At 31.4% G+C, this 60,948-nt stretch overlaps 6 protein-coding genes, 1 non-coding gene and 1 pseudogene across 13 annotated transcripts; 4 read left to right on the top strand and 4 right to left on the bottom strand.

The window, feature by feature from the left end:
* The first annotated feature begins 1,123 nt into the window (after positions 1-1,123).
* LOC106408507 lies at positions 1,124-3,024 on the top strand (annotated as a pseudogene).
* A 394-nt stretch (positions 3,025-3,418) lies between these two features.
* On the top strand, positions 3,419-3,506 carry LOC125582865. Its single transcript, XR_007320306.1, has one exon. It is a non-coding gene; the product is annotated as a small nucleolar RNA SNORD36 (small nucleolar RNA).
* A 3,026-nt stretch (positions 3,507-6,532) lies between these two features.
* LOC106409377 (protein TIFY 9-like) lies at positions 6,533-9,005 on the bottom strand. 4 transcript variants are annotated; one of them, XM_013850027.3, is made up of 5 exons: positions 8,783-9,005; positions 8,526-8,691; positions 8,265-8,424; positions 7,362-7,419; positions 6,533-6,817 (listed from the first exon to the last, which is right to left on the bottom strand). In XM_013850027.3, exons 1-5 carry the CDS (start codon positions 8,892-8,894, stop codon positions 6,813-6,815), a joined length of 501 nt encoding a protein of 166 aa, XP_013705481.2. In that variant the 5' UTR covers positions 8,895-9,005; the 3' UTR covers positions 6,533-6,812. The 4 variants fall into 4 exon arrangements, with proteins under 4 accessions (XP_013705481.2, XP_013705480.2, XP_013705478.2 ...); XM_013850026.3 differs by having other exon boundaries at positions 7,309-7,419; positions 8,783-9,004; XM_013850024.3 differs by having other exon boundaries at positions 8,210-8,424; positions 8,783-8,999.
* Positions 9,006-11,231: 2,226 nt separating this feature from the next.
* Positions 11,232-12,986, bottom strand: LOC106406931 (GEM-like protein 5). Its single transcript, XM_013847681.3, has 3 exons — positions 12,445-12,986; positions 11,701-11,975; positions 11,232-11,622 (listed from the first exon to the last, which is right to left on the bottom strand). The coding sequence occupies exons 1-3, from the start codon at positions 12,794-12,796 to the stop codon at positions 11,422-11,424; spliced, it is 828 nt and encodes a 275-aa protein (XP_013703135.1). The 5' UTR covers positions 12,797-12,986; the 3' UTR covers positions 11,232-11,421.
* A 230-nt stretch (positions 12,987-13,216) lies between these two features.
* LOC106407388 (GSH-induced LITAF domain protein) lies at positions 13,217-14,623 on the top strand. 2 transcript variants are annotated; one of them, XM_013848243.3, is made up of 3 exons: positions 13,222-13,514; positions 14,044-14,170; positions 14,265-14,623. In XM_013848243.3, the coding sequence occupies exons 1-3, from the start codon at positions 13,321-13,323 to the stop codon at positions 14,346-14,348; spliced, it is 405 nt and encodes a 134-aa protein (XP_013703697.2). In that variant the 5' UTR covers positions 13,222-13,320; the 3' UTR covers positions 14,349-14,623. The 2 variants fall into 2 exon arrangements, with proteins under 2 accessions (XP_022561382.2, XP_013703697.2); XM_022705661.2 differs by having other exon boundaries at positions 13,217-13,514; positions 14,044-14,487.
* Positions 14,624-27,215: 12,592 nt separating this feature from the next.
* On the bottom strand, positions 27,216-28,366 carry LOC106411442 (NAC domain-containing protein 83-like). Its single transcript, XM_013852205.3, has 3 exons — positions 28,017-28,366; positions 27,688-27,935; positions 27,216-27,599 (listed from the first exon to the last, which is right to left on the bottom strand). Exons 1-3 carry the CDS (start codon positions 28,195-28,197, stop codon positions 27,285-27,287), a joined length of 744 nt encoding a protein of 247 aa, XP_013707659.1. The 5' UTR covers positions 28,198-28,366; the 3' UTR covers positions 27,216-27,284.
* Positions 28,367-53,999: 25,633 nt separating this feature from the next.
* Positions 54,000-56,120, top strand: LOC106409970 (bidirectional sugar transporter SWEET15-like). Of its 2 annotated transcripts, none has more exons than XM_013850499.3 (6): positions 54,000-54,188; positions 54,675-54,711; positions 54,816-55,026; positions 55,110-55,274; positions 55,381-55,500; positions 55,591-56,120. In XM_013850499.3, the coding sequence occupies exons 1-6, from the start codon at positions 54,137-54,139 to the stop codon at positions 55,897-55,899; spliced, it is 894 nt and encodes a 297-aa protein (XP_013705953.2). In that variant the 5' UTR covers positions 54,000-54,136; the 3' UTR covers positions 55,900-56,120. The 2 variants fall into 2 exon arrangements, with proteins under 2 accessions (XP_013705953.2, XP_022561200.2); XM_022705479.2 differs by having other exon boundaries at positions 54,050-54,188; positions 54,653-54,711.
* Positions 56,121-57,492: 1,372 nt separating this feature from the next.
* LOC106407089 (serine/threonine-protein kinase PBS1) lies at positions 57,493-60,343 on the bottom strand. 2 transcript variants are annotated; one of them, XM_013847881.3, is made up of 5 exons: positions 60,195-60,343; positions 59,895-60,076; positions 59,259-59,657; positions 58,164-58,555; positions 57,493-58,061 (listed from the first exon to the last, which is right to left on the bottom strand). In XM_013847881.3, the coding sequence occupies exons 2-5, from the start codon at positions 60,022-60,024 to the stop codon at positions 57,624-57,626; spliced, it is 1,359 nt and encodes a 452-aa protein (XP_013703335.1). In that variant the 5' UTR covers positions 60,025-60,076; positions 60,195-60,343; the 3' UTR covers positions 57,493-57,623. The 2 variants fall into 2 exon arrangements, with proteins under 2 accessions (XP_013703335.1, XP_013703334.1); XM_013847880.3 differs by having other exon boundaries at positions 59,895-60,271.
* Between the last annotated feature and the right edge of the window lie 605 nt (positions 60,344-60,948).

Genomic DNA, 60,948 nt, shown 5'->3' with positions numbered 1-60,948 from the left:
CCACCTCTTTCTCTTCACGTCTTAACGAATATTCTCCTTAACAAATTTAATACATAGATACACAGATACTTGTGCATATATATATAAAATAGTACTATCATCAGCTCTCTCTCTCGCTCGTTCAATGGTCAAATCAAATTTCTGCAACAACTTCTCTTTCTATAATTCTCTTGATTCCAAGTATCTCCATGTGTTCGAGTTTTATGGCTTTTTGCAACAATTTCTGCACATACACTGATATGGTTTTGTGTGTTTATGGCTTTTTGCATACGAATAGTTTGTGTGTATTATATATAAAACATATAGCTGAAGAGAATATTTGGAAGACATAAAAAGACAAGAAACGAACTAAAACACAAAACCATAAGCTAAAAATATATAATTTCGTCGGTTGCTGTTTTTTTTTTTTTTTTGAAAGAATGTTAAATTAATTCAAACAAAAAAAGCTGTTTTACGGTTTGTGTTACATTGGAGCAGAATTTTTTTTCTAATCAAAAGCTAAGCCTTGAATAGTTTTTTTTTCGTCGGTTGCTGTTTCGCATTGAGCCTATCACCGAGACTGTCCTTCCTGAATTGCAATCATGATCATCTGCAACTTCCATCCTATTCTTAAAATGTGCTACATTTTCTTTATTCACGGGTACAAAATAAATAATTTTAACCCTACTATGAAAAACAAAAAAAAACAAATGTTGATTACATATATAACATATGTACAGCCTTGGCTGAATTCATAAGCCCAAAAAGAGTTCGGCCCATGAAATAACATAAAAAAAACGGCACAGTTAAGTTCTCAGAAATACAGACGCTTCGTAGTCCTAATCATGGACCGAACCGAAGCAAATCCACATCTTTTTTTTTCGCACGTGCGAGGCGCGCGTTATTAGGGCATCGGTATTGAAGGGTCTTAGCAAAAATTCACACAGTTTTCGACAAAAAAAAGTATTAAAATATTTCAATAGTGTTGAATCCGCGTCGTGCGAAGTCGCAGGGAAGATCCCATATCGTTACTGTTCTGCGGGTCCCACGCCACGTGGTGGCCCGCAATTCGACGAATATTAATTTTTTTTTTTTAAATGAAACGAAAAACGAAATTAAAATAATAATAATAGGAGCATTGAGAATGGAGAAGTGAGCTTCACCAACGCTGATGGTCTTAGATTCTTATTTTATTATGTATCTCAATTTTGGTAGTTGAATGATTATTATTAACTTTTTTTTAAATTGAGTTATATTTTTGGTGAATTTATGAGGATAAGTTTTGGGTTTTACTTACAGGTTGAATGTGTTCATGGGTCATTTAAATCTCGGGGAAAGAACTATCAAAGGCTGCCTTGAAGCTTATTCTTGTAAGCAAGTGTTGTGTTTTTTCTCGGAGAATTATCTTTTTCTTGTAAAGCTAATTTTAGTTTTGTTTTTGTTTTTGGAATAGGCAAACATGCGGGAACTGATAAAAGAAATTGTCTCTTAATTTGGAGAATGAGGTCATTATGAGTTATGACTCGACTCAAGCATGTTTATTTTTGAGGGGGATTAATCATTGAACCAAGAATGTGTTTTCTATTGTTCGTGTCCAGATGCTCGACTATCTTGAGAAATCTTCCGACAGTGACTCTTCTTCACCCGTTGATCTTTTGCTAAGCAGATCTAGGTAATAAATCAATGTTACAGAGCTTTTCTGTCACCTTTCTTTTTATATATAATATATATATCCGTCTTACCTCTGTATACTGGTGCTTATTAACAGTCGAAAGGCTTTGATCTACTTGGTTCTCACACTCTATCAGATGTATCCAGACTACGACTTCAGGTAATCAGTTATGTGTTTGTAAAATCTTATAAGGGAGGGGGGATTATATGGGTAATGTTCATTGTCAGCTTCTTTGGCGACATGGCAACCCGCTATATATAATCCCCATTTTATAATCTTTGTGGGAGTGTTGTCAGAAAGGTTTAACCAACGGTTCTTTGAACCGTTGCTTGCTGAGAGTTCAGTTCTCTCCATTGCCCCCCCCCCCCCCCCCCCCCCCCCAAAAAAAATCTAAACTAAACCGGTTGTGTGAAAGGTCCATGAAGTGTCTGATTGAACTTGAAGGAGTCCATCTAATCTATGTATATAACTCTATCACTATTGTATTGTTTTTTTTTTCCTATTGTGTTTTTTTTTTGTTTCCAGCGCTGTGAAAGCACATCAGTTTTTCTCGGAGGAAAGCTGGGACACGTTTACTCAGATTTTTAGCAACTACATGTTTGAAGCTTCTAAGGTATTTCAAATGTTCACCTTTTAGCAACTCAGTTACAGAAAAGCATTTTTTTTTTCTTTTTCTCATAAGCTTCTATAATATTATCATATATCTGCTTTTGTACGAATGGACTGAGAGGAATGAGGATGGTTCCTTACTTGAGGGAATGTACGAGGCTCTTGATGAGGTAAGCTCACTGTTGTAATAAGATACATTAGAAGCTGGGCAAGAGTAATGGTAAGAACCAAGTCATTTAAATGTGACGCAGGTTGTAAAGCTAGCTGAATGTGAGATATATGTGTACAACCCTAATCCTAATGCTGATCCTTTCCTCGAAGAAGGAGCAATGTAAGTTACAACAGCTTTACTTTTTACGCTGATTGTTAACTAAAAGGCTGCATAAGGTTAAGATTGATTACCAAGTTTGCCTTGTCTTCTCTCAGAGCCTCTCTAACTCTTAAAATGCCTGTTGCAGTAACCTTGGCATACGATGCATTTCTGGCTGACACACCTCCGTATGGAGAAGATGATGAAGAGATCTTTGAGGACATGGATATGTGATGATCGATCTCTCTATCTTCATGCTCTGTTATATCATCAGTGTTAGATGTTATGCTCTTTAGTGTTTAGACATGTGAATCCAAGGTTTAAGCTCTTCGCTTTCCTTTTATATGTGTAAGTTAAACCTAACTATAACTCTTTACCATGTCATGTGTAATAAGCTTATCAGACTTTCTTGTAATCTGAGGATTCCTAAATGAAGAGACAAAAAGTTGAGATTTGTGTTTATGCTCTTTGATTCCGTCGGGTTGGTTTTACACATTCTCATCAAAGAATCTTTCTGATCACTGGTTTAGTGATTCGAACCGGTCGATTAGAAGAGCTTATCATTTGACGAAGTCTTTTAAGAAAAAAGACAAGCATTAGCCCATGAGATATGGGCCGAGTACTCTGAATCTGATAACTCAATCCATACTAGGGCTTCTGTGAGTCTCGCCCTATAAAGCAAAGTTTTAGCTGCCGTACCATTCAGACACAATCTACCAGTTCTCTGTCTTTAGGATTTTCATCTCCATTTTGTGCTTTATTTTCTCATCTCTCTTTAGGACTATTTCAGAAGTTTTTGGTTATGTTGTTTTGGGAATCTAATACTTTAATTTCGACGGAATGAATCGGAGCAGATGATGATTTTTTTGCACAACAACAGTGCTTCCTAATTACCATGCGGATTATATAAATCGAGCTTTTTAAAACTGATGCTCCGATCCATTCAATCTAATAATTGAAACGTTTGCTTCATTTATCTCTTGCTTTTTGTTTATTTTAGATGAAATCTGTCGAATTGTTTTCTAGCGTTCTTGTCAATATGGAATGAACAGTTTTGATAAACATAAGTCTGGTTTCTTTACAGAAGAAAGACTAAACGATTTTGTAAAGATGTTTTAAAAGTTTATATGTGATTCCAGTATTTGTTCTCAAATAACTGTGAGTCAGTTATCTCCGGTTTTGATTAGTAATAACGAATAGATGTGAGCTTTCAAACAAATTAAACTTTGGTGTTCAATCGGTGTACTTTTGACTGACTGAATTCATTCTAAACTAGTGAAACTGTAATGATCAAATAGTTAACTAATACAAGACATTTCGTTTGCTATATCTATTACATATATGGAAACAAATTAAAACAGAAAGAGAGAGTTGCGTATTTGCATATTAATACCAGCTAGTTTGACAGAATCGGAGAAACCGGCGAGTAATATTTATGGGTTTTAATTTCTAGTCATGCTTATTTTTCGGGTCACATACTAATCAGTTTTTATCTTGAAAAGAAGTGAACTCCATTTATTCCTAAACCGCAATGATCATGTGTTCAGTTTTCTGTTCAAACAAATATTTGTAATATGCCCAAGTATCTGAAATGGACACGCATCGTCAAAGCATGGCCCTTTTAACTATCAACAGTAACAAATATTATTTTTTCGGGCAACGAAAGCTTAGATTAGGATAGTGTGCTTACACTAAGCCCAAAATGGAGAGGTTCATGCATGAGCAGGTGCCGGTGTAGCAGTACTAGCAGATGATGGTGTCCGGCGGCTGAGACCGCATCGGAGGGTTCAGAGGTCAATGTGAAGAGAACAGTACACATTAGATGATCAACAGTGACATAAACTTATATTGGTTTCAACTTCTATTGTGAAGACAGCAGTACACATTAAATTATATCATTGTGGCATGCGAATTGCTATTCAAAAATATACTATATGCTAAATTGCTAAAGTACAACCTATCATCATGATTTTTTTTTCCGAAAGAATGTTAAAATTATTTATCTCCAAAACATTTTTGCAATAACTGTGAACTTTGATTTAAGTTTTTTTTTTTAATTCTTTTTAGATAGTGAAAGTGAAAACACATCTAACTATCTACTCTCGTAGAGCAAATCATCATGATTTTCACCCTCAAATATTCAAATTGCAGAAATTAGGTATCAATATTAACAGTATTTTGGTTTCAATTGAAAAAGGCAACATTAAATGGTGGTCCGGAGTATATGAATTGGTATTGTTTCTTTAATGCGGACAAACCATGCTCTGTTAATGCTAGTGATGGATACTATTCAATGGAAGTGGTATTGGTTTAAAAGAAGGCACACAAAGTACGCTCACTTTATCCTTCAATTTATGTTTATCCCAATTTACAGTTCCACCAAGACCAAACTCGTGCCACGTCTAGGACTTTTGAGCATAAAAGACCCATTAGTCGGCAAGACGTGACCGTATTGTTTTAACTAACATACATTCACGTGTTTCCTAAAATAATTTCCATTATAATACATATTCTCTAACGACAAAACTAGACCAAACAAGATATATAATCATAGACGCAAAGTTAAAACATGATAATAGACACATTTAATTTGGAACAATACTTAGGTTCACTTTAGGTTCACTCCTCTGGTGAACGATTAAATTCACCACTCTTCATATCCAACCAAAATACGTTGTAAGAATAGTTTAAAAAGGCAATAAAAATAAAAAAATAAATAGCTCGAAAAAAAATAATACCGACATTAATTAGCGCCATCTGCAAAATTTTAAATTCTAAAAACCTAAACTCTAAAACCATAAACCCTAAATCCAAAACACTAAATCATAAACCCCAATCCTAAAATCTAAACCCTAAATTTTAAACCCTAAACCCAAACTCTACGCAATAAACCCTAAACCCTAAATCTAAACCCTAAAGCCTGAATCCAAAACTCTAAACCCTAAACCCTAAACCCTAAATCCTTAAATCTAAACCCTAAATCCTAAACCCTAAACCCAAAATTTTAAATCTTAAAACCAAACCCTAAATCATAAACCCTAAATTCTAAACCTAAAACTTTAAATCTTAAACCCAAACCATAAATCATAAACCCTAAACCCAAACCTCTAAACCTCTAAACCGTAAACCTTAATCTTATTAACTAGCAGATGGGTTTATGGTCTAAAGGTTTGGGTTTAGGGTTTATGATTTAAAGGTTTGGGTTTAGGGTTTATGATTTAGAGTTTAGGGTTTAGGATTTGAAGTTTTGAGTTTAGAGTTTAAGATTTGAGTTTAGGGTTTAGGATTTAGAGTTTAGATTTTAGGGTTTAGGGTTTAGAATTGTGGGTTTAGGGTTTAGATTTTAGGATTTAAGGTTTATTGTTTAGAGTTTGGGTTTAAGCCTTAAGATTTAGGGTTTAGATTTTAGGATTGAGATTTATGGTTTAGTGTTTCATGTTTAGGATTTATGGTTTTAGAGTTTAGGTTTTTAGACGGCGTTAATTAATGTCGGTGTTGTTTTTTCAGCTATTTTTTTAAAAAAATTATTGTTTTTTTCAACTATTCTTACAAGGCACTTTGATTAGTTACGAAGAGTGTGGTGAATTTAACCATTCAGCACGGAGATGCACCTAAGTATTGTTCTTTAATTTGAATACGCAATCGGAAACTTCACATGAAGCCAAGAGGCGTTTCTTTTCCAAGTACTAAATATTACAAAAAAAAATAGTGTAAATACCGTCTTACGTTGAGCTAGTTGAGCGTTAAGCAATGAATTGACGGTTTTTATTTGTGTTTGGTTCTTTGGTAGTTGTTGGTTCTGGAAGTGTTTAATATGATGACCTTGTTTCCTAGTTTGTGGGCTTTTTGTCTTTAGAAATTGTATGTCCATCGATTTGTGGCTTATAGATCTACGATGGTCTGGTATGCTGTTTATGTCAACTTTTTGGTTATCCTAAGAATAGGATGAATAGTACACGAAATAGTGGAAACATTAGCTAATAGATAATAACACAAATTGTGTCCGAGTCTTGACATTAGAGATAATAATAATCATTTAAGAAGATGGCAACATACTTATATAAGATACTGTATATTCTTAAGAAAGAAACGTAATATACTGAAGCTGTGTAGTGAGATTCCAAAAGATTTGGGGAGAAGCCAAATGCAAGATGAACTGGTTTGGTTTCAAGTCTCAGTCAAAAAAGAAAGAGATGAGAGTTTCGTTTTAGGCTGATGTCGGAAAGTAAGGACATGTTGATACTAATCTGCAAACACAAGCAAACAAAAAGAAAAGGAAATGTGAGAACGCGTTTTATAGTAACAGTAACTTATTTAGAACACGTCAATCTTTCTTGGCCGCATGGTACGAATAATACTAACAAATGTTCAGTTACTTTCGGTGTTTCTTCTCATTTTCTCATCATTAATTTTATAAATCATTTTTAAAAGATACCACTTGTCGGATCGGAAGTAAACAAAAAGTCAACACGTTTTTGAAGTTCCACAATAACCTTTTTTTTTATCAAACGAAGTTCCACAGTAACCTAAGCTTTTAAAAATACATGTATAGCTCGACAATGTCTACGTAGAAGCATGTGCTTCGCTGAACAACCACATGCATATCTAAAAGTTGTATTGAGTAAAAAAAAAAGTTGTATTGAGTAAAAGAGGCACCACTCCTAATAATTTATCATGGGTTTTGAATGAAAGATTTATAAAAATGGGTAAAGGTCGACACAGAGAAAGAATAATAAACCTTTTAGTTTAATTGTTTTGGGGTTAATCCTTGGAAGGTAGGAGAGCAATTACCTCTCCTTGCGCTTCTCAAGAAACCTTTGTAGTGACTTTCTCCTTGCGATGGGAAGATCTGCACACGCACAAAAAGAACACTTCCTGATCAGAAACAATTGGTTACACTTTCAACTCCCAATTCATAACAAGTTAACAGATTTTGTTATAGACAAAATCCAAAATCATAAGTTGGAAAGGATTTTGAATATATAAGAGAGATGGACAAATTCAATTATTACTAATTGATTTTATGTTAAAAACTCATCTAAAATAATATAGTATAAGAATCCGATCTACACAGTCTAGTCTAATCCAATCCATAATAAAATTTAGCTCAAAGTTTGCCCATAGCTTCTTCAGGTATTCTAAGATTGATATTCAAATAAATCATCTAGAGAAGTTTCACATGGGAAGTTAAAAGATATCTTAAATACTCCCTCCGTTTCATAATACTTGATGTTTTGTAATAGTGCACAAAGATTAAGAAAATTACATTTCTCTAGAAAAATATTTTAAAGATATAATTTTAAAATCAGTTAGCCAATTATAAAAAAGACTATAAAATCTAATTGGTTGAACAGTTTCCAATAAAGTTAAAGTTAACCTTAAAATCTCAAAACTTCCTTAAAATCTCAAAACTTCATGTAAATTGAAACAAAACAAACCTTTTAAAACATCATCTATATTGAAACGGAGAGAGTAGTATATAAAGATATCAAAGTTCAAAGATAAATAAAAAAAAACAATTAGTTGGTTCGTCCGGTCCATGGTTTTGGTCATTTTTCTATATAGATGTTCATGTTGCTAACAAAAAACCCTTTTTAAATTACTTGCACTAGGTGACTCACTATTAATTTATTACTAACCTCCTTCTAGATTCTTGCCAAAGAGCTTTGACCTTAGAGTGGTCGGAGGGATTACCGAAAGATCTTTCTCCACCGATTTGTCTTTCTCTGGTGTTGTCTGCATGGCAACCTTCAAAATACCCTCAGCCTTGTTAGGAGACACTTGGAAAACGGAGACGGTTCCATTGTAGAAAATGGTCATAGGAACAGTTCCAGAGACAAGTTCCATACTAGGCCTGAGGAAATATTTTGTTGCAAACAAAGAATAACAAATATTATTATGTTTTATTCTTTGGTGCGCTAAAATGACAAAATATTTTTATAAAAAAATAAAAACCTGGAAAGAGGCACGTGGACAGGAGAAGACGGTATTTGAGGATGATCCTCCTTGGGAGTAGATGGAACAGAAGGCGATCTGGTGGATGACTCGGAACGGTTAGCACCAGAAGCCAACAGTGATTTGATAATCTCCGGATCTATCTTAGATATCGCACCTTGCATTTCTGTAATGAAAGTTCAAACCAAATGGTTCAGGACAAGATAAATTAAAACAAGAAGAAGAATATGAGAAAGATAAAAAAGGTAAAAACGAACCTCGGAAACTGCGACGACGGTCGAGAGTTTTCTTGAACTTGGGCTTTGGAGCGTTATTGGTCTGATTCTTGTCAAGACCGAAGAAGTCGAGCTCTGTGGTAACTTTAGACATGTTTTGTCTGTTTTCCCGATGAAGCAGAGAGATCAAGAAATAGATCAGAGACCGAGAGAGAGAGAAGGGACGCGAGAAGAAGTAATGATAAAAGGATATATTTCATGAACTTTTGAAAGAATTAATAATGTGTATCGGTCAGATATAACGCACGAGGTTTATGCCTTCTTTTTCTTTATTTATTTTTATTTTTGCGTTACTCCCAACCTCCACTTAACTACTATTTTAATGATAAAAACACATGTTAATGGCATCGTAAAAAATATATTTTAACATTCATCGAGAAATAACACAAGGTCCAGTCATACGTTTTTATCTTATAAAATATCTTCAAATCGTATTGGATCCCGGATTTTTTGTGTTATATGTACGGTCACCTTGGGTTCTTCTGACATTGTACGTTCCCTTTTTTTTTTAATTTAAGATCTATTTCGTTTTCAAACATGCTTTTGGAATTAATTTCTTAATATTTTTTTTTCTTATGAATTTTCCTATTTGTTAAACATGATCACTACTACTTTTTGCAGTATTCTTTTCGTATTTGTAATGTATTGCATGTATTTCACAGCAAATAGAACAATATGCTACTTTAGTGACCGTCCAAACATGTATTTCCTTATAATGTTCACCATGGATTACTCAGGCATTGTTTTCTCGGTTTAATACTCAGACATTGTTCGTTTTCTACTGTAATATTATTGTATCTTCTAAAACCATTTCTTCTGCTTATGAGCATTATATTTATTAATATAAACCATTAGTAAATTACCATTTTCATTTCAAGCATTCACTCGGTAATTATAATGTCTTAGCATGTAGGTCAATTTACACATTTTCACTAGAAAAGACCTGCATGTAGCACCATACTATTACATATTACAATTTCAGTCGTTTTTATTACTTCGATATTTGCAAAAGTATGAATATAAAGTAACTTTGTTTTAATAGTTGTGTTCGCTTTTTTTTACAACTTAGTCTTAACTAGTTAAGAAATATACTGATTTACAACTTACTTTTACAACTCTAAAATTGTCGTGATTATTGGAGTTTGGTATGCATGTTCAGATAAAAACAAATGAATAAGAAAAATGAAAGAGAAAGAGTCGGATGCATTTTTTTCACGTGTTGAAAATAGATGGAGTTAAAGTCAAGACATCACTAACAAGGTGCACTTCTCCTTCTCATAAGTCTTTAGGGTTTTCGTCGCTTTTTCTCATTTCCTCAAATTCTGACCTCTCTTTCTCTCTCTATTCTTCTCTTATCTTCCTTGAATGGGATTATCTCTTATTAACTCCATTCATCTCACGTTTTATCTGTACTGGTGATTTGACGTCAATATATAATGTCAAGCTAACCAACTCGACACTCTTATCTACCTTCCACAGATCAACTTGCCCTTCTTTTGGTCTTTAATCTCATCTAGACAAATTATAAACATTATTCATTTATCTCAACTAATATATCATGCCATTCCTAAATTCTGAAATAAAGTTGATAGGGGTGTCAAATTATGTTTCTTTTTGTTTGTGTCAAGATTCATACCTCTAAACGTGTTACAACCTAACTTTGTAGTGAAATATAGAACAATAAATATATCAAAATTTAAAATGTATCATATCTAGATTACAATCGGGGAAAATTTCAAGAAAAAGGTTAAAACTTATAAAATAAACAAATGTTAAACATCAATAATTCAATATAGGTATTTTAATATGTTATATAATAAAAAAAATTACATGGAACCTGTGACGTTTTTTTGCTTTAGAGAAAGTAAGGTTTCATAAATAGTTTTTCATCACAAACAAAATTATATCCCAATATTATACAAGCATCTTGTATTTAAAAATGATTCATATGAAATAAGAAAAATGTTGCCATTTTTGTTTACAAGTTTTGTGTGTGTTTACAAAATTACAAAATTATAAGGAAGAGAATGGTTTTGAGTTTGATTTATAGTAGGAACAAAATGGTTTTGTCTAGGCAATTTAAATTTATAGCCTTCGGGTCCAAAAATTTAAGTTTTATTGGGCTTCCAGTGAAACTAATGCCCAAAACTATATTTTCATCCTAAAAAGCCGAAAGGGACACTTTCTTATCATTTCAGGAGTGATTGCCTGTTTCTTTCTGTAAATTATGTATGGATGGAGGAGTGGAGACGTTAAAGGAAACTAGTGCCCGTGAGAAGATAAAGAACACGTTCTTATCTACTGACTCTTTACATATCACTCATTAAACATATGCTCTATGTTAGAAGTTGAGCCTAAATCGCCTTAACAACTAAAGAAAAAACAAGAAGAGGCATAAAGCATAACCAAATCCGGAAAGGGGTATGCAAACTATTACAAAAGGATTTATAAATAAGAAAAGCAACTCTAATCAACACATATATGTATATTCAAGACTTGCAAAACTCCAACTCTGGTATAGGATTTATATGAACATATAAAAACATCAGCAGCAGAAACCAACCACACACATACAAAAAACAAAGCAATATTAAAAGACACAAACATTGTGATATATTTCTCTAACCAGACGCAGAGGTACGAGCGGTTTGAGAGTCCGAGACACTAGTCAGCAAATGATGAGAAGCCTTCTCGTAATTAACAAAACCCATGAACCAGAAGTCATGTCCATCCACCGTCGTCAACTGAATATACTTCTCAGGTGGATCCTCCTTCACCACCACCGGGTTTACCGTCGCAATATTCACCAACGGTACCACCACCTGCCCAAAAACCATCAAACATCAATTAAAATTATAGAAACGTTTTTCTTTTTACAAAACATGACTTGACTAACTTACCCTGTAGTAACTCCAAGCTTCTTGTCCTGAAGGCGCTGTGAAGAAGAGAGGACGGTCGCTACAAAAAGCAACGCGAACATTAGAGAGATACAAAGTTCCAGCGACAGGGCCTGTCGTAGTCGAGAGATAACATGCAAAAGTCTTCTTCAGCTTCTCGTTCGGATCCGTTCCGAATATCTGTCTGAAGAGAGACTCGAAACCTCCCTTTGTTATCGCTTTCACCGTCAAGTTAGCCTTTCCCCACGCCGTTTCCTGCATAGACGGTCCCGTCTTCACTGCACAAACAAGAACCGTCAAAAATTCATCAACATTGGCTAGTGGTATAATATTATTAACTTAGCCAATAAGTTTATTTATACAAATATATTACTTTCTATCAAACTCTTTAGAGCATTTTCAACCCAAATCTATCTTTTTCTATAAAACATAGTAAATTTTTTTATAGATTAACTTTTGCTTCAAGCTCTAATTGTATGACTCAATAGAGGAGAATATAATAAGTATATCATCTTTTTACTTTAAAAATAGAATTACTGAAGAAAAACAAAATTACATCGGAGATGGTCTAATACATAAATGCTAAATTTCCTAATAACTATATGAAAATATGCTTTAACCAATCTCGTAATTCCCCATATATTGATTATGTGAATGAATTAATATTTTTTTTTACTTCCCACAGAGATTTAACTCAATCAAGAATTAATAGAACTAAAACAAAAAATGATCTAGAAGGAGACTTACGATTGTGCCAGATGTTGCGAGCTACGGTTTCAGCCTTCCTGCTCCAAGTATGGAACATTCCGATGACGGGCTCGAGAGGGTTGTTAGACGGAGGATGTTCAACAGGAGAGTAAACGATGTAAGGTTGGTACGGCATCTGCCGGTTATCACCAGCGACCCAAGCAGCTGCCTGCTGGTTATCGGGGTGAGCCACCGGTTCAGCCGGAGCTCCCATCACGTGAGTACCCCATTTCTTCTTATCCGGAGACGACGAAGAACGCTGTTCTTGTGGTGGATCCTCTGTTTCTAGTGTTTTGGGATGTTCTTGATCAACGATCTGAGGCTTGTGAGTCTCTTCTTGGGATCCTGTCATAGCTGAAAATTATCTTGTAGTTTTGGCGGATGATTCGAGAATGTTGAGATGTGTGTTTGTGGTTTGCGATTTGACTTTGAGAATTAATATATATAAGTGGGTAACACGAATATTAAACGCGGTTTGGGGTGTGTTGCCTTTGGGATGAAGAGTCGTACTTTCTAGGCTTGAATCTAGATAGACTTATTCTTAACCAATAAGAATATCGAAGACAAGGATTACAGAAACATACTAGAAAGGTTGACGTGTCGGCGACAAGGACTGTCTTACGTAGTAGGTAGGAAAAAGCCTAAAAGGGCCATTTTGTTCAAGCATGGACACGCAATGTACGAAAAGTTCGATTATTAGGCCTATTGGGCCCTATTTGGGTTTTAAATTCTTAATAAGAAGGCCCATTAATCGTAAAAAGGCCCATTAATCGTAAGATCTTCTTCCTTCCTCGTCGCAATTTCGCTGGAAAAATCGATTTTCTTGGAATCAGCTTGCTTCGTCTCAATCGTTGACTGTACGTCTTGCAGATAAGGATGTCGAAAGAGGGAGAAACGGTGATCGGAGTTCCGTACTACGCGGGGCACAACCCGTATCAAGCCGGAATCGTGCCGCCGAACGCAATCTACGGAGATCCGTTGGGTGCTCCGATCCAGCAAACGATTTATCGGGACACTCCCGCTCCTTTCAATTGCCTCTATTGCGGCAACACTGGCCTCACCAGTATCAGGTAACTCCTCCTCGCATACGATTCTAGAGCTCAGGGTTTTGTAATCGCTCTACAACTCGATTATCGATCACCTATGTGAATCTGCAATTCGATATTGCTTACGATCCGTTTTCAATTGATCGTGTACTTTGGATCTGCCGTTTGATGCGGAAATGAATCTACAGAAGAGATGTTCATCGCCTCTGTTGAGTAGGAGATTCTCCAACTTTTGTTAGCTATAGAATGTTTCTGAACGATATAACGTTTAGTTGATAAAAAAAAAAACGATATAACGTTTCTTGCTTGATGAATGTACGCTTGCTTTGTATATGAAGAAACAAACTCTCGAGTTATGTAGTTCAGGGTCTCGTTATAAAGTGAAATGGATCACAAAGTTGCGTTATAAGCAGCTTTTGAGGTTAATGAAGTCTAAGCATTCGTGTCTAGAGGCTACATTTTTCAGATGTCTGTAGATAGAAAGTGTTTTTAGAGCATGGGATTGTGGTTTTATTCGCATTTCTCTTTGTCTCTGTTTGTGATCTGGGAACAGATCAAAACCAGGTGTAGCTGCTGTTGTTGCTTGCATGATGCCATTTATGCTTGGGTTCTGCTTTCTCTGCCCTTCAATGGATTGCCTCTGGAATAAGCAGCATCATTGCCCTCAGTGTGGGAATAAGGTGATTATTAAAAATATGTCTTCTTCTTGCCTGCCCACAATTTTTTTCATTTGTATCAAAGATAGTTATGTTTATATGATTGATATGTTTACAGGTTGCTGACTTTGAGAAATCAGATCCATGCCTTGTGATGGATCCGCCACAGTGGAAGCAACCCAGCTTCGCACTCCCTGCATGATTGTTTTCTTATTAAAATTGAATGTGAAGTCGAGTCGTTCTGTTGCTTGGTGAGGAAATTGTCTGTATCGTCTAGTGTCTTGACTCTTGTCCCTTCTTGGCTACGAAACAAGGCTCTCCACGTAGATATTCTTCATTCTCTTTAAAAACTCACAGGTAAGTATGGTAGTGATGGAGGGATACTACCCGTTTGAGCCTGGCATGTTATAAGTTGCATAGTTTGAACGCGGCTTGTTATGGGTCTGGACCAAAAGTAAATACTATAGAATTTTCTCATGCATAAGGCCCAAAACCGTTTGTAAGGATCCGGAGTGTGCTTAACGTGAGCCCAAAATTACAAATAATAACTTGGTGAATCAGAAGACTGGATGGTATTTGTGGTTTATCTTTCAAACAATAATATCATTATTGTGTTTAAGTCAATTTAATACATTAAACCCCGTCTTGATAAATCGCTAGGGATCCATATGCAAAGATCTTAACATCAGTTCGATGTTTGTAGATTTTACTGTTGTTTCCGGGCATTTTTTATTTTAAATCATCTAATCTATTAAAAGAGAGTCCTAAATTTTATCTACTTAAAAATGTTGTCATTAAGAGTCCGATTGGTAATGGTTGTAGTTTTAAAATTTTTATTGTAGAAAAAAATCTGTAGATTTTTTGCTGTGGCTTTAAATTTTATTGCTGTAGAATTTTATGAAAACACTAAAAATTTGCTTTGGATATTTGGCTCTGCAGAGCACTTGTACAGCTGTAGGTTATTTCTAGAGCTGTGGCTTCAAAAAAAAATTTAAAGTTTGATTGCTCTGAATTTGGTGCTTTAGAAATAAATAAGGCTGTGGACAGCACCTACAGCAACTACCAATCACCCCCTAACTTTTGGACATATTCACATCTCACTAAAAATAAATGTAACATCCCTTAACTTTTGTACCTATTTTTATTTCCAATATTTTTGTTAGTAACTACTTTGTATCTGCTGAAGTTTATTAGTATACTAATTAAATGTGGTAACTACAATTGATATATGTATAAAATATATTTATATTCACAAAACTGCACTTATGTATCTAGGGATATGCAAGATCGAGAGCTATTTTCTAAACTTTATTGATATACTATATATACTAATGATCTTATATTACAGAGAATTATTAATATGTTTAAAAATATTTATATACACTAAACTGTATTTATATCATAAAGGAATATAATATCACGAAACATCTTTACAAATTATTTATCTATACTATGTTAGTAAGATACTTTCACTTTTTCATGATATAAAAGTGTCGATAATGAAAGTTAAAAAAAAAATATTTACATAATCAAAGCAATACTATAAGTTCTATTTATTTAGAATCTAATCTATTAATTTAGGGTTCTATTTTTTTATCTACTTACAAATAATCTAGGTTGGACAATTACATTTAACTAGCTTTACTATTATTTTTACTTATATCTAATTTAATTATTATTAAATATATGTATACCCTAACCAAAATTAAGGAACAAAATAACTAATCTATTGTTTTTAAATAACGAATTCAATTTATATTAACACTACGTTTAAGTAAATAATCAATTATATTTTATTTATTAATATAAAAAGAATTATATATGCCTACTAACTCATACATACAACTAGGCCTCAGACTTTTATCCGAGATCCGGATTCGATCCGGATCCGATCCGAAAATCCAGATATCCAGAGAGGCCGAATCCGGATCCGGATAGTAAAATGTTGGATCCGTCAAAGCCGGATCCGGATCCGGATATCTTAATTTTTAAATCCGGATATACGGATCCGTAAGTTTTATTAATAAATATTTCAAAAATAGTAATATCTATATATATAAAAATTAATTTTATTTAATATATTTTCATTTTTATAATAATATATATAAATTTTATGTAAATTTTGTAATATTATACATAGAAATAATTAAAGACATTATATATATATTTTAAATTATTGTTAATATTTTATATATATATTAATATTATTTTTTATTTATTTTAAGGATCCAAATCCGGATCCGGATATCCGCCGGATATTACAATTTTTAGGAGATATCTAACACCCGGATATCCGGGAACCCCGGATCCGGATAAGGATAGTAAAATTATAGATCCGCCGGATAAGGATCCGGATCCGTATACCTTAAAATTGTCCGGATACCCGATCCGTCTCAGGCTGTACTTTAATTCAAATGCAAAAAACAAATTATTTAAAACTCAGACCAAATACATAATAATATAATTCTTATAGATAGAGTATTAAAATTAGATATATATATATATATATATATATATATGATAAAATAAATAATAATAGTTATTAATATTTAATGATATGGTGGAACATGTTATTATTGATATTTTTTTATGAGCATAGTTTTACGGGTTGTTCCAACAAACATAAACAATATTTATCAAATAAAAACTAACTGAACAAAACATAAAACATACTTTATGTTAGGCTCGGGCCTTCATGTGGGTTGGGTATTTGAAATTTTGGTTCAAACTTATATCACATCCTATGTCTCATTCTGGTAAATTTATAAGTACGGATCGGGTTTGGATATAACACACTGGTTTTGCTTCTAATTTGTATCACATCATAAAATCCATAAAGTAACCATATATTGTTCCAATTCAGGTTATATTTGTTCGGTTCGGATATATCCGAAGTTAATTCCAAAATTTTAAAGCAAAACATAAGAAATAAACTTATTTATATAGAATTGGATATTTAAGGTACTTAATGAAAATTTAAATACTTATTTTTTGATATAATTTCATAATAAATATAGAACTGAATATTTGAAGTATATATTTATGTTTCAAGTATTTATATTTGTGATTAATTTGGACTTTCATATCGCTTTTTTGGGTTTTTTTTATGTTTTTTTTGTTTTTTCGGGTTGCCCGTTCGGGTTCGGCTAATAACACTTCGGGTTCAGATATATGATGTACCATCCCACAAGACCAATTCTGGAATTTTTTATATTTCGTATTGGGTATGGATTGTATTTTTTGGTTTAAGTTCGGTACGGACTTTGGGTTATGGATATTATGCTTAGACCTATTTTTAATAAAGAAAAATACGATTATATAAAATTTTTACCAAAATATTATTCCGCACTTTAGCGCGGATCAAAATCTAGTAGTTATCTAAAATATGGACCCAAATTGACCAAAATAATTTATAGTCTTGACAGATTGAAATGTAGATAATATGTGAAGACTGTATTATTGGTTGTCTTTCTTAAGCCCCTGGAGAGTAAGTATTTTGGTATACTTCCCTGTCAATCGAGGTCACGTAGATAATACTCCCTCCGTTTTTTAATATAAATCGTTTTAGAATTGTGCACATCTATACTATTATCTGAAAAGTGAATTTGCTTACTTGTCATATTCTTCATGATTTTAGTCAATTTGATTATTTGTCACATTTTCCATGATTTTAGGATAAGTCATTAGTTTAATTAATATTATTTTTTATTTTTTATTTGATATATATATATATATATATATATATATTTATTTATTTATCATGATATCTAAGATAATTAATAATCACTAAACTATTCTATTCATATATATATATATATATACTATTTTTTTAAATAGTTTTTAATATATAATTATCATGATATTTATCACATTTATTTGATAAATCGATAATAACCATATCTACTGATAATATCTTCATTACTTTTATCTTATATTTATTTTATAATTTTAGTGACTAAAATCATAGTCAGTTTCTCTGATTTTTATTTGAAATATTGATCAATTACATATAATTATAAAATATCTATATGAGTATACTAATTTATCAGAATAAATCGGGTTTTTTTTGTTTATTCGATTTGATCGCTTAATATACAGAACCATATCCACATACTGTGTTTTTTTAAATAACAGTCATTTGGTTTATTCGGTACTACCAAATCCAGATTATTTTCTTTATTTTGGTTTAGATCGGTTTTAAATGGTTCGGTTTTACTGGATTGAACATCCTAGACTATCGTTATTTTGTTAATGCTTTATATTTGTGATTTTTATAATCCTTTCACTGCCACATGATTTTTTTCTAGTCCAAATACAATGTGTGTTTAATTTCAAATACAAATTTCCTAATTTAATTATTACTATTAGAAAAGATTTTGATTCAAAATCTACATCACATAAATAAAAATAAAACTATGAAACAAAAGAACATAATTTAATACATTGATTATTAATATGAATATTGAAGTTTTATAATTTATAATAATTTGAAATTTTGATCTAATTTAATTATTCTATTTTGTTAAAATGAAACATTAGAATTAAAAAAATATTAGGTATATCGATATATTAATCCGCACAGGGTGCGGAACATCAACTAGTACATTAAAAAATCATTAATTTTTTATATTTTCTGAACAAAAACAACATTAATTATTTACCTAACCATAAATTAACCAATAATAAAATAGAAGGTATATTATCATTGGTCATCTAACATTAAGTGTTAATAAATTTTACATAGAAATCCGAAAACGTCATATAAGTTGGAACATAAAAATTTCTTTAAAATGACTTATATTAAAAAACGGAGGGAGCAGCAATTTATCTTATATTGAAGCATAGTACAAACTATTGAAGCATGATTACTTATTAGCTTACAAAATATATTGCTGCTTTTTGTTTCTTTTCTCCCTGTTGGTATAGATTTGCTCTTTTGTTCTGTTTGGGTTAGACAAAAGTAGTAAACTTCTCTTATGACTCTTTGATAGTAAACTTCTCTTATGACTCTTTGATTAGGGCGATATCACGTCATGTAAATAATCATTAGCAACTTTGAATATGTTTTCATTCTTTTTGTAATGGAGTTTGATAGACTGATGTATATAGGGAGTTGCGTGCAAAGATGAAAAGGCAGATAAATTTTTAGTGATGTACAGGTGTGCAACTGTAGTTGTCACCAAGCATATGCCTTGTCTACTGGTTTTAATGTTCAAAGCTTTGTAACTCTTCTGCTTTGTTGGAATCTGGAACCAGTAAGAGTTGCCTCTTCAGCGTGTGAAGTGGTTTAATTTGTTAGGTTCTTTGGGACCATTTAGATGTCTATCTATAGCAAGAATTTTAATGCCTTTGGGATTATTTCTTAGCTATAAATGTATAATCACGCCTCCTGCACGGGTCAATTAAGGAAGATACAACTGAATCCTTAATGGGGTCCATGGTTTACAAGTTTTTCAAGACATGTGTAGGATTTGCTTAGAGATTGGAGAAAAAAGAGGACCACAAATGGAAAGCTAAACATGTGATGTAAGTAAAACTGCTCCTATATCAAACCCATTTGTTATTTGTCATTATGTCTCAGAAAGCTGAAGCTGATCCTCAAGTCACTCCCTTACAAGGGGTTTTGCTTCTTCGCACGCAACCTCGACACAAAATATCGAACACAAATTTTTGGGTACTTCACCTATATTTTAATGTAGCCGAAAACTTCCGGATCATTTAGTTCCCTACTCTTTACTCCAAGTCAGGACCCGTTCTACCTCCCATAATAGTTTCAACCGGTTGGATTAACTTCGGAGATTCTTTTTCTTAGAATATTGTATCCGAAGGGTGATAAAATAGACATCACGATGTGGTTGATGATGATAAAAAGTTATAAACCTTAAGTGATTAATTATAAGGGTTAGGTTTGTATTATCATCAAGAAATGAATATGGCGAGAGCTCTGGTGGTAAAGGACTCACAGCTGTGAGTACCGCCACCTGGATTCGATTCCCGGCCACTGCGAAATTTAACATTCGGGCCGCAGCGACACAGATTAGTCCATTGGACCTAGGAAGCCTTTGAGGAAAGTGTGTATAATTCAAAAAAAAAAAGAATATGGCGAGAGTCACATCTCTAGTTTTGCTTAGTATCTAGGCAATATGGCTTTGGGGACTGACTTCATTCTATTCTTTAAATGCTTTCTAAAGGTCTTATGGAAACAGGCAAGAGCCATAAAGAGATTCTGGCTCTTAAACCCAAATAAAGAAAAAATGATGAAATAAATTATAAGAGATTCTCTTTGGTTTAAAACATCTCCAACGGTTTTTTATCCCTTCGTTTTTTTAAGGTTTTTAAACTCCAACGGCTTTTCATCCCTTCAAATTTTAAAGGGGCGAAAGTGCACCCTCAAATTTGAAGATGCACTATTCACCTCCTTAAAATATTATTTACTTTTTGCTCTAGTCCCTACAATTATATATGTTTGACAATAGCATGCATAACTTTTTATATATCATATTTTAGTATTTATCATTATGTTTTCTTTAAATTATTTTGATTTAAATTATTTTATTAACATTTATTTGTATTATTTATAGTTATATTTGACTAAATATTATTATATTCTCTCAAAAATATCTTATTTTAATATGCTTCAAATAGTATGTTTTATTGATTTTTGAAAATTTAGTGATCATATTTAATTATTAAATATTTAAGGACTAAAGTCTAAACTGTTAATTTAAAAAAAAAAATTGAGGATGACTGTTTGAGAACCACCTCTCCGTCTCTTTATTTTAAGGGTGGACCCCATTAAAAATGAGGAAGCTTGTTAGAGATGCTCTTATATGAGTTTGCTTACCCAACTAAGTTCCCCAACTAGGTTCCTTCGTGTGTTTTATGTAGTTTAATTATGGTGTGGTCGTTGAGAGAGAAAAAATGGAAATGATTGGATTCAAGAGATTTATATTACTTTTTTTATGAGTGATGATGCACTTTCTCCACCTTCGTGGTGTTTCTTGTGAAAATGTTTGCATTAGCATATCCTTTACTTTTTTTTTTGTGAAAACATTCGCATTGGCGTACCCTTAACTTTCTACGTTTGCATTTGTAGTTTATGTTTGCGGGCAGCTTTGATTTGTTATTATGGACATTTGTTATTAGTTTTACAACTCCGAGTGTAGAGATGTTTTCCATTTTCCATTTTACAAATTAACCGAGTGTAGACAGTCACGAAGGGCCGGGTTTGGAAACGGCAATTTCTAGACCTGCTTTCCGAACGACGGCATCGGTCACGTGGAGGTTCATTCTTTTGCCGTCGAAGGTTGTGTTTGTCTGATTTCTTGGTAGGTCTGTGCTTTGATTCTTCGGCTCCGTTTGTGTCGGCTAGAATTGTTGGAAGTTGTAGAAGCCGTAGCTAGGTTTGAAAGCGCCTATCTCTCGGTAGCTCACGGCAACCGACTCCTCCTTCTTTGACCCTTCGGTTCGCTTGGTCTCAGCCAGCTTCGCTACTTGGCTGGTTATCAGGCTAGTTACTCTGTTATGGCTTTGTTGCAATGTCGCTTTTCACTCATGTTGTTTAGTTTCGATTTATGCATTCCGTTTCTAGTTTTTTTGTAATTTCTATCACAAATTTGAAATTTGGTAATAATATTTAACATTTGATCCAAAAAAAAAAGTAAATCTAAGGCGAATATACATATATATACATATTAATGAATGTGGTTGGTGGAAGTGACACATAACAATGCAATATGAGTAAAAGAAAAAGCGTGTGAGTAATGGGTGAAAGTGTGTGGGTCTCCCACGTCTCCGCAAGTCGCAGCCCACTTGGAATTTTATACAAAGTTGAATCTCACAAAACACAAGTCAGCCTTATACGACTCTTTCCACCTTCTCTTCTTTATTTTCTCCTCTCTTTAATATTTTTTATGTATACACTGGCTGTTAGTTTTAATGATAATTATTATAAACTGCATAAAAGGAAGGTAACTTTGATTTGCACTTTGCTTCTTGTCACTAGATGCAAGCAGAGATGAGAGAACGGAATTGGATTGTGTTTCAAACGGGAAAACTTGTGACACGAATATTTAAAATGGAATTCGGATCTACGTACGTACTTCCGACGAATTTCCGACGACTACAACGGTTACATTTTTTATCGGAATGTCGTCGAAAAGTCGTCGAAAAATTCCGACGACCCATGTTTCGTCGGAATTCCGTCGGAAATGGCCGACGGAATTCTGACGACTTCAAATTTTTGGTTTTCGTCGGAAATTGGTCGATAATCCGTCACAAACGTCCGACGACATTGAAGTCCGTCGGAACCTCCGTCGGAATTCAGCGTGTTTTCTTGTAGTGAGATAGATATATTAGTATATATGAATAAATGGATATACTATATATATTTAGATATATTAGTATATATGAATAAATGGATATACTATACATGTCACTACCATGATCGTCACTGTGACTGCGAACTAAAGGAAATACTGAAGTAGAGATGCAAGTCAGATCTCGTTATGGGAATACTATTGTATTTGTATATCACTCTCAAGTCTCATCTTACCACTTAAATATCACATATTACATATATCAATTTAATATATTGAAATATCAAATATCAAAACTAATACTATAAGGTGCTATTTTTTTTGAAGTCTAAAAAAAAAAACTATGTAACATCATTCTAGTGAATAGTCATAGAGCGCAAGGAGAAATTCCCTGAAACAACTATTTTTAAGTTTTTTTTGTCACAAAAATAGCATTCAACGAAAAAATGACCAAAATAAGTTTTATTAAAGGGTGTAAATAGATTTTTACCCTAGAGTTAACTAATTTAGACTTAGGATTTAGAGTTAAGGGGTGTGGTTTTGGGGAGATGGTTTCAAATTTAAAAAAATTAAAAATTTTAAAATTAAAAATGATTATTTTGGTCATTTTATTTCTTGATGGTTATTTTGTGATAAAAACTTAAAAATAGTTATTTGAGAGAATTTCCCTAGAACAAATCTCAAAATTAGCATTTTAAAAAAAAATTCAAAATAGTAATCAATGGTAAAATTATTAAAATAGTATTTATATGACAATAACAACACTAAATTATTATAACTCCTAAAACCCAATCTCTCTTCCACTCCTTTAATATTAAACCCTAAATCATAACCACTAATTTCAAATTCAATTATAAAATAAAATCATATTTTAAAATTTTAATTAATGATGTTTTAAGAATTTTTTCTTTATATGCTAATTTGTCATAATGTTTTAGTAATATTTCTCTAGGTTATGTAAGTTTTGAGGTACTTCAGTAACTCGACTGGAATACTTGAAGCTACTAGAGAAAGTCCTACTCAAAATTAGACAAGTAATCACTAAGCAGAAATATCTGTTATTAAGAAAGAGATGCGATTGTTCATATATATAACTTTTTGTGTGGTAATTATGTCATAATGGTTTCGTACTTATTTTTATCCCAAAGAATATCACTATCTTTTCAAGACCATTCAATAGAAAATGATACAACGTTAGCTATAAAAAGTAGTTTATTATGTATGTGTTTGCTAACAAACTTATTAATACAGCGTTCTATTCTCTATGGTATTCCAATATAACCAAAAATGGAAAAACTATTAGCCTTTATTTTTTTTGTGGGTGGAAATAAATACCCTTTAGATAGATATGTTGTATAGAGTAAGTTAGATAGATATGTTTTTTTTTTGAAAAAGTTAGATAGATATGTTTCAAATCATCTGAGTATGTATACGCCACATGTATGCGGGCCAAATCTTAAATAATATCCCTACGCATAATGGGAGTCAAAGAAGTAACTTGTGAGGAAAACAGAACAAAAAAATTGAACAAATCCACCATCCAAACTATCTATTGGCAATAATGCCGTACGACGAATCCAAACGGACGTTTTCTCTTAGGGTCTAGAGATATATTCTTTATCTTTCCTTGTTGCTTACGGAACATGAAAACAATCCTTAGAATATTATTAAAAGAATGTAAAATAAAGGTGTTAATTAATTTGACTCATGAATCGATAATCACTAAGATGATTCGGATTTATTGCAAGTACAAGAAATCGCAACCATATGTCAAGCACTACTAATATCGAATATGTTCGGATTAATAAAAAATAAAAAATATAGGATATCTATCGGGGTAACATGGTCTTGTATATATATACTTCAACTAAGTTATTTAACATAAATTAAAATGCATTTACCGACGTTTTATCATATAGTTTTTTTCCTTAAAATCAATAAATGTTTGTATGAAGTCTAAAACAGAATCTTTGTTATGTATATCAACTTGTAATATCATTTTTTGTGGAAAATTTGTCAATAGGGGAAATGAAACTACGAGTTAATGATATACTATCTTACATACATCGATGGAATTGTTTCATTAATTCAAATATTTAATTGCGTAATTCTTCCTTGGTAGGTTTTGTGTCTCGCTAGGTCGAACACTCATCAGACCATTACCTAACTTTTCAATTCAGTTACGTAAGGCATAGTAATTCGATGGAGACAACAGTAACATATGATGTTGAAATAGAACTCAGTATAACTTAACATAGAATGTTTTTTTTTCAACTGGAGTAGGTTCGAAGATTGGAATGGAATATATGTAGAGAGATTTGATCCTCCTCAAATATGTTATCCTCACGGAATTTGGTTCTTATGGTGACTCTTTGAAGCTCACAATTATATGCTTGTTTCTACTTTTTGTTCATAAAATAAGTTATAACTTCCATCAACTTATAGCACTAAGTTAATCGCCATACCGTTCTTCGGACATTTATAACCCCACTATATTTTTCACTTTAAAATAGAGTTTAAAGTAAAAATGCTCTACTGGTACTACATTTTTCACTCCATAATAGAGTAAAAAATAAGTTTACTCCAAAAATAGAGAAACTTGTTTTTTTTTGTTCATCACTCTATTTTCTACTGTAAAATAGAGTATCATTGGAGTAAACTCAAACTCTATTATAGAGTTACTCTATTTTCGAGTAAAAAATAGAGTAAGTCATTGGAGATGGTCTAATATATAACTAGGTGTTTTTCCTATGCTCATGCACGGATATAAATATTATAAAATAATTATATTATAATAATTTATTAATATTTTAGTTTTAATTATTCTATTATTTATATTGTAATCAATATGAATGGCTTTAAATAGCATTATTTTTTTAATTAGATGTATAATTTTGAATATATAATATCTCGACTGTTTGGTTATTATTTGGATATATTAGATAACATTTACTTTTCCGATTCAACTATAATATTTTTGTTGTACATATTAAAATTTTGATTAATTTTGTTAATTCGATGTAGTTTGATTTTATATTAGATTTGTAAACATATTTTAGTAAGATTATATATAATTCAATATATGTTGTTTTGAGAATCAAATAGTAAAAGTAAACTAAAGTGTTGACGATTCAAAGTTACATAAATAAATATAACACTGATAGTCATTTGAAACTTTATGCATATATATATAAGTTATACAAAATACTTAATTGTAATAGTTGGTTAATATATATATTTATAATACTATTTGAAAATTTCATATTTATTTGTAATATGTTGAGCCGTTTAATATTTTTATATGCATAAAAATATTACTATAAATAAAATATATTATTTTAATTTAATGTTTGACTTTGTCAAGTTAAAGTATAATTATTTCTATTCATTGTATTAGTTTGAATGTTCATGTGTAAATATATTTTTATTTTTTAGTAATTTAGTATATGTTAATTTGGAAAAAAAAAATTATAAAAATAAAATGATGATAGATACAAAGTTACATAAAAACATAACTGATAAATTTTAAAAGGGAAGATTATTTCTTTACTTTGATATCAAGATTATTTTTGTAAACTTTTCTTATTATGAATTACACTATATATATAAAAGATATTTTCATTTTTAAAATTTATAAATTTTCTTTATTATATTTATTTTTTGAAAAAGTAAAGAAAAAGGAAACCTAAATAAAAAAGAATAAATATTTAATAATGATAATTATATATATTTGATTCATTAAATGTATCATTGTAATCAACCACCGTGAAAATAACGTGATTGCGAAACGTAGAAAACTAACTTCTCAAATAATATTATAGTGATATATATGGAAGAATTGATTTTAAGTAAAAGGGTAGCAGTGCACAAAAGAAAATGTAAAATAGGTACCATTTATAAAAACAAAGGAGTCCCCAAATTAAAACTAACTTGCTACTTACAAGTTATGGAAAGATTCAACCTAAACTAAATTATTTTCATGAGTGGGGACCTTATTTGAAATCAGATCACATCATTGTAAACAACGAATAGTATTTTTATTATTATTTTTGTTTTGGATCTCAGTTTGAAAAGAGTAAATTTTGTAATTTGTAGTTTCCACCGAATAATTATGACCTTTTAGACAATAAAGGAGATAATACTCATCACAGTTTTATTACGTTTTCTGCACACAAAAGCTCCCTTTGACAGCCTCCCCGTGCCATTATTACCTTATTTAGTTGTAATCCTCCATGCATAATGTAATCATACGAATAGGTTCAAAAAATGATACAAAAGATACGGTAAAGCTACTGTACCATACTTTTTACTAATCAGAACTAGACTACTATAATTTTTGTTTTGAATACTTCAAATATTCAGCATGGCTTGTCATGTCATGTAGAGAAAAACACGAACCAATTAACTTGTAGTAAGCGATTGCTTCTTCCCTTTCTTTTCCAAAACTACATTTTCCTTTTGTGATAGTATATATCCAAGTAAAGTGCATAACCTAAAATTGTACAATGACTTTAACAAGATCTTGTAACCTCAACGTTCACTCTCGATCGTAATGATATTTACAATTTATAAAAAAAAATGACTTATAAATATATTTATTTCAAGAAGTGGACGGTTGGGAGAAGAATTGAAGTTTTGGTAGGGAATAATAAACTTAATACATTTTTCTTGAATAGGGTGGTTAATCATTTAGACAAAACTCAACTAGTTAACGAAAGAGAAGGACAAAGATTCGTTTTCAAGTAAAAAAATGGGAAAAAAGGAAGGAGAGTCGTATTGATATAAAATTATTAAGATAGTCAAAAACATGTGAAATTAAATTAAAGATTTATTCTAAAACTATTGCAACTACTACTGGTCTCTTCATCAGAAGAGAAAATCTCCGTCGTGAGTCCACTTGAAGCGTTGTCGGAAGTAGGAGAGCCCGGCAAAAGGTTCAAGTCCGTAGTCCTTTCTTTTCTCATGAAATCAAAGAAGATTGGTTTGGTTTTATCTTCGGTTTTGTTTGTTGTAGTAATTTCAATATGTTCATTATCATATCCAAGATTCCGGTTATCTCCCTCATCGCTGTTACCGGCTCTCTTCTTCAGGAAGATACGACAAAGAACCCAGTTCTGAGTAGGACCCATAGAACTCTGCAGAGAAAATGAAAAATAAATTTAGGTGAAAATAAATGGTGGAGAAAACCGGATATTAAACCGGGATACTGGAAGAAAATTGTACCGGAGGAGAAGAAGAGAGACGATATTCATGCATGATCCAATCGGTTCTTGAGCCATGAGGTGGTTTGCCTTTGTAGAACACAAGTGTTTTCTTCAAACCAACGATTTGATTTCCTCTAGAGGTCACAACCCGTTTATCAATACCGGTAGCTTTCCAATAACCGGAACCGGTTGCTCTATTAGACCGGTTTCCATTTGGGTACTTGGCTTCCCTTGTGCTGAAGAAGTACCTCTCTTTCTCCAAATTGCCTGCACATAAAGAGAGTTTGATAAGATCCAAGGTCGCTGGTTCGAGACCAAGAAAAGAAAACTTTGAATGAGAAAACCAACCAGGTAAGTCCCAAGGATCAGCTCTGCAAACATCAAAGTCAGGAATGATGGAAGCTGGTAGTGGAGAAGAAAGGACTTTTCTCCTGAGATACTGAACTACAAGCTCCTCATCAGTGGGATGAAACCTGAATCCAGGTGGTAATCTCATAACACCATTCTTCACGAGCTTAACATTATCCATGGATCCTAAACAGAGGAGATAAAAAAATCAAGAACGAGCTAGGAAGAAGAGAGAGTGCGGTGTAGGAAGAGGGAAACAAGAATGGTGTATGTTTTTATAAGGTAGAAGACGATACAAACAGCTCCTTTTCTTTATTATTAATTTTTTGGCGTAAACCATACTCAATCTCCTTCCTTCTTTTTGATGTTATTTTCAATTTTCTAATATTCTTACTATATTTTTTTTGTCTCTCAATTATTATTATTTTTGGTCAGTTTCTACCTCCTCTTGTTTGTAACTTTGTATCTTTCAGCTGTAAAGTGTAAACTCTTCAAACATAACTATTTTCTTTTTACTATAAATAATTGTATACGCAAAAGGACTACTTTATTAGAAACAACAACTCCTTTTTAATTTGTTGTAAGAAATTATAGCGTAATCATACACTTAAAAGAAATAACCTGGGCGTGCTAATTGTTTTAATTTTTACTACAAAGTACAAACATTAACCCATTCTCAACTTGCTTGTAATTGGGGTTAAACATCTTTTTTTAGCGGAAAATGATCATTTAAATCTTCAACTATTTAAAATCAGCAAGTTTAATACTGAAGTATCACTTGCATTTTATTCTTCAACTAATAGTTGACTTGACAAATTAGTAACTAAAAAGTCAACGGTTAAATCGTAAATGAATCTCGTTAGTTTTATATCAATTATCCTCGCCACTGAATTTGAAAAATTCGAAAATCCCCAAATTCAAATTTTAACTTTGAGTGGAAAAGATTTCCGGTGATGTGAAAAGCAATTTTCGGTGATATTTGTTTTCGTAATTGGGTCGGATTTGCTATTTTATCACCGGAAATCGTTTTTATCGTCGCCGGGAATAAAATCATGCAAGTAATAGTTCGGTATTAAACTTGCTGATTTTAAATAGTTGATGATTTAAATGTTCATTTTCCCTTTTTGTAGTGTATACATTTAAAGGGCACTATTGTCATTTTATATGGTTTCCGCTTGAGAGAGTCCGAGAAAGTTTTCAACTGCGTAGGCGGGTCCGTTCAGGCCAGTCACGGGACGGCTAAAGCGGTGATGATGAGGTCAGCTTATGTCATGCTGACATGACAGCCGAAGATACACCCCCTCTGCGTTTGCACGTTCGTATACATGCAACCCCTTCTGAGATTCTAATATTAAAAAAACAAAATCCACCGATAGTTAGTTAGGTTGAGTTACGTGAATAGATTTGTGTGGGCAAATATGTGGACTCGTCTGGTGGTTATGAGAGGGGGACAAAAAATCCGTAAGCCTCTGGTTTTGAATTAATTTGGACAAGGCGTCTCGAACTACCGATGATGTTTTCTACTATGTTCAACACGTTACATGCAAGTTCAATATCCATCCAAATATTTAACTACAATTATCTCCATAGAATAACACTCTCTAGTAAATGTAGGTGTAGTGAATGAAATAAATGGCCGTGTTCGTGTGTGTAATTGTGTAGACACCATACATGTTGTAAAGAAGATCAATTAAGAAGAGATCTAACATGTGATGAGCACACAATAAATCATATATATTTGGTCCATTGTCCCCCTGAGTGCTTTTCCTTCGTGTTGTGGGGATTGAAAGTTGTGGTTATTGATCTTCACTAACGCAACTATTTCTTCTTTTCGTTATATAATCTATCTATCGAAATATAATACAAGTTCTTTTGTAGTCATGAATTTATAAAAAAATACAGCAAATGATTATGAATTACTTGCTATATTCTGTTATTCCATTTTTGTGGAGTAGGTGCGCTTATTTATAGTATATTGAAATACATTAGTTATATTTTCAAGTCTTAAAGGAGTTCTAGTGTTCTACACATATAATTGAATACTAAACAAAGCATATGCCCCTTGGCTAAATAATAGACATATCAATCGTATTAATTAAACATTGACAACTCAGACCACCAGAAAAGAAGAAATTGTAGAACTCTTAGTATTTGATAACCATATGAAATACCCCAGACAAGTCAATGGTCTCTTACAAAGTAAAAGAACTAAGTATATACGTATGTATATAAATTCGAACACCAACCTGATAATTAGTTGCGTAAGGACCATGCCCTGCATATACACGGATCGGTGAGACAACAATATCCATGTATGATATATGTACATAGGATATGAGAAAGAAATCAAGGACCGGCAACAAAATAACTTGTAAAATACAGTTTAGTAATCAAACTATTTTATGTAAATAATGGATAAATAATAGTAAATCAATGTCAAGGGGTCCGTGAAGCTGACAGTGTGCTGTAAGTTCCTCCAATCCCGTTGTCAACCTTCCTGTTTGTATAGATCAGATGATCGATTTCGTCCAAATATATGCTATCTTTAAAATAACAAAGTCGTGACGTTATTGTCGGCATAATTATATTCACTATTGACACAACAAGTTACCTCTCTGTTATAAAGTTGGTTTTGCTCCAATGTATAATTTTATAATAGGAATGGTAATATACTTTAAAATGATAGCTTCCTCTCTTTTAGTTTTTCTCGAATAGAATAACATATAGTATAGTCCTGTACTACCCGTCGGTTTCGAAGATCTAATGTGATATATAAGATTCACGATGATGAGGTACTTATATATACATTATATAATTAGATTTTCTATCTGTGTTTTTGTATGATGTTGTTCTTGATTCATTTTGTTTTTGGAACATTTCCTTGGGCTCTTTTTACGATTAATGGCTCTCATAATATAGTTTTACATCTAATCTCTTAATCTTAAACAATTAATATTAAATTTTAAGCTGTTTTGTTATCAATTTATATTGGGGCAATTTATTACATTATTATTACGATAGATATCAATTCTTGAAAATGGTTTACATTTTTGAAAGGTGCTATTGTAAAACAACAACAATAGGCTCAATGGAGTTAGCAACATCAAATGTGGGTAAAGTATCACAAGCAGTAGTTAGCTATTGTAAAAGAAAGTATATATACCCGGAGCTGTTATCTCTACTGATAAAGTTTTGTGTCGTAAAAGTAGATTATCATGTTCAAATTTCAGCAAATGCAAAAAAAGAAATTTAGAGCATGATTATTGGGAAGTTCTTAGGGTGAGGTTTTTAGCGGAATATTAGAACTCGTTTCTTAATTTTTAACTAAAAAAATTAAGAACCATCTCTTAAAACTCTTATTTAAGAACCGGTTCTTACATTTTTTTAGTTAAAAGTTAAGAGGATTCTCATATTCCGCTAAGAACCACATCTCAAGAACCCTCCAATAATCATGTCATTAGTATCACATTTTAGGTTATTTTATCACGTAAACTACAATAATATGTCAACTACAAATTTTGCGAAGTTTTTTTTGGTGTTTAATGTTTTTTTTTGTTGAGTGTGTTTAATGTTAAGAAAATGAAAAAAAAACAATTGACTAATTGTTATTAGTTACGTGCGATATTACCAAACATTACCATGATATTTACTTTATAGATATATACCAAAACCATTTACTCCATCTGTTTCATATTAAGTGTCGTTTTGGGTCTGTACACACGGATTAAGGAAACAATTAATTTTGTACATTTTCTATATTAAAATACAATTACCAATACACCTAACCATATTTCAACCAAAAAAAAAATAAATTACTGAATAAAACTAATAAATTTTGCATTAAAAATCGAAAAAAACACTTATTTTGTAACGAATTTTTTTTTTATAATGACACTTATTCAGAAACAGAAACGGAGGGAGTATGTAGTTTTTCATGGGTTTTGTCGTGGACCTTGTGGTAATTTAGTGAGTTTACGTATGGTTTTGTAGTTAGCTTATAGTAAATGATGAAGAGGCATAATGGTAAAAAGTGATCGAAGGTGGACGAAGAGAATAAAAGAGCGAAGGGTCCTACGTGATTCCAAACGACAGCGTCACACGTCGGATTGAAGTCTCGGAGACACAAAATGAAATGCGACCAAACCATTACTCATCTCTCCCTCTCTCCCGATTTCCCAAATCTTCTTTGTCTCTAATTTTTAATCACATTCAATGAATGGTCCCTTTCCAAATTGACAAAAATACCCTCTAATATTTTCGACGACCTATTTTATTCGCAATATTCTAAGTGATTGATTCTAGAAAGAATTACACTGAGAGGCAGTTTTAAGTTTCTTATAACACAATAAGTCATTTTCAATTACCATAACACTTTTTCTAACTTTTTTTTTGGTTACGTTTAGTGGTTCAAACCAAAACAAGTTGTAACTGCTAGGTCTCACTTCCTCTCTTTCTTTGTTTTCTTTTTTCTCAAAATTAAATATATATTTTTTTAGAGATCAAAAAGACATTAAAATTTACAGAACGAGATTATTACGGTAAAAAGAACTGATCTTTAATAACAAAATATAGACAATTCCTCCCATGATTTCAAACAAGAATTTCTTTTATGATAAACAATCGTTCATGAAAATAGAACAAAAAAAGAATCCAGATCATTTTTGGAGTGGTGAAAAACCTTGTGGTTTCTTCTCCAACGAACAACCTTGCCAACGAAAATTCTATTGTCGGCGACCTCAAACCCTAAGCTCCATTCCGACATAGCTCTACCGCTATCCACGTCAAGGTCAAATCTTCTCCTCCTCGCCGTGGTCGTCATGCTCGGGACCAGAGTTGTGGACATTGGAATCGTCGGCACTTTAGTCGCAAATCGAAGAGAAAGCTTCACTGGAGCAACAATGGTCAAGTTTTGATTATTTGCACATCTGGTCTTCCAACTCTTGTTTATTCTCAAATTTGTCTCAAAATTCTATTATGTTCATAAATATTTTCCGAAACTTTTAATTGTGCAATCCAGACCAAGCAAATATTCTGATTTTGGAACATTGGTCCATACCGTTTTGTTTCATTTTGTTTATGCCCCAGATGTTTCTGATTGGAAAATAAACAATTTTGATTTGATCCCATATTTTATATGTTCACACTGATAAATTATCTATGTTACTTTGTACACAAAATATCATTGATGTTGTCTATAATAGAAGCAAACATAAAACTCCAAAAGAATATCAATGATTTTGGGTGTCCATGTGGACACCAACTATATTATAGATGATCGGTATAAATGATTTAAATGAAGTTCCAAATTTTCATTTTTACATTATATCATAACTTGAGCAATGTCTACATGTACACATACACATGTGATTTGTCTTTTTTTTCTGAACAACTCTACTAAAAACTATTAAAATCACCATCATAACTTGATCAATGTATAAATAAATCGATGTACATATTTTTTGCTCTAATTTGGAAAACCTACATGTTTCATGTTTATGTATACGAGGATAGTGAAATTATATGGCGTTCATGTATTATTGTACAAGTTAATTTGTGTACATGTGAATCATTGTACATGTAGATAGTAAAACACTTGTGTACGTAGTTTAGTGTACACGTCAAATGACTTTAAAAGTTATATGTTCATTCCTTTTGTGCATTTTGTTAAATCTTAGTAATGGCTTTAAAAGTTATATGTACACCACAAACCTTGATGTGTTGTTTATATTTCACATACAACTACTATTCTTTTGATTCACTTACATGTACACCTCAGATTGTGTACACAACCAATGTCGTATAGCCTCATATGTACACATCACGCAACCCCATGAACATGATGTTTACATGTACACTAAATCTACATAAATTTATTTGAATTTTTTCTTTTTAATGAGTGGCAATTTTGTAATATTTTTATCTTTTTCGTATTAGGGTTTCATGAGTTTTCTGCAAATATATCTCAGAGCCGCCATTGATTTTTAACATGCAATCTTCATTATATTTTGTGGTTTTCCCTCCAAAAGTTACAAATATTATATATATATATATATATATATATATATATATTAACTGATTAGAGCCCAAAACCAAGAAAAAAAACAAGTTTTAATATCCAAATCAACAGATAGTTAATTTTGAAACAACCATGTGAATGTGAAGTTAAGATAAATGAATCATCTTTAATTACTTAGGAAGAAAGAAAGCATGATTCATCAATCAGAAAGAACTAGAGATATAGTTGACCAAAGAAAGAACCAGAGACATGAAAAGCAGAGGAGACAGATACGTGATTCACCTTAGGGATGGTAATGGGTTTTAAGAAGCTAACGATTGGACGGAAATTCTAGCGGAACTGCGTGACTCATAACTTACTGGATTTTTTTTTATAATTGACTTATCTAGGTTGGGAGAAGAAAACCGATGAAAAGAAAAATAAAAAAATCTAAGATTTATGTTTTGGAGGGGTTGAAGAATGAGTTTCTAAAATCATTTTTTTGTTAGAAATGAAAGAAAGAGCGAGATTAATGGAGAAGAAAGTCATGAGAGAGAAAATGATAGGTCCTACTGGTTAGAAAATGTAACTTTGGTTTAGTCTTAGTTGAGGGCATCAAGGTAAACAACCAAAATAAACTATCCTAGTAGCTGAAACTGCCTTATGATGTAATAAAAACTTGGAAACTGTCATATAGCGTAAAACACTCTTGATTCTATGAGATCCTAATTACTTAGTGTTTTTTTGTATGTGCAACTTCAGGTCCATCATTGAAATTTTAATAAATTAAAATAATTTATTTAAGATTTTAGTAAACTTTTAATTTTTACAATTTGAGAGTGTATGTTCATATATATATATATATATATATTATTTTGAAAATTTTAGGGGTTCAAAATTAATGTTTCACTTTTAATACATCTAAAGTCGAGTCTGTTAACATATTTGCTTGTCCTCTTATAATTTACTTTTATTTATTTGCAGAAAAATAATGGTTAAAAATTTAAAGAAATTTACTATTAACTAATTTGTGTGGGATCTTGTGGCCGGATAGTAAAAGGAAGGGTTTGGGACGCCAACACAAGTTTGATCCATTTACTGCGTGAAATTAAGTCACATTATTTTGGACATCACATGGATATATGTTCTTTGCTTTCAGTCCATTTGAATACCCAGAAAAAATGAAATACACCTCTCTTTTTTTGGGATTAGTCTATGTCTTTTCACATGACCTGAATATCTCTAAATTAATAATAATAAAAAAAAAATCAAGGAAATAATCAACTATAGATGAGAGATCCCTACAAGCAAAAAGAAAAAGCAGTCATACGCACCCCACTTGGGACTTGGTTATCAATGGTCTACATTGAGAAAATATCAAATTAGGATTTCGTAAGTAATTTTGCGGCTCCTATTTTTTCTTCTTACTATTTTGTTTAAAATTCCCAGCACTTTATAATTAATATATTTAAAACTTTCCTCTGTAGTTTTGGCGTCGTGGCGTGCCGTATTTATAAATGTATAATATGGAAAATGCGTGTGAGAGCGTCAACGGAGTTTGCGTGGGGATGTTGAAGAGAAAGTGAGAAACGTCAAAGGGCGTGCAGCTATGACTAAATTTTGAATCCCAAATTTGCATAATAGCTACTTCAGTTTGAGGTTCATGGTTTACTCGAGTGGTTTCGTTCTCGACTACGGTGGTACTTGAGAGTGAATTTGATATTTTATGTTAAACCGATCAGACGATATCGATCCATAATCTATAAGATTTCCAGTTTGATCACAGGTTCTATTTTATAAAGATTGTTCTCAGGTGAATTTTATAATATATAGAAGTTGTTGTAAATTCTTTTAGGTTTCAAGGAACTAATAAACTTTTCATAGTTATATTTATGAATAATACTACGGCTGGTGACTAAAAAAAACAAGAAGAATGAAAATAAAAGAGCGACGGAAACAAAATAATAAAAATGAAAAAATTGTTAATACTATTAGGGTTTTCTGCAAAAAAACGGTCAATGTAGTTTTTTTTTTGCAAATTAATCCGTCAACTCAAAAACCCACGGATCAACCCTCCAACTACCAGTCAAACCGCAATATAACCTTCGACCGTATATATGTGTATTTGACTATGTATAATTTTAATATTTTTCAATACTACGTCGTTTTGGCACTAATTTTTTAATATTTTTTTTTTGTTGAAAATAGGGTTCGGACCTTGAACTTTAAACACTATGTGCATGCTACATAACCATCACGTCCAACAGATATATTTTTTTACTTAACAAACACAATTATATAAATTTCTAAATTCATTTTGAAATGTCTTTGTTTCTTCCTTTTCCCTTGGACATGGGAGTTTGCATAATGAAGATGAGGTGATCCATAAAAGCGCAGCATATATTTCTTTTTTCTATCACCATGGGAGCACATCATATCTTTCTTCTTTGCTCTGGCCACAATAACACTCGAAGAAAAAATGCGGAAATGAGCCGGAAACGCGAATCCCCTTCCGATTGTTGTTCAAAACATGTGAGATAATAACTATAAGTAAAGAAAATCGAAAAAAATAAATGCTTGAGTAACAATCAAAGTATCACCCCACCTTCATTACGCCGCAAGCTCCCATATGTCCAAGGAAAGAAGAAGAAAGAAGGTCATTTCGTAATGAATTTAGAAATATATATAATTTTGTTTATTAAGTAAACAAATATATCTGTTGACCGAGATTGTTATATAGCATGCACATAGTGTTTAAAGATCAAAGTTCGAACACTGTGTTCAACAAATTTTTTTCATTAAAAAATTAGTGCCAAAACGACATAGTATTAAAAAATATTAAAATTATACACAGTCAAATACACATATATACGGCCGAGGTTTATATTTCGGTTTGACTGACACTTGGAGGGTTGACCCGTGGGTTTTTGAGTTCGCAGATTACTTTGCAAAATAAAACCACATCAAGAGTTTTTTTTTGCAGAAAATCCATACTATTATTCATTTCCAATTTTGATAAGGAACATTTTGTACTATAAATTTTTTAAAAATTAAAGGAATGACAAAAAAAAATTGTGTTTAAAAAAATAAAGAATTGTGTGTAACAAATATTTTTTTCATAGGTGTAACTTTGAAGGAAGGATAAGAAATTTATTAATTGTCATTTATTAAAACAAGATACAAATAGTCATGAATACGAAGTTTCATTTAATAGATATTCATAGTAATTATATATGAAGTTTCATTCAACACACATTCATACTAAATATATATATATATATATATATATATATATATATATATATTTATTTAATATCATTTAAATTATACTATATACCATATAAAAATATATAAATATTCTAATTTCAGAATTTGCATTGACTAAATATTGAGATCTTATTATTTTAGTTTTGAAATTTACGTTGAAAAAATCTCACATTGAAAATTTTGTGATTAATAGTTTAATTTTTTTGTTGCACCAAATATAAAAATATTAATAAAATTATATGAGTACGAAATCTTAATAATAAATATTTATATTAAAATATATTATATATGTTCATATCATTGAAATTTAGTTAAATATCATAAAAAATAAAGAAAATGATTTTTTGATTTATTTAACAAATTTTTTTTATAAATAAACAAGAATTATTATTGTGATTTATGTGTTTACTCTAAATTAGTTATATACATAATACGTAAATTGAAAAAAATTATTTGTATACATAATGTTGACGCAGATTTTAGCCTAGTACAAATATTACTTTTCAAAGGCGCGATGATGGTCGTAACCATTTAAAATCAGGCCCAGTTGTAAGGTTTTCTGCTTGGTTTAAAATCAGGCCCAGTTGTAAAGTTAACCGAAAATAATTAATATGTTAAAATACCATATTATGAAAGTCCATGTTGTGGAAAGTGTAACAAAAAAAAATTACATTTAACTCTTTGTTTTGTTTAAGTTTGTGTCGGTAAAAGATTAAAAAAAATCTTTCTATCTTTTTCAATGTTCAATTTGAAGCTTATTATGCGGAAATCAAACGCAAATATAGGCAATTGGTTGGAATCTCTATATCTTTATATTCTTATAAATTTTAAATTTATTGTTTCCTCTTGTGCAAGTAAATCAATTACCGAAGTAATAGATCAATTGGTTGGAATCAAATCTATTCTTATAATTAGTGTAATTATGGTTACAGTTTCTATATTTAATAGGTACATTAAAGATACGACATTGAAGATATTATGTTTTGATTAATAGAAGATATTGGATTTTGAGTTTGTATTTATTGATTTGTTTTTTTATAAAGCTTAGAAAATCAATGGGATGATTGGTTGGTTGATATATCCTATAAAGAAAACGAAAACTATAGGTGGTTTGAATATTGTACTTCGATTGATGCATGATGTAAGCTGACTATATAAAACTTGAACATGATCATTTCAAACTAAAGTATAGGTACGTTATATGCATTTGTTATATTGTAGTTAATATATTTTTAATATTACATAAGTCAAGTGATTCACGTTTTCGTAAAAATAAAATTCAAGTTTATTATTGGACCGTATTCGTACGTAATAAGATACGTTAAATATGATGTATTTTTAGGTTCATTTAATGACATTAAGTTTAAATTTGATTAAGGAAAACTCATTAATTTAACTGGAAAAGACAAGCATTAAAATAGGTAGGTTTATTTAATGACATTAAGTTTAAATTTGATTAAGGAAAACTGATTGATTTAACTGGAAAAGACAAGCATTAAAATACGTAGTTTAATTTAATTTTCAGTGGCATGGAAGTATAAATAAATTAGAAAAATTATAAGTATTCTTTAAATGGTACTTCTCTATTATTAAATAGAGATGCAACGATTTCTTAAAACTGAATAAAATCAGGTACAACAACAAGCGAATATGCCATTTATGACTGATCTATTATAGCATAACGTCTAGGTATGCAAACAATATCCTGGTGAATTTTGTTTTTTGGGTAACTTATATCCATGTGAATTATTCGAACCAGCTAACCTTTTTACATGAAGTAGCAAATACTAATATACTTTATAATTCATTTTTTCTTCTTTCTGACGGATGTGAATGGTGACCAAGTAATATATGTAGTCGTTTTTCATTATTGATGTTATTCTCTAAATATATTTATGGGCACCCAAAATTAATCATATACTTTTTACAAGGATAGATTGAAGATTCAAGGTTTTTGGTTATTTTAACAAAAATATAGAACCGTTTTTCTAGTTTGAATAAAAATGAAATATTTACATATTTAAAAAAAAATGATGTCTCTTAGCAAAATAAATGAAATTAATAAAGCAAATACACTGAAGAAAGTACATCATTGCGGTACATTTTTCTTATATAAAAATGCTTGGATTAAAGCATTCTAGTTCAGTGACAAAAAAAAAAGCATTCTAGTTTACAGAATTAACTTAGGTATTTTTTTTGTCGACAAATCAAATAAATATATTGAAAAGTTCAAAGTCATCACTCATAATCGATTTCGAAGTTGACTACAAATGATTTTCTATATCTAATGGATTTAAGGAGGAGCTAGGTTTTGCTTTTATTCTTTCTAAATGATCTCAGTTTCTTCGTGTTGAAGCTACACTTTGTCAAACTCAAAGTTGCATACCTCCTTTATCAAAGACACTTTTATTCAATATTTTGCATTTTATACATCTATGACAAGTTGTCAAATGCTTTTTAACCAAAAATTAAAAAGAAATGCTTTAAGTGGTTTCAAATCTCTCTTTAATTACCATTACTATATGCGTCCTAATAATTTTTTTTTTTGTAGACCAAAATTATAGTATAAATGTGAGCGTATGATCATATCATAATATCAGAACGTGTGACTATTATATATCATAATCTCTAAATGTAACACACAAGTTTCTAGACCGAGATATTTTAATTATCAGAGTCTTATTTGAATTAGTTTGTACAAATTTAAAAACTTATCAAAAGATGTTTTTTTTTATTCTCTCACGTGTGTTGCTACCAATCGTGTTCCAACTTTTTCTTCTTTTTTTTTGGTGAAAAGAAAAATAGTTGTGCTTTTGAGAAGGGAAAGAAGTTGTTTCTTTGATGCTTATTCCAAACTTGAGAGACACAAGTTTCAGCCTATTAATTAAAGGTTATACAAAAAGTTAAAAGATTGGAGAAGCGAGAGAGAGAGAAGCGAGAGAGAGAAGCGAGAGAGAGAATCGTCGGTGTCCCCGACGTCCGGTGGCGCGTCCGCGCGCGTGCCGGCGTCGGTAGCTCATCTTTTTCCGGTTAAGTCAAGAATCTCCGCTGTGAGCTTCGATCTACCGATTCCCCCGATATGCTGACGGCTCTGGGCTAGGGTATTGCGCCAGGAAGGGCTCGGCTCGTACGGTTCTCCATACGGCGGCGAAGCTGCTTTCTCTGGATCCATGGTGAGGGGTGAAGAACGGTTAATCGAAGCGGCAGACGGCTCGTGAGTTCAGGTGTAGCTTCCGGGGAGTAGAGGCTCTCTCAGCTCTACGACCGCCGGCCTTTGTTTTTTGGGAGACGGTGTCTCTGTTAGCACCGTCATCGCCGGCTCCTGCTCCCGGAAGGCGGTAGCTCAGTTAGTATCGTTCTTTTCGGCTTTGGTTTTTTAGTCTTTGTAGTTTTTTTCGTTCTTCTTTCTCTGGTTAGTCTGATACTCAAAGCTTCAAAGCTCTTCCGCCTCTTGATCTCTCACCTGAAACGACTCGTGAATGTCGGTGGTGTTGGGTCAATGGTAGACGGTTCTCATGTGACTGTGCAGATCGTGTTTGATGTGTGTTTGGACCTGTCGGCATAGGATACAGACGAGATCGCGATGGGACTGATGCTCTCCGATGAAAGATCTCATGCGACATGAAGCTAGCGCGGAGGTGAATTGGGGATTGGGCAGCGCCGTCGACGTTCGGTATGCCGCGGAAAGTAGGGTTCCCTGCCCTAGGGTGGCGGGTGTGGGCTTAAGGCCCAGTTTGTTTGGGCTTAAAGCCAGTTTGTCTGGTTTTTAGTTGGCCCGGTCTGTTTGGGCTTTATTGTATCTTGTTTCAGTTTGGGCTTTGTTCCCTTTTAATTAAAATATTAAGAGGAAAAAAACATAATTAAAGGTTATACTTTCATCTTGCTGTCTTTTTACTTTCTGTTTTCTCCCAGACTCAAAAAGAAGAAGAAAGAATCACAATAGAGATGCTCTTTATTCTCACTAGAGGTTGACTTTTAGTTTATTACTGAGTTTGATATGTTTTTTCTTTCCGGTTTGGTTTAGTTCAATCCCCTATACGTTATTTGAGAAGTGATTTTGCCACATGTCATATCTACGATCAATTTCACAAAAATAATATGACATGATTATTAAAATTGATGACACGGCTTATATCTTAATATGACATGGACAATTACATTTAATGTTAATTTATATTTTTAGTAAACTTTTTAAAATATGGTAATAACTCATATATTACATTTAATGTCGATTTATATTTTTGGAATTTATTTTAGAAAATAGTAATAACTCATAAATCATCACTAAAATAAATATATTCAAATATGGCATTACAAATTTCAAAATATCATTTAATTATATATTTTTAAATTATACCATTTTATTACTAAAACCTTCAAAAATATATACAATTTTTTTAGAAAATTATAAAATTTAATCGTAAAATCATTAGTTTCTTATATATCTACAATTTTTATAAATATTGTTTAAATTTCATTTTTGATAACTATGCAATTTTTTACAAATTTATTTAATATATTTAATTAAAATAAATAGATAGAAAATATATCTAAGATTATAATTTTAAATAAATCATGCATATTATTAAATATAATTTAAAATAAAAAAATTATTTTTATCTTAATTTTTATGTTTACTTAAATCAAATTTATATTAAAATATTGATAAGAAAACAAAATTTACAATATTAATAAAATTTTATTTTAAAATATAATTATATTTATCTGTTAGAAAAATATTTTAAATTTTTTTACTGTACACATGCAGGAAAACACCTAGTTCTATAGAAATCTGCATAAAAAGACCTATACTATTTCGTTCGGTTTATCTAATTTTTATATTCTTGCATTTGAATTGTTTATTTTAGCTTGGGTATATTTGAATTTGATGTATATAATTTTGGTTTGGATATTGGCTTACTCCGGTTTGAGAGTCAGGCTTCACTATAAAATCAAACTTATTCAATTTTGGTTCATCTCCGTTTGGGTTTTAAATGATCCGCACCCTGTGCGGGCATAAAAATATTCAAAATGTGGAATAAATAGTATACAGTTGTTGAAGTTACAGATTTTATATTATCACTAAGTAGAATTGTATTGTATATATGTTGTAACTGTGTATTTTAGGTGACAAATATATTTATGTTTATATTTTTCGTTTTAAAATAGTGACATATTTAAAGAAAATATAATAAAAGTCGAAATATAATCTATAAGTAATATAAATTAAGAAAGTACAATTCTCAATAAAGAAAACAAACCTGCAAAAAAATATTAAATTTTGTAAGCAGTTGTACGAAATAAAATAATTTCATAGATATATAATTTTATAAATTTTAGCTAGCATATATTTTCAAGATGCTATATATTATTTCTTTTGGATCTATGTTATTATAAATAGAGCTTCATATGCATACATATTCTGTATATTAAGTTTTGCCAAAGAGATTGGATTGCCAACTCTATATATCTTCCATTGTAGTTAAATCTTCCATTGTAGTTAAAAATAATGACATATTTAAAGAAAATATAATAAAAGTCAGAATATAATCCATAAGTAATATAAATTAAGAAATACCATTTTCGATAAAGAAAACAAAATCCATTAGAAACCTGCAAAAAATTATTAAATTTTGTAAGCAGTTGTACGAAATAAAATAATTTCATAGATTTATAAATTTATAAATTTTATTGAATAGAAAATAATATTAAATTTACATACCATCATCGTGAAAACTGGATTGTAGTCAACTAAAATGGAGAGTTTAGTTTATATTCCAGAGTACTATCAATGATCTCTCTTATGGTTCTCTTCTCATTAAGAACAAAAAACTTGGCAGGAACAGATGTAATAGTACCAACAAACCATTGGGTACAATCGTTGTTTGTAACAGCAAGTGAATCATTAGGGAGACTGCAAAATCAAGATAAATCAAGCTTATAAAAACATTGTATTATGTTGCCCTGGTAATGTATATAAATTCAAAATTAGCTAACAAAAGAGTAAAATTTGGATTGAATTCCCCTCGCTTAATATGGAGGAGTACCTTGTTTTGAACTGGTCAACCAAATCCATGTTGGGTTGAGTAAAATTTGGATTGAATTTCCCCCGCTTAATATGGAGTAAGCACCTATAATATATAGATTTTATTAACATGTTGTACATATAATTATTTTAGAAAGATAGATGTATTATATACCTTTCCACTCTTTAATAGAAGAGAACTAATACAAATAATCATTGTAGGCATGTTACTCATACTATAATCGTATACTTGTTTAGCATAACGACCCTACACAGTACACATCATCTTCACATTACTGTATAATATAAATTTAAGTTAATAAATCTAATATACATATTTAGGTAGAAAATAAGAAAAAGTAAAGTACTTAAGCTTATTTCTGGTCACGTAACTCAATCAAGAGCCTCATGTTATCTTTTCCTTTTATCATTTTGTTTTCAAGAGAACCGAAGTTAACTATTTGACCAATAACATCAACATTCCAAAATAAAAATAATTAAATTAACACAAATAATACAAAACCAAAAGAATATCTAAACATTACAAATTCAATTAAGTAGATATAATATTAAAGTTATTTAATAAACAGATTAATAGCCTTAAAATCATATATAAATTATTAGTGCATGAACAATTCCCAGTTGAAAATTATTTACCAACCAAATGGCTATTATCAGTTTTTCCACCAGGAATTTCAGCGTAATCAGCCAAATACTTCTCGGAAACTTCACTTGGAAAATCATTTGGTTCTGCAACAAAAGTCGCGTGGAAGAACCCAATTTTGTACGGATGAGAGCTTGTCCGATAATCACCAATAGCATCGTACACTTTGAACAACTGGACAACCTTCAAATTTTTTGATGAGCTGTTCACAAACTGAAGCATGAAATTTTGTCCCTGATCGAATATATGAAAGTTATGAGTTAGACAAATAAATTATAAGAGTTGACGGAAAGCAGAATAAGTAGTTTTGAAACACTATAAAAAAAAATATTGTTCATTGTAAAGTAAATATAATATATGACGATTCTGAGTTTTGAAAAATGTAGTAATAAAAACAAATACCATTTCGATGGTGTTGTCGGATTCTTTGTTATAATTTCTCCACAAGCGAAGAATCCGTACTTCAATACGCCATGTATCTTTAGTCGGATTTTTAAAAATTGTTAGGAAACGAGAATAGTTGTATTGTAAGAGGTTAGACGTTTGGGGTCTCAGTTATATATATAGTCTACCTTCCACATTAGACATTTATTAGGGGATATTTTACATAATAAATGACGTTTTAGAAATGATTTTTATCAAGAAAGAAATTAAAATTATATTGCCATAAGGTAAAATGCAATAAACACAATACCAACTTGCGCAAATAATCCATATTCAAAAAGGGTAAATTATTAAAAGCGAGCTAACAAATTAGAATGCATTAACTATTATCAACTTGCGCAAGGAATAGGAGAATTCAAAAAATGGTAAAGTTATAAATAAACGGGCAAAAAATTATAAATATTAAGGTTACTTAGGTAAGTTATTAAAAACAATAAGGTAAATTACATTTAAACAATGCAATGAATATTAGCAACTTGCGCAAGTAATAGAAAATTCAGGTAAGTTATTATAGACGTTACAATTAATTAAAACATCAATGTAAATTACATTTTAAAGATCCATGTGTACAATATAATTAATTTTATAAATTTATTTATAATTTAATAAATGATTTATAAAGCATGCATGGAATTTATTTGACATTAATAGTTATTACGATACTTTATATACAAATATAAGGCTTTCTGTATGAATATAAAATCATTATATCAATTCAAATAAAAATTTTAGTTTCTTATTTTATGTAATTTATAAATATATAATAAATTTGATCACATTATTACTCTTTCATAGTCTCAACAATTAGTTACCATAAATAACTATTTCTACAATTATGTAGATTATTTTAGAAAGTGGTAATTTAATTATCCTTTCCTTTTAGATATAATTATAAGAAATAAAATTAAAAATCATCGGCCAATCAAATTATAACAATTTGAAGAGTTCATTTATGATCGACACGTAATAAAAAATCACTTATGTGACTTCTCAATCAATATATAGTAGGTTTATACTTTTATAAATAATTTATAACATTTTATAAATTATTTTAAAATTCTGATAAATTTATTCTTTAAACAACGATAAATAATTTAAAAATAATATTAATAAACATGTTTGGATTTTGTAATATTTAAAATAGTTATTATATAATTATATTCGAATACAGTTCATCAAGTAGAGTATAAAACTATTATAATTAGCTTATATAAATTTTCGTTCATTATATTTTATAGTTTATAAATATTAAAAGTAATAAATAAAATATTATTAATCTTTCTATAATTTCGAGAATTAGTTTCCATAAATTGTTATTTGTAACATTCTTTAGATTATATGTCAAGTGATGTTAAATGATTTTAGACTTACCTTAAATTTTTAGATCTAAATTAAATAAATAAAAATTGGGAACAATCGACCAATCAAATTATAACAATTTTTTGAAACTTCACCTATGAGCGACACGTCACCAAAAATCACTAAAGTGACTTCTCATTTAGGTGTTATTGGTTTATATATTTTGATTGATTTAGAAATCCATATAGTATTAAATATGCAAATCCGGAGGTTTTCCCTCGGATTTGAGTCTTTGTATTTTGAACTAAAAAATCTAAACAAATCCATTCAAATCCATTATAAAATCAAATATATTAGTAAATCCGTATGATTGAATAACACTTGATTTGATATAGAATTTATGAATCATTAAACCAATAACACTTGATTTTAATACAGATTTTAAAATCATAGAACCAATAACATTAGATTTTGTTCGGATTTTCAAATTCATTAAAATACAACAACTAATAACCTCTACTTAATATATAGGGGGGGTTTTGAAGCATATTACCGTAAAAATGCGTAAATTTTAAAGGAAGAAAAAAAAGAATTATGTAAAATGTTATTTAGTTTGGGCCTGTTTAGGGATACCGGCGAAGTATGTAATTCAAGATTTGAGAAATGAGAACTGTTATAGAGCTTGAAGTTTAATGTATGGAGGAATACTTTAGGTCGAGTTACGTAGGCCCATTATGACTTGTTGGGCTCATTTCAAAATAGGAAAATAAAATCAATCGTCTGACATATATACAAGTATGAGATCTGATAATGAGCGAGGAAGAAGGGCATATGGACAGAAGCTGTCAGAACGGTTACACATGTATTATATCTTATATATTAAAAGAAGTCACAATATGATTTTTTAATGTTACATTTAATCTCTAATCTTATCCATTAAATTTTGGACCTATCAAATTTTTTTATTGGACTATCAATAACTATATTTAAACAATAGATGATTCATTAGATTTATAGATAGTATAAATTAAATAGATATAATTTAATGTTGTAATACTATACCTCCATATGTTAATTATTTAAATATTTGTCGATGTTAACTTTTAAAATTATAAAGATTATTTTTTAAATAACAAAAATCACTACCTTAAACCAATGAAAACAAATTTTAAACTATATAGTTTATTTTAAAAATTAAACAAAAACTAAATGTTTAATTATTTACTCGATAATATAAATCTATGAAGCGAAAATTTTAATTTTTAAAAAACTTTCTAAATTTTTGAAATGTTACAATATCTTTAAATATGACAATAAAATAATATTTTACTAATCTTTATATATATAGTTACGTTTTTAATAATGAAATAATAATCCGAAAATATATATATAGAAGAAGATACAGATACATGTGAAAGTTTGAAACAATCTATTCAATGAAAAAATATACCGTAAATTTATTATGTTTTAAAAATTGATAGACACATATATATTATAATATATACTAATTTAGAATTGAAAACAAAATGTTTATATAAAAATAAATGAAAACAAAAACCCGCGCGGTTGCGCGGATCGAGATCTAGTTGAAGTTAATTTAAAGAGAAAATTGGAAAAATGGAACACTTTGAACTTTTATTTGTCACAATAGGACTTCTGATATTTTGAGCAATTCTGGACAAATTTTACCCTTATTTTATGGTTAAAATAGTAAACTGAATTTTAAAAATGTTAAAAATATGAAAACTATTGGAAACATAAGTATGACAATATATATGTTTAAAAAGTGGAATCATATTTTATTTTATCTTCTAGCTACAGTTAGAATACTCATTCTGGTCATCTACTTAGTCTAGAAATCAGATACTAAGTTTTATACATAGATATATCTTGGGTATACAACGTAAACTAGTCTTTCTTATATATTATAACCAAGCTATATTTCGAAACGTTATAATCAAGAAAGATGTCTTCAATATACCTACAGCTTGATAACGATATATAGCTACAACTCAATAATATACCTTATCTAGATTATGTGCCATAACATGTTCTTCCTTTTACCTTATGTGACGCCTAAAGGAATAATATGTTTCTCACCTACTCTACTGTATTCTGCGTAAGGTAATATACATATTCTAGGCAAATCCGGAAAATATGAAAACTTTCATATTCAGTTAAAGATGTACTTTCCTAATTCTACACGAAATCTAATATAAATCTCGCATGGTATATTCTTTCCTAAGTCAAAAAATCATCAAAAGTGTTCTTTCCTCCACTCGAACCCGAGTTATTCAAGAGAAAATTATACACACAAACCACTATACCACATATGATTCACGCTACTTTGATACGTATACTAGCTTATATACTAGAAAGTATAATAAAAAAATTAAAACTAATCCTGGATTGCTCCACGATTAATTTCTGAGTTTTGTATATATTATATTTTCATATAATAGAGTCAAAATTGAACGTTTAAAGTTTAAGGCGAAATCATAAACATATTTCCGTAAATTTAAAAGTATTGGGGCGAACATTAAAGATATTTCCCTGAACCAAGAGTTTTGGGGCGAAATCGAGGACTAATTTTCAAAAATAAAATTTATGGGGGAAAAATAAGAAATGAACTAATCTCAGGGGCCAAGTGTGCAATATATTTAAATTTAGCCATGTCTGTTTTGTGGTTTGGAACGTTCGATGTGGAAGACAAATGCTCGATCCATCTGACTTGGTCCAAACGACGAACTGAACATCCGAGAGAACCAATCGAGCGATGCGTGAAGGTGTGGCCTGCTCGATTCAATGCTCTTGGGCTGTGACTGCTTGAACGGAGAAGACGAGCCCGTGCAGCGGCAGAGATGACACGACAGTGGTGGTTCCGGTGAGAGAAGTTGATGGCGACCAAAAGCACGGTGAAGCGACGGTGGCTGCAACGACGGAGCTCAAATCGATACACAGTTGGGACCTTGTAACCAGTGTAGATACTGGTAGCTCGAACCCAGAATTGAAAGGATCGTGGCCATGGACGAAAGCTGTTGGAGATCTTCTCCTGAATCTCTTTGAAATCGAACCCTTGCATTTTGTTTTAGCAAAGAGATGAATTGTGTTTATCTCAATTTTCTGACGGTAGTGGATTGTGTTTATCTAAAATTTAGAAGTTTAGAATGAACCGATGGATTGTGTTTAGCGAACCGATGAATCACCTTTTTTTTTTACTTTATAAATTGTCTTAAGAAAATAAATTAGAATATTATATATTTTAGCATTTAATTTAAGGGTATAATTGTATTTACAGAAATTAAAGTTCTAAAGGGACAAAAAAATTAGAAAAAGTATTAGAGTGACAAACTTATGTTCAAAGTGTCCCATTTTTTCAATTTTTCCTAATTTAAAACTATTCTTGCTATCAAATCATCTTTAAAAAAAATTAAGCAAGTAAGAGTTCATCTTTTTCTCTCGTTTTTGGAATGCTTTTGCACTTAATTGAGATATTAAGTTGACAAGGATCTTTGTAAATATATACTACAAATCAATACGCATTAGTAACTAATGATTGATTACAATACACATGATATGATACAATTCATTTATTAGTATACTAAATTGAATTGAACACATCAATAATTTAGTTGCAAACTTGCAAAGCGAAGAAACCAAACACGTTGACGTAATTAAAACGATCAAAATATCCCCACGTCACATAAAAGTCTTAAAAAGCACAAACCTGACTTCGCCTTTACCTGAAAAGGAAAATATGTATGTGTAAACACGTTCAATGCATCAATCTTCAAACTGTATGTGTTTGGGTGCTTTCTTTCACTTCTCTACCATACCATAACGTATTCCATAAGTCACCCGTTCAAAACTAAATCTACCAATCCTCTAATATCAACGTGATATATTTGTTATATACCTTAACACTGTGGCATATTATTACTAATGGTTATATATAGACAACAAACTTGAAATGTATTCAACAAAGGAAAAGCATGAGATAGTTATTGGAAATTTGGAATGAGATGTTTCTAGAGGTGTATCCAGAAGACAATAATTATATGGGTACGTGTGGGATCTTCTGTCCACTAATTGACCACATTTCTTTTGTGTCTTAAACATATATGAATCAAGTTCTGATGAAACTCTATATAGAGCCCAACGTTTATGGACCCCTTCAAACTTTTGAGTCATTATTTCCGTTTCGGTGTAGTCATTTTCATATTTGACTCGAAGTTCACTATTAATTCTAATACAAACAACTGTTATCCATAATGACAAGTAATTATATATTTGGTAATGGTTAATCAATTTGCTAACAAATTAATCATAGATAGGTATCCATCATTGGAAAATGAAAGCTCTATAGCATAACTATATGAATGTGTGTGTGTGTAAAGTTTGGTTCGTACGAACCAATGGAAATCAGAAAACGAAACAAATAGGGTAGGTTTAATTTCTCCCACATACTTGTCAATTCCCTTTGGCTGGTAGTAACATATACAAATTAATATGCATACATCGAACATTTATCAATGTGAGTCACCTAGGTGCTTAAATTATTGAGGTTGGATCAGCTGATGTTTTTTTTTTTGCTTTCTAATATTTTGCGGGTAATTCATTCTGTAAAGTGAGCAAATATCCGTTCCTAGAATTGTATTGTTTTTTTTTTGCTTTCCAATGGAATTGTATTGTTTTTTTTTCAAGTACTTCCATATTTAAAACTCCCTTTAAAACCTGTGCATATAAATTAGAAAATTAACAACAAAATGTAAATTTCAAAACTGGAGGTTTAAAATAGATATGGAAATATCACCTCTGATACATGCAAATTCTAATTTATCGACTGAGATTTTGTCGCAAATAGTGTTTTTCATATTAATGCCATGTGTTAATCTATGATCGAACAGACCTCGTTTCTATAGCTATCTACTACTTACAGAAAACTTATATATATGATGGAAAAGACGAACATAATTAGGGTTGAGAGAATACCATTGAATGAAGTATGCATCTCTTATATATGTCCTTTATATATAATTTTAAAACTATTTTAACGTTCAAGATTATTAATATAGTGAGAAGTTAGGGGAACGTGATTGCAATTTGCAAGAGCAGCATGGGAGCATACGTGAAAAAGCCCTTTTGTTATAGAAAACGTACGTGACAAAGCATATTAGGCACCAATCACTTAAACAAAATGTAAGATAAACCAAAAGTATCAATAATAATTATTGATGGACTATTTAAGGTGGAGGTTAGCCGCAAAAGTGGCACCTCTCATATTTTAGAAAATTTTGGGACCAAGAGAGATAGCCAGGGAGACAAACAAAGAACGAATAAGAACAAGAATGATTTAACAAACCCATGATCATTGTTATCATTCGCCTATCACGTCACTCCTCCTTTGTCCATTTCTTCCCACTTTTATATATCTGTTTTAATTTGCCCTCGAAAAACGCAGAATTGTTTTGTATTTTCTCCTAATTTTTTCCAAAATATTCTGATTCCTTTCATCGTACACATATTGAAACAAGCAAAACGTATATTCAATCAGTCTATGAATACTGGTGGATATTACTACATTATACATGCATCCTCATTTAAAATATAAATATGGAGTTACTGAAATCAAATGTTTTAACCGTTAAATTTGTCTTTCTTACAAAATTAAATATGAGAAGATGATGGGAGTCCTGAAATTGGGGACTAAAACAGGGGGAAAACGGCTTATTCATGTCCGCACTATGAAGTCAGGGAAAATACATACCCAAACAATATTAACGTGCCAAAACATTCCTAAACTAAAGAGGAATTTGAATTGCATACCTAAACTCATAATAAATAGCTAAAACATGCCTCGTAACTGACACGTGTCAGTCAATTTTAAAATATATTGATTTATTTTTTAAAATTATTATCTTTTAGTTTTTATCATTTTATTTGTTTGTAAAGTGCCACAAATAATTAAAATCATCAAATTGGCCTTATTTATAATTTCAAAATTGGAAATAAAATTTAATATATGGTGATATATAAAATAGAAATATTTTTTATCAAATAAAACAGATTTAATAATATAAATATATTATTTTTATTATTATTTCATATTGAAATATTTGATACAAACAATTTAAATAAATAGAAAACAACATAAAAACATTATCATAATTTAAAGTCTGATTTAATGTCACTAGTTCTTAAAGTTTATAAAATATTTTTTATATTTTCTTAGGTTATTTTAGTTGCAAATCTTATTATGTGTTTGCGTGATATATATAATATAAATTAAATTAAAAATTTGTAATTTTTGTTTGTAGTTATCAAAACCAATGTTAGTTACACTAGGCATTATGTGTGCGCTTGACCCTAACCTAGCGCCGAATCAATTATTTGGTAATTATACGAGAATTAATCGGGAAATAGTTTTGTAAACTTTTAGTGTATTATTAATATTACATACTAGTTTTGTAGCAAAATAAAAATAATGTAATATGGTCTAGTGGTTTTGTGCGATATTTGTTTTCTTCAGATGCTGCGTTCGAAACTATTTTTGGTTAACTAGCCATTATTTTCTTTTTATTAAGTAAGGGTGGTATTTCTTGTAAATAATACATATGAGTAAGATTATTTATAATTAATTCTCATGTTTTAATAAGGTAGATAACATACTTTGATAACTAAATTAATTAATATATTGTATATGATTTTGATCAAAAAAAAATATATTGTATATGATAACTATCTAAATTTCTGATAAATAATTAAATTTATTATTTAAATTTAATTAAAATCTGGTAAAAAAATAAATTTGTACTTTTCAAATTAAAATTATAAATACGATAAATTTGATTATTTAAGTTATTTAAGGCATATTTACAAAAAAATAGAATTATAGGGACTAAACTACAAATTGTTTTAAAAAAACTAGTCCAAATCATCATATAACCGGCTATAGGCATGTTTTAGCTATTTATCATGAGTTTAGGTATGCAATTCAAATTACTCTTTAGGTTAGGAATGTTTTGGCACGTTAATATTGTTTGGGTATGTATTTTCCCTGGCTTCATAGTGCGGGCATGAATAAGCCGTTTTCCCCTAAAACAGGAGAAGAAGTTTAGAAACAGAAAATATTACCGAAGACACGAAAGCAGAGAGGGCCTGGTCAGCATCATGATGACATGGCATTTAGCTATCGTGTGAACTCTACAAACTCTAAAAGAAACGCTACAGCGTTTGGAGAGGTCACGTGATTTGCACAAGATTTTCCTTTTTCATGCTATTAGTAATAATTATGCATCTCCCGTAACGCATCATTTGTTGTTTCATTACCTCCTTAAATCACTTAATCATTCTCACGCGCAACGCTCCCTTTTGACGGGTGGAGTTTTGCCTTAAAACATGCATGGTTTATCGTCTTCTTTTGTAATAAGGCAAAAAAACGTGTGAGTCTATATACAGAGGACTCTGATCAGGGGATGTGAATGCCCTTTTTCGACTTTGGTTAACCATAGAAAATACCATAAGTTTAAAGAAAACGGCGTCCATTTTCTGCGTATAGATGCTTTTTACTATAAATTGCATTCGTTTAACCTAATCATCATCTACAAATTTCTAGCTGTTTTAGATCTTTACTAATTAATTTCACCTATACTCCTTTACATATACCAATTAACAAAAAAAATCCCAAATTTGTTGTTAGCAAATTTGAAACTATTTAGCCAATGATTAATCCTGAAATTCTATGTTTATATTTTAAACTATGTCTATATCTAGTGTATCCATCAAATAGATAGGTGGGATATGTTGGATCGTCGTCCAACTCATATCATATGTGAACTAAAAATAAAAAAGATGAAAAGAAAATATATTAATCGCATTCTAGTGATGATTTCCACTATGTTGGTTGATTGTTGGGTACACTTTTGGTCACCATGAAATTCATCAATCTTGTATAAAGTGTAAATTTACTATCGTTTTAATTGATTATTTTTCGAAACTTGGTTTTAATTGATTTTTGAAAGCTAGTTTAAGAAGATGGCGTGAAGAAAATGAAGTTGTCGAAGAAAAGGAGAAGAGTTTAGTGAATGAAAAAATGCTACGCTACCTACTAATTTCTCCACTTGTCATGCAAACAGGCTGAGTTCGTTTTACCTTTTCGATTCTTTTTTTATTTTGTTTTATTATACTACTAAACACGTTACACGATTCAAATAACTTTAAAAATTAAAATCAAAATAATTTGACAATAATGATTATCTTGGAGCTATAAATACACCACCTGAGACTCATTAGTTTCCACCATGAAATAAGAAGAACAGAGAGAGAGAGAGAGAGAGAGGGGGAGAGCGAGAGCTTTAGGGTTTCAAAAACTGAGATCCTTTAGAAATCTCCGTACGGGAAAAGCTTCATCTCGATCTTTATAGAAAATGGGCGTCATGGTCAATCATCACTTGCTCGCTATCATCTTCGGCATCTTAGGTAATGTTTTAACGATATTAATATATACTCACAAAGCCAAATCCTAGTCTGTTCCTTAGCTGTTCTCTTTTCGATCTCTCATGGTTCTTCTAGTTCAATAATTTTAAATTGTACGGTTCATTAATTAGACGAGAAGTTCATCATGCATGACCTACCTACTAATATAAGTACATATATTTTGTACTCGTTTCCAGAATTTTCTTCATTTAGAAACATATAGACGAGTCATTAATGATCTTCTAATTTTGTAAATAAAATCCTAAACTACCAGAAAATAGATCAATAGTAAAGCTTTACAAATTGAAATCGTCACGCATCGTTGTCCATATACTCGGTACGTGTAGTGCGGTTAATGCAACAATTTAATTCCTGTTGAGGTTGGTTAGAGAACTTGTGTTGTTTTCGTTCATGTCTCCACAAACCTAGAAGCCTTTTAATTCTACAATCAACTCATTCTTTTATAGTTTTTTCCTAATGAAATGGCAGGAAACGCAATATCCTTCCTTGTATTCCTCGCTCCCGTGTAAGTACATGCAATTTCTTAGGGAGTAGTTATTTATAAAAATAATTATTTGAGAATAATTAGCTAAGAAACTATTCTCTTATTTTTGTTGTGAAATTTTGCAGGCCGACGTTTTATAGAATATACAAGAACAAATCGACTGAAAGTTTCCAGTCTCTACCGTACCAAGTGTCACTATTTAGCTGCATGTTATGGCTCTATTACGCATTGACTAAGCAAGATGCTTTTCTCCTAATTACCATCAACTCTTTCGGCTGCGTTGTGGAGACTATCTACATTGCCATGTTCTTCACTTACGCTACCAAGGACAAAAAGGTAAGTTTCTTAATTCTACCCAGCGTCCTCCTTTGATTTTGTTACAAGAATAATGGATCTAAATATTCTCTTATGCGTTGCAGATGGCGGCTGTTAAGTTGTTCTTGACGATGAATGTTGCTTTCTTCTCGTTGATTATAATGGTTACACATTTTGCGGTTAAAAGCCCTAGCCTCCAAGTCTCTGTCATCGGCTGGATTTGCGTTGCTATATCTATTTCTGTTTTCGCTGCCCCTCTAATGATCGTGGTAACTACGCGTTTTGTGTTTTGTTAAATTCACAAATTTATTTTAAACTAAATCAGAACTTTGGGTAACATAATGTTGATTTATGTTTTTTTTTGTTGTACAAAAGGCTCGTGTGATAAAGACCAAGAGTGTGGAGTTCATGCCCTTCACGCTTTCTTTCTTCCTCACTATAAGCGCTGTTATGTGGTTCTCATATGGCGCATTCCTCCACGACATATGCATTGCTGTAAGCATTTATTTTCATAAGTGTCATGTTTTTGGTAAAAAAACAAAGGTAAAAAGAGGTTACTGAGATTTTGGAAAATGATTTTTGTAGATTCCAAACGTGGTGGGATTCATACTAGGGTTGGTACAAATGGTTTTGTACGGAGTTTACAGAAACTCAGGAGATAAATTAGATATTGGGAAAAAGAAAAACAGTTCATCAGAACAACTTAAGACTATTGTTGTGATGAGTCCGTTAGGTTTGTCGGAAATGCACCCAGTTGACGTCACGGTGACCGAACCGGTGATTCCACTCTCTTACACTGTTCATCATGAAGATCCATCCAAAATTACTAAAGAGGAGGAGCCGTCAACTGAAGCCCGACAAGGCCATGTGGAGACTGCCCCGTCTCGAATTTGAATTGTCGTCAAGATATTTCACCAAGCAAACACATATCTATCTCACTCACACACTCTCTCTCTTTCTTCTTACTCTTGGCTCGTCGGCCGGCTAAAATTATCTATTGTTTCGTATCTTATATATTGTTATTGATGTGTGCTTGCATAAAGTTTTGTGTTTAAGTAAAGTGAAAATGTGTTCCAAAAAAATAAAAAAATAAAGTGAATATATTATCTTCGCAATATTGTATCTATAGCGCTCTTACAAAATTAAATATAAATTGATTACTTCTACTAATGAGCTTTCTGACTACCTACTTTCATTTGACGTCGCCATCAGAAAAAAAGAATTCTACAAGACCATATTGGTGACAAACTCTCCGACGAAGTTTGAAAATTTACTACTTGACACAAAGTTTTCTTTGGTCAACACAAAATGAAGTAATGAGTTGCATAAAAGTATCACTGTGTATAATATTCTTTTTGTAACGTGGTTTTTATATTAAAACGGTAGAAAAATATTATTAAGCTATAGTTTAATGCTGCTTATACCAGTGCATCAGCTACAACTACCCAATGTTGTATATCTTTAGCTAAGCTATAAGATAACATACTACCCGCCTCAAGTATATATACAATCCAACTAAATCTTAATATTATATTCAAGTTTAATTTAAATGCGAGCCTCATGTTGGTTATATATATGGAAAACTTTTTAAGAAAATCAAATAAATTTCAGACGTACTTTCCTATGTTTTTTTTGGCGTTAAAACGTACCTTAACGTTTCGGTAAAGGTTGTCTGTGCCTAGCTAACGTATAATTCCTGTAACGTTTGTACAATGCCAAGCTGAATTACATCATCAATAACTAATCAGTGACAATCAGTCTATGTATGATGACTAAAAATAGTGGCGAGAAGTCAAATTAATAATAAATGATTAAATTATCTTGAGTCATTTATATTTTGTCACATCTATAAATGAACACCCCTTTTTTTGCAAAAAACAAACAAAATAATTTAGTCATATATATATAATTTAATAAAATTCAAAAGAATCATACTGTACAATTTTTGCTGACTGTCTTTTTCTTTATTTATTTTGCAAAAAAAAAACTGAGCACAAAAATGTTCGAGTACATGATAGTTCCTACAAATATTTAGAGATCATAGTCATTACTCATTAACAGTAAAAACAATATTTTGGAAATAAAAATCCATTTCAAGAGAGTAAAAACCCCATTTTAAGAGAATAAAAAACTTGATAAGACCAACCATATTCTTACAATATCTATTGCTATCCTTAAAAATAATTGTGAGATTGCAAGGGCATGTGACCCACGTTGTCCAAAACTACACAATAGATCAGACACGCCACATAAACACATAAGAAAAGAGTCCAGAATTAAACACTAACCTTGATTCTTGGATCTTTGTTATTCAATCATCGATAAATTGCCAACATGTGACACATCACCAAACTAAAAAAGACTACAGAAATTTACATGAACATCCTCAACTCTCCGGGATCTTCAATTAGAGTTTTGTTATTAAAAAAAGTCCCACCTCTTGCCCATATTGCAACATCACATGTAATCTAATTCTGTACATAACTCTTTTTGCCAATGTTTATATTTTTTTTTTCGATTTTTTTTTTCTTTAATGTGTTTTTTTTCTATGTTTCAGAACAAATGAGGGTTTGTGATACAAGAACAAAAAAAGGGTTCAAAACCCACCCAAACCGGTATTAACCGGTACTGTTACTCTCTGAAGTCCCCTGCTCACTCTGTCTTCGTTTCTCCCTCAAACTCTCTCCCCACATTTTAGCTTCAGCAACCGCACGCTCCCTATTAATGTCCCTGTTCAACATCCTAGCCGTCTCTCTAGGCGAATCTTCCTTCTCAGAGCCTTCTAAATCAAACTTACTCCCCGAGCCACCTCCTTCATCGTTCCTCGTTATCAACCTCGCCCCTCTCTCATTCTTGTTTGGATCATAACCTTGGTTCGCAAGATACGAGAGCGCAGTAACCACATCTGCTATGAGAGGACGTGTAGCCGCCTCCCCTTGGATGCACATTGAAGCCACAGCTAATGCTTGGTACAGCGCACGCGTTGGAAACCTCCCTTTTAACTTAGGATCCGCCAGTTTTATAAACTTTCTCCTATCATTAAACAACGGGCGAGCCTGTTGTGTAAAAAAAACAAACAAAAAGTCTCAAAACTTGTTGCACAAGCAAATGAGAAACTAAATGTAAAAAAACAAAAACAAAGTGGATTTTCATTTTACCCAAGCCACTAGGTTCTGCTCTCCATGAGGCATGTCGGTATCGATCGCCTTCCGACCAGTAATGAGCTCGAGAAACACCACACCGAAGCTGTAGACATCTGATTTGACTGTTAACTGTCCGGTCATTGCGTACTCGGGAGCACAGTAACCGTAAGTGCCCATGACTCTGGTGGAGACGTGAGACTTGTCTCCCGTTGGTCCGAGTTTGGCAAGTCCAAAGTCAGAAAGCTTTGGGTGGAACCCCTCGTCTAGTAAAATGTTTGATGACTTGAAATCTCTGTAGATAACCGGAGGGTTTGCCTTGTCATGTAGAAACTCCAAACCTTTGGCTGCACCAGCAGCTATCTTCATTCTCATGTTCCAATCCAAGGCCTCCTTATCCGGTGGAAGATCTACAAAACAGATAAAAGGTTAAAATATACTCCCTCCGTTTTCAAATTAGATGCCGTTAGCTTTTTCACACCAATTAAGAAAAAAATGTTAATTTTGCTCTTATTTAATTATTAAAATTTTATTACTTTTATTTTTTCTTAATTTATATAGGGATAAAAAGGGTAAACTAATGACGTACTTTGCACTGAAATCCTAAACAAATAACACTTATTTTGTAGCGAAAATTCTATTCACTGTACAATCCAGTAAAGAATCTGCTAAACTTGAAATTTGACTAAGATCATAAGGAATCTTTGGGATGATATTGACTAAGTTCACAAAGAATCTTGTGGCCTAAAAAAAGTGGTAAAAGATAAGATATACCATGGAGGTCATCTTCCAATGATCCTAAAGACATAAATTTGCATTGAAATCCTAAAACGACACTTATTTTGTAACAAATTTTTTATTATACAAACGACAATTAAATATGAAATAGAGGGAGTAATAAGTTTGTTTTGTATATACCAGCAACTACTACTCCTCAACTTAAGTCTACATGTATAATTTATATGTGATAATGTACAAACAATCAGGTGAAGAATCTGCTAAACTCAAGGGTTGACATTTGACTAAGATGAGAAGGAATCTTTGGGTTGATATTTGACTAAGTTCACAAAGAATCTCTGTGGTATAAAAAATGGTAAAAAGATAAAGATTTACCGTGGAGGTGATCTTCCAATGATCCTAAGGACATAAACTCATAGACCAAGAGGCGTTGATCTCCATCAGCACAGTAACCAATGAGGTTGACTAAGTTGGGATGATGAAGAAGGCTGAGCATGAGAACCTCTACAAGAAACTCTCTGTTACCTTGTAGACCGTTCCTATCCAACTGCTTAACAGCAACAACCTGACCAGTGCTGTCAAGCCTTCCTTTGTAGACACGTCCGAAACCACCTTCACCTAAGAAAGTGTCTGGATGAAAGTTCATAGTAGCAGCAGCGAGCTCGCGGAAAGTAAATGTATGAGCAGCGATTTGTCCAAGCCCATCTCTAGGAAGAAGCAGCTCCGTTTTGGCGCCTCCATTGCTCTTTGAGTTTGAGTTAAGCTTCTCCCCACCTGCAACATCATCATCAAAAGACCAATCAAGTTTTACCAAAACGCATCCATCCACAAGTCTTGAGGGGGACAACATAAAAACAAATCTAAGATCCGTAAGATCATGATCCTTCAGGTCTTATTCATCTCCAAGACTGAAAATTTACACTAGGGACTTCCCAATCAGATCAAAACAAAGCAAAGGATCAGATCTTGAGAGCGTGTGACCATAAAGAATAGTGATTTGAATCAAAAGACCTGAAGGTAGTCCAGACAAGCTATTAGATACTGTCGGCTGTGATTGTTTCTGACCCGCCTTGGATGATTCCTCAGCTGCTGGATTCAGCGTCTCGTCGTCACTCGAATCGAAGCACGAGAAACAGCCCATCTTCCTCCTCCACTTTGATGAATAGTAATCTAAACTTGCAGGAACCAACCCCCTTTGAGAAAATCAATGAACAGGAAGAAGAAAAACGACAAAGGTGGAAACTTTAGCTGTGCCCGGAAATAAAGGAGGGAATTGAGAATCTGAGTTTCAAGAAAAAAAAAAAAACTAACTTTGTGTTCAGATTCGAGTTGGAGTTTAGAGAGAGAGAGAGAGGGGAAGGAGCTTGTGTCGTCCACGAGTGTTCACACTGTTACCAATTGCAAGTTAACTGTAATGACGCGTTGTGGTAAACTCAGTAAATCCCTTCTCGTTGACGATGTTGTAATGACGAGATAATCTTCTTTTTATTCTTTTTGACGATAAAAAAAATCTTCCATTCAAGCAATCTTTTTTTCTTTTTTTTTTTATGCTCAAGCAAGAAATAAAACTAAGTCGAAAACATCAACCGATACATAAAATCGAAACACGTCGGAATGATGAGTTGAACGAAGCTAATTAGGATTTTTTTTTAACTTAAAAATAATTTTGTTCGAGTCGGTTTATAATAGAAACCGTTATTTTCTATTCGGGTTGATTTAATATATTTTATTTTTTTATAATCATGTAATAAAACTTCTTTCTTTAGTTCAAAATTAATAATATTCTTTATATATTTATATTTCTTATTACAGTGATATATTTGGGTCAATGAAAACATTGATATCCCGATTTGTTTCTTTGTTAAGCATATTCCAAATTGATAAAAAGACAGAAGAACAACTTTTCAAATTTATTTTTTTCGTCAGAGTTTATGTGTGATTAATGATCGATTTCATTGCTACTTACTAGTTATATAAAAGGAAGTAATATATTTAAAAATGGCAAAAGAATAAAAAAATCAATTCATTGCTACTACTTATAAAAGGAAAAGCAGATATATTTTTA

The sequence above is a fragment of the Brassica napus genome, chromosome C2, assembly GCF_020379485.1.
Source record: "Brassica napus cultivar Da-Ae chromosome C2, Da-Ae, whole genome shotgun sequence".
Taxonomy (NCBI): Eukaryota; Viridiplantae; Streptophyta; class Magnoliopsida; order Brassicales; family Brassicaceae; genus Brassica; species Brassica napus.
Note: the sequence above shows the minus strand (reverse complement) of the source record. Positions and strands in the feature narration are given on the sequence as shown.

What these genes read in the sequence shown, in the direction of transcription:
- LOC106409377 (XM_013850024.3), bottom strand. Translation starts at nt 8,894, where the DNA reads ATGTCTAAAGTTACCACAGAGCTCGACTTCTTCGGTCTTGACAAGAAT. An exon ending in CCGTCGTCGCAGTTTCCGAG is followed by an intron (nt 8,692 to 8,782) that starts GTTCGTTTTTAC and finishes CTTTCATTACAG; the next exon opens with AAATGCAAGGTGCGATATCT. An exon ending in GTCCACGTGCCTCTTTCCAG is followed by an intron (nt 8,425 to 8,525) that starts GTTTTTATTTTT and finishes ATATTTCCTCAG; the next exon opens with GCCTAGTATGGAACTTGTCT.
- LOC106406931 (XM_013847681.3), bottom strand. Translation starts at nt 12,796, where the DNA reads ATGACAGGATCCCAAGAAGAGACTCACAAGCCTCAGATCGTTGATCAA. An exon ending in TCGCAACATCTGGCACAATC is followed by an intron (nt 11,976 to 12,444) that starts GTAAGTCTCCTT and finishes TTGTTTGTGCAG; the next exon opens with TGAAGACGGGACCGTCTATG. An exon ending in AAGCTTGGAGTTACTACAGG is followed by an intron (nt 11,623 to 11,700) that starts GTAAGTTAGTCA and finishes GTTTTTGGGCAG; the next exon opens with GTGGTGGTACCGTTGGTGAA.
- LOC106407388 (XM_022705661.2), top strand. Translation starts at nt 13,321, where the DNA reads ATGTCGAAAGAGGGAGAAACGGTGATCGGAGTTCCGTACTACGCGGGG. An exon ending in ACTGGCCTCACCAGTATCAG is followed by an intron (nt 13,515 to 14,043) that starts GTAACTCCTCCT and finishes ATCTGGGAACAG; the next exon opens with ATCAAAACCAGGTGTAGCTG.
- LOC106411442 (XM_013852205.3), bottom strand. Translation starts at nt 28,197, where the DNA reads ATGGATAATGTTAAGCTCGTGAAGAATGGTGTTATGAGATTACCACCT. An exon ending in TGATCCTTGGGACTTACCTG is followed by an intron (nt 27,936 to 28,016) that starts GTTGGTTTTCTC and finishes CTTTATGTGCAG; the next exon opens with GCAATTTGGAGAAAGAGAGG. An exon ending in GTCTCTCTTCTTCTCCTCCG is followed by an intron (nt 27,600 to 27,687) that starts GTACAATTTTCT and finishes TTTTCTCTGCAG; the next exon opens with AGTTCTATGGGTCCTACTCA.
- LOC106409970 (XM_013850499.3), top strand. Translation starts at nt 54,137, where the DNA reads ATGGGCGTCATGGTCAATCATCACTTGCTCGCTATCATCTTCGGCATC. An exon ending in TATCATCTTCGGCATCTTAG is followed by an intron (nt 54,189 to 54,674) that starts GTAATGTTTTAA and finishes ATGAAATGGCAG; the next exon opens with GAAACGCAATATCCTTCCTT. An exon ending in CTGCCCCTCTAATGATCGTG is followed by an intron (nt 55,275 to 55,380) that starts GTAACTACGCGT and finishes GTTGTACAAAAG; the next exon opens with GCTCGTGTGATAAAGACCAA.
- LOC106407089 (XM_013847881.3), bottom strand. Translation starts at nt 60,024, where the DNA reads ATGGGCTGTTTCTCGTGCTTCGATTCGAGTGACGACGAGACGCTGAAT. An exon ending in CTTGTCTGGACTACCTTCAG is followed by an intron (nt 59,658 to 59,894) that starts GTCTTTTGATTC and finishes ATGATGTTGCAG; the next exon opens with GTGGGGAGAAGCTTAACTCA. An exon ending in AGCAGAACCTAGTGGCTTGG is followed by an intron (nt 58,062 to 58,163) that starts GTAAAATGAAAA and finishes TTTACACAACAG; the next exon opens with GCTCGCCCGTTGTTTAATGA.